A 72,089-nucleotide genomic window follows, 5' to 3' on the forward strand; every position below is an offset into this window, starting at 1 on the left:
CCTCTCCTATGGTTTCATAGAGGAGGAATTAGAGAGATTATATATATATATATATATATAAAAAATTGTATGTAACCATTTTCATTCTCCATCCCTCTGTTAAACCCCCGAGATTTGCCAAAAACTATAATGGATGCCATTAGATGAAATAGTAAACCCTGCTTTGAGAGAAATGGTCACCATTTCTCAATGAAAATTTTGATACAAGACACCCAGTAGTTTAAAGGTTAAAGTAAATGACAGCTACACTTTAAAGTCACAATTTGATCTTTCATTTTATTAACAAAAACATTATATAAATTGTAAAGCATTAAACAAATTAAATTGTATCGACAAAATAAACCGGCTCTTATCAACTTGACCGACGGCTCATTTACTAAATCCATACAAGGCTTCCAGTTGCTCAATGTGATGGTTTTACTTTAACTTGTAACTTTAGCTTTATGCAGATTCAAAAACAGAAATGAATGTGTTCTGTCACTTTTGTGGAACCAGGTGTCAGGCTGGGTTCCTGTGACTCTTTTAGTAGGAGGGTCACAAGTCTATCTGTTGCCATTAACAGACACTCACTTTTTACCCTGGTGAGACTTCTGAATGAAGTATCTGATAGCCAATCTCACAGACCTTGGCAGCGATTTTCTCTGCTTCGTGTATGCAGTACTTCATGCTGCACACTTTGATAGCTATGCTTACAGTTCGTCCTGAGAGGTGCACTTTTAGAAAAGTCTATGTAGACCCTACATGAACAACTTGTGGACCACAATGCCACTTGGTGCAGCCACGCTTACTGTACCTATTCCACATTATTTCTTATTAGCAAATCCAACAAAGGCTTGATGTAGTAGTGTCTGTAGCATTATAGTGAGTGTTAATGCTGGACTAGCACTTTTTTTTTACATCTAAATAGGTAAAAAAAAAAATACTGCGTTGAATCATTTCTTTATTATGTATCGTAATTGCGGTTGGAGCTTTCTGCCTGCAGCTGCCACTAGGGGACGCTTGAGCTTACTGCATATAGTTATACATTGAACTTATTAACACAGTTTGCAGTCAGCTTCCTCTAATGGCAGCCAGAATGTTATGTTTTAAATCTATGTTCTATGCAGAGGATTTGGAGCTGTGTATCAGAAAAACAGAGCTCCAATTACTTTAAAGATATATTGAGAAATCAGCACAGAATTTTGGACCTAACAATGACAATGTCTTAAAAGGTGGAGATTCACTTTAAGTAAAGGACTACATAGTGAGGCGTTGCCTGCATCCTTGCCGACACCTTTACTGCTGCTAAGTAAGAAGCACGCAATTCTCCCAGAGGCCCGTTTCTTTGCTTGTCTAATTTTCAATGCAATCGGATACTGAATCAAGGCTGGAACGTCTCATCAAGTCACAGCCACATTGCCCCCTCAATGCCTTGGCTATGACAGAATAATATATTCTTGTATTAAACTGTAGAATTTCTACTGTAGACAATTGAAATATTATTACAGCCCCTTCTAGAAGTTCAATATAACGTGGCCCTTGACCAAAACAAGGTTGTGAATCCTTAATTTAAGCAAATACACTGACACCATCAAATCCCATTTTCAGATTTGCTGTCTGGGACCACGGTCACAAATGTTAATCGGGGAAAGGTTAACCCTTCAGATTCCTAGCCTGATGTATATAAAACAAACACCTGAATATTAAAAGGTTTAAATGTTCCAAAACAGGAAACAAAAAAAAAAGAAAAAATCATCAGAATTTCTGTTGGTTGCTGAAGTGTTACAGACCATCAGTTCAAGGGTAGCAATTTACCACATAACAGATGAACTGTGGTTACTCTCCATGTGGCATGGAGAAGAAGAGAACGCTCTAGAAGTGGAGCCAAACTTTCCACCTATCTTCATGGAAAGCATGAGCCTCAGGAAGGATAAGAGTTTAAGAGAAAACATAATACTATTACTGCTTTATTCAGACACAAAGACTATCAAGAGCATGGCATTCTCCTCGATAGCCTTTCTAGTCAGATTTGTGGAGATTGGCACTTCAAAATACCAAAGACGACGTAAAGAAGAATGAAAATCCATATATATCACATATTACAAAACACAGAAACACAACAGCTATGTAATATACAGATCAACTATATACAGTGAAGACACAACATGAAAAAAATAAGGCACTGGACCTGTAGGGATTGTACATGTCCTGAAGATTCACTGCTAGAAGAGCTTGTATTGGTTTTTTTCTTCCTTACACAGTATTATACAATATTACCTGCAGCGACTGATAGTAGACATTACAATCGTTTGCCCTTGATTGGTTCTCTCATTGTGAACGATGGCTAACCATATACGCTCATAGTTTGTATGTAGATTGTTTCAGAATTGGGTGTTTTGAATCATTAAATAAGTGACAGGATTAAAGTCAATGCTGGAAGTTTAAAATAACTGAACACCAATTTTTCTAAGCCTGGCACCCTTCCCATTGCAGGCACTTTAATGGTGCTTTACAGCATTGGAATCAGTCCATTGTACCAGCACAAACTGTCCTGAATACTCGGTAGAGAAAGAATAGAAAAAAAGAGGATGATTAGATACTATAGAAAATGTTAACAAAGAATACTGCTTGGTACTAAGTTAAACATCACTTAGTAGATCCATTCCTCATCACTCCTGGGGACCAGAACGGGTGCTCTCATCCCAAAACATGATCATATCCAAAAGGAGAAGAAAATAACGTAGCACTGACCAGGATGAGTGCCTTGCTTAGAAGAGTCTGGTCCATGTCCAGTCACTTCAGACCCAGTAACTGCACAACCACAGCCTTCTGACTAGTAAAACAAGTCATGTCTCTAATGCACACAATCTTAAAGATTTCGGAACTAATAGTGGCTGAGGTGTTAGTTCATTATTTTAGAATGGTCTTTAAACTTCTCTAGAAATAACCTTTAGTAAATGCCACCTGGCAGTCAGAACATTAGGATTGTCTTTGTCTTATAGTAAAGGTTCATTCTCCTGAGGCTCTTCACTTGGTTCAAGGTTTCCTTTCTGTATCTCCAACTCCTCTGCATTCACCATAGCCGGGTCTATTGCTGCATATCGGGTGCCATGGAACTGACGCAGGTGAATCTGAATAAAGAAGAAAACCATAAAGATAGCATCAATGTCCCAATCAAAGACTGACTAGATAGGATATGGTTTAGTGACTTCCTGATCGAGCACTTGGGACTGGCTAAATATGGGAACTACAGATTATGTCCACTGTATCGGCCAGCCTTTAAAGGGAATATATCACCTACCATTTGTTTTACGAGTTAAAACTAGATAGTGAAACAATCTTTTTTGATTGTAGATTTTTCTATTTTATATTCTAATTATGGGGCAGACATCTTTCCTGAGATGCTATTAACAGCATTTAGAGATATGCTTTACAGCAGCCACATGAACTATAGGAATCTCTGAACATGAGGGGACTGATTGACTAATATGGGAGAGTTTTCTAGGCATGTTCTGTGACCTTTGCAGAGGTCATTGTGCAGGGAGGGACAGGAGGAGAGCTGTGTCCATCACCTATTGTCAATAGTGGATCCTGTATTTATTTGTGTGTGGTATCTGTCATTCGAAGGGCTTGTCCACACGTAGCAGAATTGCGCATTTTCAGTCCGGAATTGCAGACAGAAAATACGCAGCAGAATACAGTAGCAGCAAAGTGGGTGAGATTTTAAAAAGTCTCAACCACACAACGAGTAAAATTTCCGACCAGAAATTGACCTGCGGTGCATATTTTTTTGTATTGCAGCAGGTCAATTCCTGCTGCTGAAAGTGGACTGAATTGCTGTGTTTTTCAGTGGACATGACACTATCTACCAGCATTGTGAAAAACGCAGCAACATACACACTATTTTCCGCAGTAAAAAAACGCAGGAAATGGTGCAGTTTTTCCGCAGCGGAAATCCAGCTAGTTTCTGCGGAATTGCTGCAGAAATTTTCTGCAGCAATTCAGTTGTGTCTAATACTGCCTGTGATGATAAAATGACTGCTGAGAAATGATCGTTACAGAACAGGAAGTGTCAATCTATTGTGAGGCTCAGTGACTGGAGCAAGATTTTAGGATTTATTTCTTAATACAGATAATCACAAAGAAAACTAAGGAAATAAAAAACTATCACCAAAAATTATTTAAAAATAGGTTTAAACATGTAAACTTTGAGCAACACATTTCTTTTACATTTTAGGGGCTGGTGATAGACTAGACACACCCTGACAAGGCAAGTCTACCATTTTCCTCCACTGAACCACTGCTTTTAATTTTAGGTTTCAACACTAAAAAAAAATTTGGGCCACCAGGCAATTTACTAAAACCCAGGAATGGATATTTACAGTTGGACGCTGGATTAGAAGGTATTACAGACAGGATAACATAATTTAATAAATAACAGATAAATCTACTTTTGACCAAAGATTAAACATGTTATTGGAGCATAACCGTGGATACTTGAATAGGTGAAAAAGGTGGGGCCCAAGGGGTGGATCTTTTACCACCTATTCCCCCTCTGCAAAAAACAGGGGAGAGTACACGTCTTCTAACCCCAAGGCTATCGCTCACTGTACTGCACCTATCAAAAGCACAGTAAGGACAGTGCGAGTCCCCCCTAGAAATCTAGGCTCTAGACCAGAGCTTCTCAAATTGCGAGGTGCCCCTAGTTGTTGTGAGGCACTGCTGGGAGGCAGCTTTGACAGAAGTGTTCATAAGCCACATAGGTCTTTCTCTGGCTTCAGCAATCTCTGGTTTAGTAACAAATTACTTTTTGGAGATTATTTCAATGTTATCTGGGTTCAAGCAAAAAATAAAAAAAGATAAATTATTTTTTTTCATTTTGGCTTGGACGTTGCGCAGTGGGAAACATTACCTTGTGCTGGATGATGAAGCCCTAGTAGAAAAAGGATTGAGAAGCCCTGCTCTAGAAAATGCTGGGGGTGACCTGGGTTCATTTTATTCAATTAATTAAAAGTGAAAATGGCGGCCCCAATAATGTTAACTACTGCCAATGCAAATCCTGCTTGTGGGAGTTCCAACCTACTTCTCTAGTTTTTAAACAATCATATGATAAATAAAGAACCTGCATATCATGTGATTGGCAACAAAATATAGCTGGGGGTTAAAGGATTCGTCCAGGGTTAGGAAAAAAAATTTACAAAAATTTCTTCACAGAAACCACGTTACTCTTGTCCATGAATTTGGTCTGGTATTGCAGCTCATTGCCATTCAAGTCATAAGGGCTAAGCTGCGATAACAGACACAGCCCATGGACAAGAGCGTCGCCGTTTCTATATTTAAAAAAAGCGTTACCTGTTCAAACAAGTTAATATCAGAAAACTTAACCAACCAAGTGAATGAAGATAAAGAATTCAGAGTAGGGAGTGTAAAAAAGGTGGAGCATGGGATACATTCTGAATGGGATCGATTTGTAATTCAATGCTAGAATGGACACAGAGTACAGTACACTGAAGACTGACACATACTTGTACATAGAGGTTGACTTCTGCACTCCTACACAAGTATGGGAAGTTCCCCCCAGTTTTCAGGTGCGCCCTCCTGGCATTAGGGTACAGTTTATACATTTCTTCTTTGGCCTCAGTCGAGAGAGCACTCTGATCGAATACCTGCACACGACAAGAATAATACTGTGTTTAATAAGCATGTTAACGAAATACTAAAACCGCTTGAATAAGTGTTTGACACGAGAAGATTTCTGGTTCACAATGTAATAAAATACAGAAATACTTACACCTCCCGCTGCGGTAACCGGCTTTAACTTACAATACATCTTATTATACATATCCCAACTCCACTATATCTATTAGCTAGGTTTCCATATTTTGCCAAGTACTGCTAGATCCATGGACACAAAAGATGGCGCATCCCTGATCGTACTCGAATATATATTTTAGAATTAGAATTGTTTTATAGACAAGACGTGATCATTGTTTTCAAGTGTAATAATGGAATAAGAGGCCATCTTGAAGGAAGTTGCAGGCCCTAGGTGAAAATCATACGGAAATGTGCAGTCATTTGATGTGTGTGACCCATTATGACGGACTCCTGGTCATGCAAAAAGATCATGCTGTCTGCACAGCCTACTGGAGGATGTCGGAGCCTGGCATCGTACAGTAGCAATAACAGTATAGTTTGGGCCTAAAGTCTCTAATGCATCTAAAATAAAATATTAAGCAACTTTGCAAATAGTCTTTATTTGAAAATATCCTACAGCTTTGTATATACAGCTCCTATGCAGATCTATGTGTCGGCATGGTTACAGACTACAATCAAACCCTGTGTATGGTCTGATCCTGCAGTGTTACACCACTCCAAGCAGACAGATCCGTTTTACGGCTATGTCGTCAAAATAGAACTTCTTTTTTCTGAATAACCCTAAATAACTAGTAAACACTTGATAAATATAGTGCTGAAGGTGTAAGAAGTTGCAGTCCTATACTGATGTAGAGGAACACTCACGTCCATTATGGTGACAGCTATGTCCCGGATTTTGTGTGGTTCAACATACGAGTTCTGGCAATTTAAGGTCAGACGAGATGCAAGCTCACTTTGACCGAGACTTTCCAGCTAAAGGAAAAAATAAAAAACACAAGAAAGATTAATTATTATTCGTACTTGCTCAGAATCCATTACCTTAAAAAAAATAACAATTATGCCTTCAACATCACTAGCCTGTGTACAAAATTTAACCTAATAACTCAACATCTAGGTAATGCACAATAATGATCCTACAGAAATGAAAAGAGGAGGTAGAACATGTGGTTTGTCATGGTTACACACACACACACACACACACACACACACACACACACGTGTCTTGTCTGACCCCTCAGTATGAAATATGCTCCGTGTAGGAGTCATGAATTCACTGCAGGAACTGGATCAGATCCTCTCAGCAGAAATTGAGGAAAATTAAACGTTCCCTAACAAACCCTTTGGATAAGGTGTCCCTGCTTTGTCTGATCCAGTTGTGGGCACTAAATATATAGATTCCGTGTCGCCATATGACTGTCTGTATGTGGCCTTAGGCTAGGTTTACATATTAAGCTTTTTCTCCCATTCAGATGGATGTTCAGATAAATATCTGGTTAGACATACAGTGATATCTCGGAGATGCTGTTCCCAATCCTACAAAACAAAATCCCAAATATCCCTTAAAAACGGTACACTGGAGACTAGATCTGAAGGAGCTAATGGTTTTCAGCCTTTACACATGGGTTGTGGTACAATCTTTCATTCTCAGTTAGATCATATGGAAAACTGCTGTAATTTTCTATTCTACAGCAAAACCACCAAAGAAATTATGGGGATAATTTACATGGGGTCTGTAACGAACAGAAAATATTGCTATTAGGTGAAGATTTGCTCTCTTACCCGATCTACCATAAAATCAATGGCATCAGCCATAACTGGATCCACAGGGCCAGAAGAGAAATTTCCTAGGACAATCTTCTTAAGCATAAATGCAGGCATGAGCCAAAAGCTGCAAAGAAAAATAAAATGGGACATTATAACAACAACCACAATGCCTGAAGTTAGAAGGGTATAAGCCGTCTAAGACAGACAAGTATTGGAGTATGGATTAACTTATCCTCTTGGAAACCGGTAAAGCAGATATTCATCGTACTGCTGCATCGTGTGTTTGGGTATGAGAAATCCTATATCTTTTCTAAAGCCCAGAACATCGTTACGATATCTTTGTGCATCGCACCTCTAAAGTTGGATGCATATGGGATGACAATTAGTCGAACTACAGGTTCCAGAAACAGAGTATCCCCTACATGTAATATGGAATGAAAAGTTATATTTTCCAGAATGAAAAGTGTAATCCATTTACCGACCTTGTGTATAGAGGATGGATCTACTGGCCCTGGACTAGCGGCAGGAAAGCTATCATCATGATCTGGATTTGCCTTCATGCTCGGTCATTAAAGGTGTTGTCTCATGAAGACAACCCCTTTTAAAATGGGTCCAGCTTCTCTAACCACTGGTGCTTAGTTAAAGAGGCTCTTTCACCAGACATTTCCCCTGCAATAGCCACTAGAGGAGAAACATAGAAGGTATTATGGGTACTTTTAAATCTGATTATACATTGCCATTATCCATTACTATATAGACCAAAACAATCACCAAATTTGCAAGCTGGAATTAAGAAGTGCCCCGTCCAAAGCACAACTTATACTGCAAAGTAATTGGGGAAAGAAATTAGCAATTTTTATAATCTGCTGCCTGATGGTTCTGCACAATCTGAATGGTTCAGCTGAAGAGAAAAGTAAATGAATATAGATTTGAAGGTGTTCAGGCCGCACTAGGTCTTCGTATGGGTGCATGCGTAGGGGCCCAACCCGTATAGTGTAAGAAAAGGTACAATGCACACCAAAAGTAGTTATCCAAAGATAGATTTTTAATATTAGTAATTATGCCAGTATAAGTGCGACGTTTCGGTCAGGTCTCTGACCTTCATCAGGCACTGTAATATCCTGAGTCCTGCGTAATGGCGCTTAGTTAAAGGCGGCTTGCCGCATGTGGAGGCGCTCTGATATTAAAAATCTATCTTTGGATAACGACTTCTGGTGTGGATAGTACCTTTTCTTATAGAAAATGAATATATTCACCTATTCGCTGTCCAGGTTTGGTTAAAAATGGAGGTGTCGCTGAAGGCATTGCACAAGATGAGTGACTGGACCCTGGGAGACTTGTGTGTGTACTCTGCAAATTTCTGAGCCAGAAAACCACCAAGTGACGCTCCAAACAAGTGAACCTACATTTAGGGAATAAGAGACAGAAACTGATTAATACCTATAATGTCCTTTTGACGGACACCCCTAGCTATGGATTGACTTATCGGAGGTGGCAATATATAAACCTTGGTAAATAAATGTACCGTAGCAAATAAAAATGTGTCTTAGAGGTTTGACCCGGATAACCTTCTATACACATTAGATTGTGGGCCAATCCCACCAAGTTCAGCCGATGTTCATCCAATGTGCGTGTGCACAGTTAGACCTGATGTGCAAGTTGTAAGTTGTACTGGGCGGTAATACGGCACCCATGCTGAACCTCTTTAAAGGGAAGGTGTCATGGAAAAAATGTTTTTTTATATGTTATTGCTTTTAGTATGTCATTAAAATAAATTTTATTTATTTGCGTTTTTGTGTTGTACTTTTTTCTCTTTTACTTCTCTATGGGGGCTGCCATTTTTTTTCTTCATCTCTGTATGTGTCGATTAACGACACATACAGAGATGGAATGCGGCACATACAGTCCCATAGTGAATGCGAACGGGAGCCGTTCCATTCACTATAGCGTACGCCGTCTGTGTGGGAACGGTGCATCCCACACAGTCCAAAAGTAAGGTCTTCGGCAGAGCGACATCCGGCGCCATTTTCATGTGGACCGGAAGCCGCGGCCGGACAGTAAGAGGACTACTTCCGGTCGCGGCTTCCAGCCATACGTTCAAACTAGGAGCGGAGGCAGCAGCAGCGACAGTGGCGGCAGGAGCAGGTAAGTTATGTTTGTGTATGTTCGTGTTATACTGTCTGATTACCACTGTATCTAATCCTCCTACACTGTGCATTCGCTCAAAAAATGGCGGCACACAGTGTAGGAGGTTTGAACATTCAACCCCCTCCTTTCTCCTGTCACTAGCCAGAATAAGGGAGGGGGGATTGTTTGAGGACACTAGAGCGAGTGTGTCTTCTCCAATTTTGCAGCATAAAGCAATGAGGTTGCTTTACCACATGCCAATGCAGCAATTGTGGGAATTGCTCCCTCTAGTGACCAGCACATGGAAATGTTATAAATTAGAATCTAATTTATAATATTTCCTGACTTGTGAAAATTTTTAAAAAAGAATTAGAACAATGTGCAAAAATGAAAAAAGAATTAGAACGTGTAATCATTTATATACTAACCGTTTAACTAAAAAAAAAAATATATATATATATATATATATAGATATATATATATATATATTTTTTTTTTTTTTTTTCCTAGCGACACATTCCCTTTAAGACTCCGATTTTACGCAGAGGTTTTCTTTTTTTAGATGAAGAAAGCAAACGATAAGTTTAAAACCAACCTCTCACCTTATCTAAGTGCAGATCATCCAGAAGTTTTCTAAATCCATCACAGAATTCTAGATGATCCCAATATGTAGGGTACTGTAGCTGGTAGAGACAGGGAAAGGATTACATTTGAGGAAAACCTGTTTAGAAATAGATTTATAGAAGTGCAGGTTGAAAGGTAGGATAAAAATTCTTTCATATTAAATAATGATTTTACACATATATTAGGAGGTGAAGAGAAATCAGTAAAGCTGGGCTCAGGTACACAGCTTCCAGTGTGCGTCATTGCATAGTTCAGTACTTACAGCAATAACTCTATATCCCCAGCTGGTCAGCGCCAAGATCTGATGAAAGAAGATGTCTGCTGTGCCACTGACTGGAGGCAGAAATATAATGGGACAGCGCACACTACGAGGGCCAGCATCATACAGAGACCACACTTTACTGTCGTCATCATCCACAATAATCTGAGGCAGAAAAGAGAATTACACATTCATATTTCCCCAATACCACACCAGAACACGTAACAGACAAAAATTAAATATGTTGACTTTCAGGAAGTTTCCAAAATAGCAAATCTGTCTAGTTATACAGTGATACAGGAGTGGGGGGGGGGGGGGTAGATCGCTGCAACACTATGTAGGCCTGCCATTTAAAGGGTTTTCCAGGATACGCCATCAATATCAGATCGGTGGGGGCGAGACTCCTGCCCCCTCCACAGATTAGCTAACTGAAGAGGCCGCAGGGTTAGTCGCCACAGACTCTTCAGTGTTTACCAGGCACAGAGCCGTACACTTTCATAGCGGCTGTGCCTGGGATTGCAGCTCCGTCCCATTCACTTGAATGGGACCGGAACTACAATCCTAGGCACAGCCGCTACGGAAGTGTACAGCAATGTGCCTGTGAACTGGGAAAAGGCCGCGGCCCCTTTCAGGTAGCTGATCGGCGGTGAGTGCCAGGAGACGGACCCCCACCGATCTGATATTTATGACCTATCCTAAGGATAGACCATCAATATAAAAGTCATGGAAAACCCCTTTAATTGCCCTGGACTGTATAGAACTAGGATACTACAATAGTTAAAAATATATAAATTGTTAAATTCCCCTACAAGTGTGTGCACCCTTACATAGTTACATACCCTTGACAAACTACAACCCAAATCACAACCGCCGGGAGGCCACACATACATCTTGTGACAGAGTATCGCAAAATCATGTTTTTTTTCTAAGCTTGTCATCTTACGCCACACATCTTAGGATATGTTGCGATAAGAAAAAAAAAGAAAAAGAAGGTAAGGAAGGACACATCTGTAATTAGACTATTTTAATAAAAATGTTGCAAAATGCTAAAAAGTCTGCAAAATCTCACACAAGACAAAAAAAAAATAAAAATTCAACATTTTTAGGTCTGACTTAAAGAGAAACTTTCACCTGCCCATACATGTGCAGCGGAGTGCCGCATGTAATGGGCAGGGCTGCACAAACCCTGGGGCATATTAAATTTTTTTCCTATCCTCCTCCGTTATTTAGATATCTGTGCCGTTATGTTTGGCGCCCGATATTTAAATAACCCCCTGAACGGTCAATGGGGTGTGTAATGGCAAGGGGGCGTTACTATGGCTGTGACACTGTCCAATCAGATATGGACAGTGCCACAGCAAGAGCGAGGAGAGATGAGTGTGCGCGCTCTCACTCTTCAGCTGTCAAGATCAATCTTCTTGCCAAACTGGCAAGGGGGCCTGTCACTGCTAGAGACAGTGTAAGTGCTGGGGAATGGAGATTGTGCATGCGCGCTCTCCTCTCTTCAGCTCTTGCCAGAGATCAGTTTTGTACTTTGTCTGCCGAACTGGCAAGAGGGCGTCTCTGCTACGGACAGCGCAAGCCCTGAAGCAGCGAGCGCTCCCCAGCTCTTACACGGTCTGTAGCAGTGACAGGACCCATTGCCAGTTCGGCAGAAGACGGATCTTTAAAGCGGGAGAGCCTGCGCGCGCGCACACACGCACGCACGCACCCGCATGCATGCACTCCCCTCGCTCTTGCTGTAACACTGTCCGTATCTGATTGGACAGTGTCACAGCAATAGTAACACGCCCCCTTGCCATTACACGCCCCATTGATCGTTCAGGGGGTTATTTAAATATCGGGCACCAAATATAACAGCACAAATATCTAAATAACGGAGGAGGGTAGAATAAAAAAAAAAAGTAAAGTGCCCAGAGTTTGTGCAGCCCTGCCCATTACATGCTGCACATGTATGGGGAGGTGAAAGGTTCTCTTTAATGCGGGGAGGCAGAATAAAAATAAAACCCCAAACAAAAAAAAAACCTACATCAACAAAATCGACTAATCCAGCGCAGCTTGCCTGTGATTTATTGCACCTAGATTTTTCTGTCAAGACTTTCCTACTTTTGTATGAAGCTGGGATAAATAGAAATCTACAAGTCCCCTGGTTCTTTCTAATGATTAACTTACCACGTCAAGTTAACCATTAACCGATGGCTATCTCAATATTTGTATGGGACTGTATAACCAAGTGCATGATGGCCAACCTTTCCAGAATGTATTCTATGCCATACTATATATTACAATATATAAAATATGATCAATGATAAAGTCCATATATATATATATATATAAATAATCGATAGTGTGGACTGGAAAACGTGGTGAAAATATTGCCTCTTACAACAAAACCTAAAATACAGTTTCCTGTTTTCTCTCACATTCGCTGCTCGACTCCCTCGTTGGAAGCTGAAATCAATTAATATGGAATGACAACCCCAGGCATCTAGCAATGTAGGAAAGTCAGGATATTATAACCTCACAGCGTAAATCACAAGAATAGAAATAACCTTACACTTACATTGTATACAGGTGATGAGACAGATAAGAGTTGTGCCACAAGTTCCCTCTGCTCAGCAGCTGTATGTACATATTAGTTGCTAGAATAAAGAAAAGGTCTATCTGGATAGAACCTGTAGATAACAGCTGATAAGACTGGACTCCACATACCCTCTTTAGTGGGACGGTGCTGCGAAACCAGTTGTAGTCAGGGGAGATCTTGATGGCTCCCATGTTGCAGAGTTGAAGATCAGGCAGATCTGTGGGGAGGAGATCAGGCATGTGATGAGTCAGTCTCAGGAGACACAATGCAACCACTTACACACAAAGCCTTCCTGTCTGCTTAGTACGGGCCAATGCAAAGCAGGGGAGACCTGCCGTGACATAAGAAGTGTATGGACACCTCCACTAATATCCCTGGGATATGGATAAAAGCAGCTTCTGAGGTCACCAGCACACTAAGGGTTAAATAACACACTGGGAAACGCAATGGACACATTTCTATATGCGTTTCCTCAAATAAGAAGCACTCACTGGGCAGGAAGTTTTCCACTGTATTAAACAATATTTACTTAAAGGAAACTAGTTATGTGACCTCTCCACTCTGAATTTATGACATAACGCTTTCCATTTTTGACTTGTTATAAAACATTATGGGCTTCATGTATGACAACTATTGGAGAGAAGAACTGGAGGTGTTAGCAACCAGTCAGAATTTAGATTTTATTTTTTCAAAGCAGGTGTGGATAAGAAAGCAGCAATCCGATTGGTTGCTATTTGTAACACCTCCAGTTTATACACAACGCAAGGCTTATAAGTCAATGCAAGGAACAAATCTATACAGAACATCATAGTATGAATGCGACATATTATCCCACACCTTGTGTCAATAGGTCTACAAATCTCCTATAAGAAAGCTGCTCATACTGAATAGAAACGCAAACATTTTTGTAAGCTCAGCCGTTTGTGCTCCAGACTTCTCCGGCTCTCTTGGACCAGTAGTGTCTGAACGTTACCATTGCCATCCATGTTACTTCTGCAGGGCAAATTTCTATGTGATCTGGTCACACACAGGGTTGTTCTCCACCTAGAGCAGACCCTTCAATATAAATCGATAGCCCATAAGGTTACACACACTCTTTAAACTAGTGGAACTACAAGAATTGTGGGTAGTGTAGTTCAATAGGGACACCAGTGAGAGGTAGGGTTGCAAGATGAATCGAAATTTCGATATCGCGCACCCTCAAACGGTTCAATACCGTTCATTCGTGTATTTCGAGACTAAGCTGTGCGGCCGCACTGCTATGTATAGTAACACATGAATGTTGTCCATTATGACTGAGGAGCATGATGGGTTAATTACTATTAATGTGAGGCACATGGGGGTTCAAAATTAAATCACACCTCACATCAGAAAACAGAAGAACTTTTTATTTATTTATTATTGTTGGCAAAGTATCATTTTGGTATTGAGTATCGGTATCGAAGTCCAAATTATGGTATCGGGACAACCCTGGAGAGAGGAAGTAGCTAACTTCTCCTCCCACTTGGGTTTCGATAGAAATCAATATAGATGGCAGCCATGGACACAGATGCATCAAAAGAAAGCAAGACTAATGTACAGCAATTTCATTATACTTTTTGAGACTCAAATTGACCAGTTGTGTTCAGTGGAAATACATGTATACACCAAGGTCAAAGTGAACGTCTTTTCCATAGACCGGCAAGTAAATAAACAACAATATGCCACTTTTCTTAAGTAGCAGTTGTAAAAAAAAAAAAACTAGGACATTAGGAAACTTTTTAGGATTTATAAAAATCCAAGCAATGCTGAAGAATAGTATATGGATCCTCTGCAGTGAGGGTTCCAGGAAGGAGATCCCCAATCTTATCTGAATACTACCCTGTTCTGCATATACATACTTAACGGTACCCGCATTTAAAGTGTTATTCCCATCTCATACATTTATAGCATATCCAGTGGATATGCCATAAGTGTCTGATATGTATGGGTCCGACCTCTGGGAACTGCATGTATCTGGAGAACAGGGGTCCCCCTGTCCCATCTGGTGAGGCAGCGGTCCGCTGCTACATCCTGGCAGAGAGTGAATGGAGAAGTGGTTGCACGTGTGCGCGCTTTTCTCTATTCACTTTTATTGGAGTTCCGGAAACATCTGAGCAACAGCAGCAAGGACATGTACAAAACGGAGCCAAGTGTGTGATGCGGAGCAAAAATCAGACAGCAAACTATTACTTTCCCTGCAGAAAAACAGGAAGCAGAAATAACACAAGAGACAAGCACAATAAGGTGGCTGCAAAACTGTAGGCAGTGCCTAGTGGCACCCGTTCTAACGCAAGGTGCCATAGTGAACACAAAGCAACCAGAGGGTTCACGGTGTCACTGCATAGGACATGGAGAGTACGGACGACTGCATTGTATAGACATGTGACTGCTGCTGATAAGCAGCAAGTTGAAGAAAATGGTTAGGCCTCATGCACGTGTCTGTATTACGGATCCATTTGTATGTGGGATGCAGCCTGCTAAGAGCCATACTGTACCTCCATAGGTCTGATTTTATATGGAGACACACCTTTTCCTTACGGATTTGATATAAATCCGTTAGGAAAAAAAATATATGTCGTCATGTTGCATCGTATGCTGTATATCAAAGCGATCACCTAGAAGCATTGCTTCCAAGGGAGACTACGGGGCCTCATGGAAGCACCAAATGTTAGCACATATGGACCACAGGACCTTCGAATGCTGCCACGTGACAACTGTTAAGACATGGCACAATTGTTGCATATTTTCAGTGGAGATTTCCACACAGAAAATACCTTCAATTCAAGTGATGAGAATTTTTAGAATCCCATTCACATTATACAAAAGAAAGGATGTGGCTTTTGGGACACAACATGAGAATTATTCATGGAGGTTTGGTTGTTTTTCACCCACTGGAAAACTGGACTTCAGGAACGGAGCGACACAGAGAGAACCTGGAGTCAAGGATGGCACCAGGATGCCCAGTAATTATTATTCCTTGACTTTAATCTGGCTTTACTTTTTTTTGTTGGTAAAAAAATAAATAAAATAAACTACCAAGGCGCAATTCTACGAATTTTGTATGGCAAAGAGGACTATTCAGCTCTGCGGACATGTCTATTGTAGTAAATACCTGTATTTCCCATCAAGTAACGATTCTGGAACATTTTTTCCTTGTACTCAGCATTGTGCCATTCCCATCTGCTTAAAAACGTATGAATAAATTGCCAACTGAGTTACCATTCCCCATGTCAATGGTGCGTATTCCAACGGATTTTCAACCGTTTTTCGGGGAGTTTACAGCCCAAAAACCGGCTGAAAATAGGCCGTGTGAACATACCCGAATACTAACTCTACACGGCGACGTTGGCCGTGACACTGGTCACACGGCTAAAGATTGCGGTGTTAGCACAGCATTGAAGAAAGGTTCCAATGAGACACAAGAAATCCATTTTTTATTACTTTGAAAGAATATAACCGGCTAAGTGATCATTTCCGTCTTGACTGTAACAAAACCAAATACAGTGACTGCCAGCAGAGGTCTTGAAAATGATGGGGAAATTGAAAAAATATAAATATTAGAAAGTTGCATAACTTTAAAGTACATAAAATTCCTTTAAATTCAGGAATCCCCTAATGAAACTAGAATGACTTCCTCTACACATGGCAAACTTGAGGGACTCGATGTTCACACTGACACCCACCACAGACATTTACAGCACCTCAATACCCGTGCCACGCTCATACCCGGTACATCACGTGTCTGCGCCCAGCACATTGTACTGCAGCGCCTGCATCTGATCAGACCACACTCCTACAGATGTAGCAGAGTTGAATTTCTTGGCTTATTTTGTGCACCTGCAGTTCAATGCAAACTAAGCGATAACCCGTCTTGAGACACCATGATGATAAACTGAGCCAAATGATATACGAACCTCTTGATACACTGACATAATAAACTCATCATATATGCCCAGCATATACCCGCTTTGCAGCACAGTATCTCAGTATCTCCCTGGCTGTGACAAGCACGACCCATTAGTTAGAACTCCTCCATGCGTCCGGCACATACCCCTGCAGCACAGCGCCTCCCTGCGTCCGGAATATACTGTGCATTTGCAGCACAGCGCCTCCCTGCGCCCAGGAATATAATGCGCCCCTGCAGCACAGCGCCTCCCTGCGCCCGGAATATACTGTGCACTTGCAGCACAGCGCCTCCCTGCGCCCGGAATATAATGCGCCCCTGCAGCACAGCGCCTCCCTGTGACCAGTACATACCCAGGCCCTGTATAAGATAGTCCGCACCGTTCTCCCTCCGGTACCACTGAATACCACTCTCCACAGACACCTGCTTCCGGGTTCTGTACATGTGACTCGTCACATGCCTCAAAGTAGCTGTTTATCATGACTATCATACCAAGTGACGTCACGTTGTGAAATGAACTTTATTTATTCCAATAATGCAGGTAATATACCGCCATACCAGTGATGTACATACTATTGACCCGTTCGTGATATCTTACAAAAACGTAGATAGTAAATATTCTGTGGAAACAGTTGTGTTAATGGCGGTGTGTAAGCGACCTGTAGCTACTATGTTGTAAAACCACAAATCCCAGTATGCTTTGGAGCAAATTGTACTCTTAACCGCTCCGTCATGCTGTGCGCATGGAACTGTCACAACTCTAGCACGCGGTAATGAGTTTAGGGTCACGTCGGGGTGAGTGGTGACGTCACGACAGCAACCCGCCATCTTTTAAGCTGTCGAAAAGAAAAACACTTAGTCAACTACTGTGAACGTAAAGTGTAAAACCCGTGTGCATGAACACCATACGCATTCCTTGTTATAACACATCGACATATGTCATAGCGTATCTCGCTGTACAGAAAATAATTTCGAGTTTTAGTTAGAACATCAGTACTTGTCAGTGCTTGTCATTGACAGTAGTAAAGATGGCGGCTGATTTACTATTGGGCAATCTCAGGACATGGAACGCACGTTGATTGGGGCACATCAGCGTATTGACGTAATTAGAACGCGAGGACAGCACGTCCCCGTCATCTTTTCCGAGCTGTGTTTGTGATTGGTTGGGTTGTTGAACCCAGCAGGGCTGACGACATACCAGGCTGCTGGCCGGGCCCGGGACGCTGTTGGGTTTCGGCTTTACTGTACTGTCGCCCCTATCTGGTACTGGCCGGGGACTTCTGGACTACGTACTTCCTCCACAGAGACCTGTCACCCCAGCACAGAGACCGGGCACCTCGGCGGGACCATGTCCAGCCCCGGCTGTTCCTGCGCAGCCAGGATCATCACCAGCTCCCTGCATAGAGGTGAGCAGGGGCTACTGGGAGTTGTAGTCGTTGCTTAGAGCTACAGAGGTCGCACACCGGCGTTTTTCCATGTCACCGGGGTCTGGGGAGAGCTCTCGGCTCAGGTTACTTTACCTTTCTTGCCTCTTAAAGGGATTTCCCACTTTTATGTAAATGACAGGTTCTTATTGTACAAGGACAAGTTATGTAACTTTCTAATATACTTGGTTTCCGTTTCTCACCCTTTTCAAGATCATTACTTGCTATCAGTGAATAGAAACATTCTTGTTTACCTCTAGAGGCTGAAGACCTTTCCTGGCAATCACGTGCTGACACACGTGCACAATTTGTTTTCAGCCTCTGGATGTTCCCATTTAATGACAGCAAGTAGAGATGTTGAAAAGTGAATAATTGATACACACAAAGTAGTTGCGAAAGTTGTTTTAACTTTTACTTTCTAAATTTAGTTGTATAATATTGAAAAAGCCTCTGTATAAGCTGGATATGCTTAAATACTCAGTCGCTTACCGTGCGTCTGTTTACGTGTCCATACTGACCTCACCGCTGCCGACATGTAAGGAAAAGCCGGTGGGGCTTAAAGTCTGCTTTTTTTTATATTTAGATATACGCAGCTTATTCGAAAGGTGTTATACCCCCTTTAAAGGCTATGTACACCTTTTAAATGTGTTTTTTTTTATTGAATGTTTTTTTGTGATTTTTTTTTTTTAAAGGCTATGTAACTCTGCAAACTACAGCTTTTTAACTGGGTTTTTAGTAAAAAAAAAAATTACTTTTTGAGATACAGCTTCTATGTATCCTGGATGCGTGGAATCTGTATCTTGCATTAATAGCCAAATGTGTCAGGTATGCGGGACTGACTGATTTGGTGACAGCGGGTCCTGCGTGTCTCTTTAAAGATAGTCATAACCGTCCAGATTATGATGATCTTGTGATGATTTAGATACTATGGGGGTGTCAGATATTTCTGTGCCACTGGAAGGACATAGGTGCCCTGATGATGAGCGGGTTCCTTACTAGCCATGGGACATCTCTCTCATGTATGGCCGCATTTAGCAGCCATAGATAGATTGTGCACTGCCGCTATTTTACATGTGACCATCATTGATCTCTATAGCATTAGTGCCCAGTAACAATGCAGCGCTTTGTAGTCGGCTGTTATGGAGAAACCACAAGAATTTTAATCTATAAATCTTATGTAGGTAAACACTGAATATGCTCTAGCTTTGTGATATTTTGTGCAGGGGTCTCTGAAGGTAAGGGTACTAAAATGCAGGATAGGCTGAGGGGTCAGTGTTTGTTTACTCGATGCAGACCGTGATTGTATCCTCTTCATGTAGGCTACTATAGGGACCTGAAACCCTTGCAGCCAGAGTCCCTGAGATTGACCCTAAGGGACAAGATTTCAACGTAGAGCAATGGTTTGGACCAGGGGTCTCAAGCACGCGGGCCACATGTGGCCCCTGGGGCTGCGGCCTGCGGGACACAGAGCCGCTAGTATAGGCTCTGCTCCGGGACTCTGTGGAATTCCCTGACATCGCTGTCCACATATTGACAGCGATGTCTGGGGCTTCCCCAGAGCGTAGTCCCGGGCACAGCGCTAGTATAGGTTCTGCTCCAGGACTCTGTGGAATTCCCTGACATCACTGTCCACATATGGACAGTGTTGTCTGGGGCTTCCCCAGAGAGGAGTCCCGGGCAGAGAGCTATATAGGCTCTGCTCCGGGACTCTGGAATTCCCTGACTCTGGGTTAAGCCACTGACATCCATGTCCATATATGGACATGGATGTCAGGGGCATCCCCACAGCTGGAGTCCTAGGCAGAGCGCTAGTAGGCTCTTCCTGGGACTCCTACTCTGGGGAAGCCCCTGACATCCCTGTCGATGTATGGACAGTGTTGTCAGGGTCTTCCCCAGTACTGGAGTCCCGGGCAGAGCGCTAGTATAGGCTCTGCTCCGGGACACTGGGGAAGCCTCTGACATCACTGTCCATACATCGACCGGGATGTCAGGGGCTTCCCCAGAGTAGGAGTCCCAGTGATGTTAGGAGCACAGCTGGAGTCCCAGGAAGAGCCTACTAGCGCTCTGCCTAGGACTCCAGCTGTGGGGATGCCCCTGACATCCATGTCCATATATGGACATTGATGTCAGTGGCTTCCCCAGAGTTCCGGCGCAGAGCCTATACTAGTTCTCTGCTCCGGGACACCGGCTCTGGGGTTGCCCCTGACATCCCATTCCGGTCCAGGAGGATCGCCTGATGTCACTGTGGCAGCGCCTACAGGGGTCACTGTGGCAGCGCCTACAGGGGTCACTGTGGCACTATCTAAAAAAGGGGCTGCCCAATCTTGACATGTCTGCCAAACGCTTCCAACTGAGCCGCCGAACTGCATTTAGCGACACTTAGACTGGAAAACTGGATTGTTGAAATAAGCATGTGGAGAATTCTCTCTAATATAGTGTTATAGTAGTTCACATAACTAATTGATTAACAATAATTTTGTAAAATTTTGCAAATTTGAAAGTAATGTGGCCCGTCTTCCCATTTACTCGGCCGAGTTTGAGACCCCTGGTTTAGACATGGCTTTAGCGTGTAGGGGCCGTTGGGACCCTTCCGTGAACTAGTATTTTTTTTTAATTCGCACAAAAATAAGATTTTATAGACCGCAATAAAACAAATCTCCAAGTAAAGGTGGTTTTACGCGGGTAGATACCACCTTAAAACAAGCACCGATGGATAATACAGCTCGTCGATCAGTGCTAGCTTTCTCCCTTCAACAGATCCAATGATTGTTTAGGCCCCATGCACACGACTTTATTTTTTTCCCTCCCGTAAATACTGGGCGTAAACACGGGTCCTTTGTCACACGTTTTTAACCCGTATTTACGGACCCGTGCCCGTAAATATGGGTCCGTTGTCATCCATATTCCACCCGCATTTATGGACCCGTAAAAAAAGTGGGGCAGAAAATGATGTCACAATCATGTCGAAACCCCTTAAAAGGGTCACATGATCGCTCAGACGCCATTTTCTTTGCTTCTCTTTATTCAAAAATTGAAATCCCCCGATGTCGCCTAGCAACACTGCCGTAATTACGGGTGCACACACATAGCCACGCGTAATTACGGGAGCCCAATAGACTTCTATGGGCCTGCCCGTGCCGTAATCACGCCCTGAAATAGGACATGTTCTATGTCTTTCAACGGCCTGCGAAGGTACCCGTGGCCAATATGGGCCTGTAATTACGGGCGTTTTTATGGTTGTGTGCATGGGGCTTTAGTATGAGGATTCTTACTACGATCGCTCGTCCCCATGCGTTTCCATCATGTCGGCAGCACGTCTCCCTGTTTACACACATGATGCTGACCAGCGACCATTTTTGGGGACATATAAAAGATGCGATCAGCCGATGAACAAGCGTTTGTTCTTCATCGGATGATCTTTGCCATGTTTGCACAGGGCCATGATCGGGATCAAGTGGTCGTGCGCTTGTTTGACCGATCACTGGTCTGTTTAAAAGGCCTTTAGTCGCCAGCAGCAGATTTGTAGGCCTAATAGCCTCGTGGCTCATGGGATTTGTCCATCCTTTATTCCCTTATTCAGTAGAATATAGATTTAGGCTTTTTTCTGACTGCCATAATACAGATACATTTTAGTGTATGCATTACAGCCACATGGCTAAAATGTTGAAATGTTCCGTATTAGGGCCGTCTAAAACTGGCCTTCGGAGGAGATTACACGCTCTGAATTTCCAAGACCTGTCCATCAGTGGCCTCCATTGAATAACACTGCACACAGCAAGGGGAACCAGCGCATGTACAGCTCAGTGTTACTTAATTCGGCTTTGTGTACACGACTGAAAAATGACGCTGATTACAACGTGTTTTCCGCGTTTCACTTCTTGATGCAGTAAAGAAGTAAAAAGAACGCTGGGAAGCTACATGTAGATTATCCTCCGTGAATGCAAAAATCTGTGGTGTGAACATAGCCTTATATTAAGTGACTTTATGTGCCGTACCACATATTGGAAAATGAGGATGGAAGTGGCCAACCTATTTAACCACTTCTCCACATTTGGTTGTAACCGTACATCCATTTTAGCGGTGTCTTCCTGTATATGGAGGTACACCTGCCCACACAATCCGCAGTAGGTGCGAGCTGTAATATACAGCAGATATCCTGCTGCAGCGGCTAGGATAAGAGTTACCTCTGATCCTGTTTGTTTAACCCCTTAGATGCCACGGTAAATGGCAGCAGCAACATCTAGGTGGTTGGATGGAAATAGGGGCTCCCTTTGTGTTACCCATTAGCTCTCCGTGATGTGATCAAAGATGTGGCCTAATAGATTGCCTGTCAGCTTTTTACTGAGTAACTATACAAAAGCATTATATCAGCATTCAAATGATCGTGATGTGAATTCCACTAGTGGGGCTAAAAATGTAAAAAAAAAAGAATTAAAAAAAAAAAAGTGGGTTAATTTTGCTAGTGTTTAACAACAATAATAAAAAAAAGGGTATAGCTGCAGTGACCCGTGCAGTAAAGTTATCAAATAATTTTACCACATGGTAAACGATGTGTTAAAAAATGAAAACAATTTTAATTGATTTTTATTTGCATGATTTATATGTACCTCAAAATGGTTCTATTAAAAAAAAGTTTTATTCCTAAAAAGCCCTTCTATAGTTACATCAGTGGAAAAATAAAAAGTTATAACTCTCGGAATGCGGCGAAACAAAAACAAATTCCTGAAGGCCAATGTAGGCTTGGTCCTGAAGGGGTTAAGGTGCTGTATTGTTGTCTGGTTATATTAGAAGTGTTTGATTTATATACCATGTGGAGTGTTTGTGTCTTGTCTCTGTTCTGTAGCTGGACAATAATATATGGCAGATCTCTGACCTTTGTTCAAGGACTGTATTCTGCACTGCCGCCTACTCATGTTTGTGTTTTGCTTTCATGGAGGTTTTTACTTAGGCAGAATTCACACGACAGGGTTTCCCGGCCGGGTGCCGGCCTTTCATAAATCGTTCGTCACCCGGAACAATAGACCCCTAATGGGGCTATTCACACAACCGATTTTTTTGACGGGCTGGGAAAACCGGACGTCAAAAAATGGGACATGCCCTATTTTCGGCCGGATGCCCGGCTCCCATAGAAGTATATTGGGTCGGGTAATACACGGCCATCACCTGAATGTGTCCCGAGTGATGGCTGGGTCTACCGTCGCTCGCGCACTCCTCCTCCTCCTCACAGCGCAGAGTGCATGTGAGGAGGAGGAGGGTCTTTTTTTGCTCCCTGTAGGAGTCGGAATCCCCAATCCCCAGCCGGGGATTGGGGATTCCGCTACAGGAGAAGTGAGTGACTACACTGTCCATATATGGACACAGTGATGTCACTCACTTCTGAAGCGGAATTCCCGACCTGTGGCAGGGAATTCCTCTCCAGGAGAAGTGAGTGACTACACTGTCCATATATGGACATTGAAGTCAGTGACTTCGCCTGGAATGTGGGGGGGGGGCTGGGTGGCATTATCTACAGGGGGCTGGGTGGCATTATCTACAAGGGGCAGGGTGGCATTACCTACAAGGGGCAGGGTGGCATTATCTACAGAGAGCTGTGTGTGGCAACAAATTTAAATTAAATTCATCCGATTTTTAAAACGGACAGGGGAAAAAAACGGATGCAAATCGGGTCCAAATCGGCCGGTAAAAACGGCAACACGGCCCGGAACGGAATCGGAACCGATGCAAACCGGCCGGGAAAATCGGCCAAAAACGGACCCTGTCGTGTGAATGAGGCCTTACTCTTCCTTTTTGTTAGACCTATAAGGCCTAGTGCCCACTTCAGTCTTTTCCTTCAGGGTGCTAGCCGTTTTTCTAACGGCTAGCACCCTGACCCATTCATTTCAATGGGGCCATACACACTTCCATTTTTTTGACGGTCCCGTTGCTCCGTTCCGACAAAAGTAGAGCACGTCCTCCTTTGGTCCGAGATTCCGTGACCGTGAGGCCCATGCAAGTCAATGGGGCCGTCAAAAAAACTGAAGGCACACGGAACGCGTCCGTGTGTGACGGAGCCTGTGGCCGGCTGCAGAGGCCGCGGCAGCCTGTGGCCGGCTGCAGAGGCCGCGGCAGCCTGTGATCTTCTGACGTCATCCAGACTTGCGTGACCGCCACTACAGCCTGTGATTGGCTGCATTGGTGACATGGGATGAAACGTCAACCCTGGAGGCCGAACAGGAGGAAAGTAAGTATGAACTTATTTTTTTATTTTTTTTTATTTCATTAAAATTGTATTTTCCGAGCGCCGAACATGGTACTGTCCAGGGTGCTGAAAGAGCATGGTTCTTCAGCGCTAGTCACTGTCCAGGGTGCTGAAAGAGTTACCGCCTCTGCCTCCCGTTGAAATCAATGGGAGGCATTTTCGGCCGGTTTTTGACCAGTTTTGCGGAGCGGTTTCCGCGCCAAAAAACTCATCAAAATACTCTGTGAACAGGGCCGTGAATAAAAATAATCCAAATTTACATGTGCTCGTCACAGGTTTTACTTCCAGTAGGGCAGACTTGACCTGTTTTTACTATTGTGGATCCCGGGTGTCATTGCTGCTGTGTTCCTGCTTCATGTTGGGTCTGCTGACTACAGTATATATCTACAGTATATCTAAATGTTTAGAGTTGAGCCGCTGAATGCCGTCCTGTCACATTACTCACATCTAGCATCTTATCTAACACACAAGATGGGGGAGGGGTTAGGATATATCTCACTTATGTGACCCATTTTACAATGCTCGTGATATTCTTTAAGGGTGTATTCAGACGCAGCTGCGATGAAAACTGCATCTAAAAACACTTTGCGTTTTACCACAATTTGGTGCGTTTTTCTTTGCGGTTTCATCTTTCTATGTGGTTGCACAATGAATGCATCATACCGCAGTAAAAATGTACGTAGTTTTGGGCTTTTTCTTTTTTAAATTCTGTTTTAACTGCCTCTCAATCGCACCGTCTAAATACACCCTGAGTAGCTTGTAGTAAAAAAAAAAAAAAGAGAAACAACGATTTTATACTTTAGAACCTATAGACTTACTTGTACACGCTGCGTAATTTCAGGCGGAAAGTCAGCATAAAAAACACACATGAGGCTCTGTTCACATCTACTTCAGGATATTTCATTGTTCTGCTCTGTTGGAGAAGCTGAACAAGGGAATGCCGGACTCAACGGTTCCGTTGTAACACGGACACCACCGACAGAACCCATAGACTTCAATGGGTTCTGTCGGCTTTCTGTCAGGGTGTCCATCGATTTAGCGGAAAAAATAGCACATTTACTTTGCTGGTTCTGTATCAGGCTGTGGATTTGCCACAGGAAAATCTGCATCGTGTGCGTGTGGCCTTAAGGTGTCCCATTTGGAACCGCAATAAAATCTGTATTCCCATGGAATCTTTCATTTTTGTGTGAAAACATTTTTAAGAGTTTGGTAGCTCATGTAAAGGAAGGATTCCTCAGACGGTGATAAATGAAGTGACCAAGGAGGGCAAACTATATGGGGAAACCTTTTGCATTTATGCACAGAACTGAAAATGATATTGTTAGACCTTTTTCCCCCTAAAAACTCAACTTGTCTGTATAAATCCTTAAAACGCAGTTTTTTAGTACTACGTTCAGATGTTTCCTAGTTCTACATGTTTCTGGGAAAGATGCTCAATAGTACGGCTCCCACAAGGACTGTAAGGGTATGCAGCGTACCCTACCTAGAACCCGCAGAGAGCGGTTCAGATTATCGAGCGGAATCACCGCTTCGGAAAAGTTTTGTTTTTTTTCTTTATCAAAGATTTTTTTTTTTTTAATTTACACAACAAAACAGCATATACATAGTTTCATACATTTGCAAAATTCACATACAGTGCACTATAACACTTCAATATTACATAGAGTATCAAAGACACAGAGCAGCAGTAGGAGGTAGCCTCCTAATCAGTAGGCAAAAACTATATAAGAATGTAATGAAAATAACAGTCCCATAAGTCCCATATTCAAAAGAGGCCATCCAGCCAGAGAGGTAAATCATCACCACTCCGGAATCCAGCCCAAACTGCCCAGGTGCGGACAAAGAGCTCCGCTTTACCCTGATCAGCAGATATCAACTCCTCCATCCTCATAATTCCATTCACCTCCGTCACCCATTCCTTCAGGGAAGGCACAGTGCTGGACTTCCAATGACGAGGAATCACTGTTCTTGCTGCGGTCAAAAAATGCCGAAAGACACTCTTTTTGAGGTGTGAGAGTGATCCCGGAACCATGGAAAGTAAACCAATAGAGGCCGAAGTCTGAACCTCAGTATGAAAAAGTTTATTACCGAGATCAAAAATCTTTCCCCAAAAGGGACGAAGTTTGGGACAATCCCACCAAATGTGCAGCATGGTTCCAGGAGCCTCCCCACACCTCCAGCATTCATCAGGTACCTCAGGGAATATCCTATGCAGTAAAGAAGGACAGCGATACCATCTAGTGAGAATCTTATAATTTTTTTCCTGGGCAAAGCACGAAGTCGGCAGTTTATGCGCCAGGAAGAAAGATGTACCCCACTCTTCAGCAGAGTGTCGAGTCCCCAATTCCTCATCCCATGCGGTGGTGAATGTCAGCTGGGAGTAATCGTATTTAGGGAGGAGGATCCCGTGTAAAAAAGACAGCGCATGAGAGGGGGCAGTAGTCAACAACAAGTAGTGTTCCAGAGGGGTCTTAACCTGCAGCAAAGCAAAACGGTCTCCCATTGACAAAATATAGGAGCGCAATTGAAAATAGGACCACCAAACCGGACGTCCCCCCGGGCAGGCCCCGGAGACCACAGCCTGTGACAAAATTGTACCCTCAGGTGTAAGAGTCTTGGCCAAGAAACTACCGTCCTGTCTCTCCCAACAGAGGAATGTGTCCACACCCACCGCCGGAGGAAAGGAAAGATCATCAAAAAGAGGGGTTAGAGGGCCTGGACGGTGAACAATGTCCATCGTAGCAATGATCCTCTCCCATACTACAAGAAACTGACGTGTGAGGTAAGGCAGAGAAGATGAAGGTCGCTGAGGAGCGGACAACCAAGGCAGAGACTGCAATGCTAGGGGAGACATAGCCTTCTCAATGCGCACCCATTGCTTACCCGCATCTGAACGGAACCAGTCTACTAATCGCATCAGCAACACAGCTTGGTGGTAGCGTTTAAAATATGGCAAACCTGCTCCCCCCTCCTTTTTCGGCCGACTAAGGACAGCAAAACGAACACGAGGCTTAGAGGAGTCCCAAACAAATTTAGTTATAGCCCTATGTAAGAAGCTCGTTGGAATCATGATAGGGACAGTTTGGAATATGTAAAGGAATTTGGGTAAAATGTCCATTTTTACCGCATTAATGCGCCCAAACCACGATATGCGATTCCCACCATACGCCATTAAATCCTTCAAGGTGTGCTGCAGAATGGGTGTGTAGTTCAGAGCGAACAGATCCGACTGGTGTGTGGGAATTTGCACCCCCAGGTATTTTAGAGATGTAGATTGCCATTTGAACGGGAAAACCCGAGCGAGATGGGTGGCTAAGGTAGAATCGAGAGATATATTCAATGCCTCCGATTTGGAATAGTTGACTTTGAAATTGCTCACATGTCCAAAACGCTCGAATTCCCCAGTCAAAGATGGCAAGGAAACCATGGGAGTTGTAATGTACACGAGGAGATCATCGGCATATAATGCTATTCGGAAAAGTTTTTAAAGAGAAAAAAACGCCATCGCTTACCCCCCCCCCCCCTGGATGTTGCCATAGTGATTCATCCCTACTCTCTCCACATAGCCTGGCCTCCAGTGATGAAACATTATGTGGATTTACCTCCGCATTGAATTTAATGGGGAAAACCCGCAACAAAAGTGCAGTAATTCCGCAGCCTAAATTGAAATGCTGCGCTTTAAAAAACAAACACACAAAAAAGACAACAACACACAGGTCAATTTATGAATGTTTTCTCAGCAGATTTTTTTTTTTCTACAGCATGTGGATGAGATTTGTTCAAATCGTATCCACTTTGCTGGTACCGTGAATGCTGTAGATTTTTTTGCACAGAATTCCATTGTGGAAATTCTGCAGTGTTCACACGTAGAAACCCAGCCTAGACTCACTCACGTGTTTTTAAATGCTTCATATGTAGTGTTAACTATATTTCACTATAGACCTTAAAGGGGTTGACCACTACCGGACAACTGAAGACCTATGCACCGGACAGGTCATCAGTGCGGGTCCGAACCCTGCACAACCAGCTGCTCTAGTGGCCTGCGGGCATCGGATGTTATGGCACATTATGCAATGTACGGAGCCGGAAGCAGTTGACTCCGTACATTGCATAGCAGCCGTGCTGTTGAACTGCAGCTCAGCCACTATTCCACGACCGGAGCTTCCGGCATGATCTGCTTCCGGCATGGATGTCCGGTGCCTGGAGGCAGCCAGAGCGGCTTAATGGTGCGGGGTCCGGGTATCGGACCTCCACAGAACATGTACTGATGACCTATCCGTTGGATAGATCGTCAGTTGTCCGGTAGTGGACGACTTCTTTAAAGTAACATCTAGCTGCATTGTTTTTGAACTAAAGGAAAACCGAAAAACGCTGTGGCTAATGTGTTATTGTGTCAAAATTTGGCGCAGTTTAGCACATTTCTTGATAAACCAGATGTTTGTGCCTCACTGGACCAGTTTGAAAAGTGTTTCGAAATGGAGCCGTGTCTTAAGATGCGCCAAATAAAACCAGGCACAAAATTATTTTGCAAACTCGGTTAAATCAAATGTTGAATAAGACGAAAAGTGTCTAAGAGCTCAAGTAAGATGCGCCAAATGTATCATACAGCATGCACTACTGTGATAAATCTGGTGGATCGCCTGACTGCCTGGTCTTTTTTTACGCTGTATAAATCTTCCACTGCTTTTGTAAATCCACCCCAATGTAGGAGAAACCAGCCTTATACCGATCCCCTAGAAATCCTGGACAGCAAGTCTGCTTAGGTATGCTGCAGAATAGGGCTGGGCGATTTATGATCAAGTTCACGATTAATTAAACATGCAACATCGATTCCGATTAATGAATGATTATTTAGGCCACACCCCTTTTTTTGTATACCACGCCCTAGGGCTGGGCAATTAATCGAAATTCAGCGCAATTAATCGATGCCCTCTTGTGAATTTCAGTTTTATCAATTCTTTTTTTCCCGGTTTGTATCTGCATCTTCAGGACGCAGATAGATGAATCCAATGGTAGAGCAGGGGACCGTAATGACCCTGCTCAACCATTCACTTTGTATTGCCGGACACGAGGCAGTGACATCATCGTGCTTCTTTGCGCAGTTCTGCACAGACCAGAAGAACAGAGGGATCTCCTCCACTCGTCATTGGAATGGGGTTGGGTGAGTATGTATATTTTTATCAGGCACTATTGGGGGCAGCTGTGGGGGCATTATACAGTGCGGGGGTAGCTATGGGGGACTTTATACTGTGTAGGGTGCATATATGGGGCAGTTATGGGAGCACTATACTGTGCGGGCAGCTATAGGGGCATTATACTGTGTGGAAGTCAGTTATTGGGGCGTTATAATATGTAAAGGCAGCTGTAGGGTCATTATACTATGTGGGGGCATTATACTGTGTAGAGGGCAACTATGGGGGCGTTATACTGCAGGGGGCAGTGTCAGGGAGTATATTCTATACAGTAGTATACAGCAGGCTCAGGGGATAAATATTAATTCAATGGCGTAGCCTGCAAAAAGGGGTGTGACCTAAATCCTCCAATAAACGTGATCGAGGTTACATGTTCAATTAATCGTGATTTTGTTTTAGGTCATAATTGCCCAGCCCTACCACGGCCCCTATTTACATTCTACACCATTGAATTAATCTTTCCCCTGAGCCTGCTGTACACTACTGAATATAGACTGCCCTCCACACAGCCCCAATAGTGCCTAATAAAATACATACTCACCTAACCCTAGACAAACGACGAGTGGAAGAGATCCCTCTGCTCCTCCGGTCTGTGTTACTCAACGCAGACCGGCGCGATGACCTAACTGCTTTGCGCCTGTCTACGCCGAGCCGTGAGCGTCCAATACGTAGGGTTAGGGTTAAATTATTATTTTTTGTTTAATTGCCCAGCCCTACTGCAGAACATTTCCATTACTGACATACAGTATTGCTGTTTACTGCACAGATTTTCACTTAGGAGTGTAGGAAAGCTTCTGTACTGTCAAAGGAAATCTAGTAACAATGCAAATGTGACGCTATGTGCAATGTGTGCAAAAACAACTCCAAAGAAACCAAACCATGGCCATGCGAAACTTCTATTACCTATTTAGCTTTGGTGTCTAAGGCCCCATGCACACGACCGTAGTTTTCATCTGTAGTTATGGATGAAATTGCGAACCCATTAACTTCTATAGGCCACAAACACCCTTACGTATATGTGCAGATGTGTGTCACCGCATGCCCCCAACTGTAATTGCCACATCGTGCGAGGACCATTTATCTTCATGAGGTTACCCTTTAATTATTATGTGAGTCTTTCTAGGAGGTCTAAAGATTTAAATGGATGATAACTTCAATAGGAAATCCCATTAACAATGTCTGTGACATAACGATATCTTAACGAGCATGTTGCTGAGCAGACCACTGTAGCCCCTTCATTCTGGAGAACGTTCATGAATCCTCGTCAATAACCATTTTCTGATTATAACTCCATATCCTGTCTGATAATATCAAAAATCCTTTTATTTGGGATGACTATATAAAGTTGTATGTTTTCATAGCACATCTATTGCCTTTATGTTGGACTAACCATATTATACTCTAATGGTTTTTGTGTTGACTGTATATGGAGTCTGTGAAGACAGTAATGGTATCACATAAACAGCGTGTTTTATTGCTCTTTTCCCTATATATTTTGCTGTATGATAATTATGGATGCTAATTCTACCTCATTGGGATCTCATTGCATTTTGCATTGTCCTACATTTACAAAATTAATATCATTCCTGTCGTTCAGTTCTTATCTAAATGTAGCTCTAGGTTTAAAGAGGCTATATAAGTGCCCTATCCTACATAATGTGATCGGCGCTGTAAATTACAGCAGTGGTTTTTAATTTAGAAAAACTATCAATTTTGACGGTGTTATGACCTATTTTAGATTTATGCTAATGAGTTTTTTAATAGACAACTGGGCATGTTTTTACTTTTTGACCAAGTGGGCGTTGTGGAGAGAAGTGCATGACACTGACCAATCACTATCATACACTTCTCTCCGTTCATTTACTCTGCACATAGTGATCTTACTAGATCATGATGTGCTGTCACTTACTCACACATTAACGTTACTGAAGTGTCTTGCGAGAGAATAGACATCGCTTCCAGCCAGGACATGATGTCTATTCACAATCCCGACACTTCGGTAACGTTTGTGTGGGACTTAGGCCTTATTTACACGAGCATGGTAAACGTCCGTGTGATAGCCGTTGAAACAACGGCCGTCCCACGGACCTTTGTAAAAAGGTGTGGCGCTGCCAATAAATAAGGTGCTGTGAAGTACAGGGGAATCTCCGTTCAGTTTTCTAGGTCTTCCGGCCTAATGGTTTCCACAAAATCTCTCTCGTTTGTAGTAGATTAGTGGCGGTTCTCTAGGTTGGGTTCGCTCTCATTCCTCTTGTATAATGTATGTTATGTAGTTACCCTCTGTCTCATTTTTGTCTGTGTAAAATACTGTGGGTACATTGTTGTTAGAGTAGATTGACAGGCTGTGTCTCTTTCTCCCATAGGAATTGCTTGTGGTCGGGGACATCTCTCAGTTTTTAGTAGACCTGGAACTCTCGAGGCTCCTGTTAGGAGGAAGATACCATTTAGAGCCTTCTCTGAGACTACTGTGTATTTTGCCTCGAAGGATGGTGCCAGCAAAGATGGATCGGGGGATGGGAAGGTAGTGTTATTTTGAAATACATTGTCTACTAATGCTGGTGCATTTTGTGTTTTTAGTTTTCGTTCATTTTATGTGCTTTCTCTATAAACAGAAAACTGTGAGTGAAGGAGGCGGTAAGAAATCCTCTGGGAGTTCAGGGAAAGGTGGAAATCAGCTGCGCTGCCCAAAGTGTGGAGATCTGTGCACCCACGTAGAGACCTTTGTCTGTAAGTACTCATCTAGTTTTACCCATAGACATAACTTGCCCTTGTCTTTGCCTCTTCTCCTAAATCCTTTTTACCCCTTTTTTCTTCCAGCCTCTACCCGTTTTGTCAAGTGTGAGAAATGCCACCACTTCTTCGTTGTGCTGTCAGAGGCAGATTCAAAGAAATCTATAAACCGAGAACCTGAGACTGCAGCTGAAGCTGTGAAACTAGCATTTCAGCAGAAACCTCCTCCACCACCCAAAAAGGTGCATTGAACAGCTCGTCCACTCCCTGAATGTAAAATCCACCTGTATGTGAATCTGTAAGGAAGTCATTGGGAATGGTTTAGTAAAAGGTCTGTCTAGCATTTCTGTTTGCAGTTGTGACTACTCTGCATAAAACTCATCTACGTTTTGTTTTATTAAAGAAAGGGGCATTTCCCATCTCCAAAAGTAATGGCATATCGCTGGTTCATACCATCCCTTTCTGGTTGGTGGAGGTCCAAACGTTGGGACCTCTGCCAATCCTGAGAGTGAAGGGGCCACACGGCACTGGTTTAGAATTTAGAAGCTTTCCCTGCACATTGGCCACACAATCTAATAACAAAAAATACATAATTTTTTTTATTTAAAGGGGGTTTTTACAGTGAGAAAAAAATGTATGGCCTGTCCACCGTACTCGTGCGAGTGCTGCTTCCCCTTCATTCCGGTCGCTGCTTGTACTGTGAAACATCCACACACACGACTGGGAGAATGCTGTAATATTGTGAACCGCCACTACAAGTGTGTCGGTGATTCACAGTATGACACACTTGGATAGGCCATCAATTTTATATATTTTTTCTCTCTGGAAAACCCCTGTAAATGCGGCTTACTGCCCCAGAATGCTAGCAAGAATGTTCCAGTTCACTGACCAGCAGATCATAAAAACCGAGGAATTAAAGCACAAAAGCATATTAGGAAGTTTCATACATTTTCAGTGTATTGTGATCTGCACACAAAACCAGAAAACTCCTTTAAAAATGTTCAGTTGGGAATCTATTTTATACAGGTCAGAACAAGGCTTCAAGATCATCTTCATTTTCATGCCCTCTCAGACTCCTTTTCTTCCACTCTCTACCAGATCCTCGATTTCTGATGCAGATGCAGTCATTGGTTTCTACAACACCACAATCATTTCAGCTCTCAACTTCGTTCCCTCTCTCTCTCTCACACACCCGAACTGACAAATCAATATGCAGCCCTGGCACATATCTCCTGCCTAGACTACTGCAACACCCTCCTCTGCGGCCTCCCACCTAACACTTGTGCACCCCTCTAATCCATGTTTAACTCCTGCCCAGTCAATCTATTTCTGCTGCCAGTCCCTTCACTGGCTACCCATTGCCCAGCAAATTCATTTCTAAATAGTGATCATGATATACAAGGCGGTCCACAATCTGTCCCCTCCATACATCCCTGGCCTAATATCTCGCTGTTGCTCCACATGTCCTCTCCAGTTCTCACAGGAGCTTCTTCTCTGCTCTCCTCTTGTCGGCTCCTCATCACCTTCAAGATTTCTGCTGGGCATCACCCGTACTCTAGAACTTGCTACCTCAACACGTCGGACTCGCTCTCCCACCATCCAAACTTTAAAAAGCAACTTCATAAACCTCCCTTTTCAGAAAGTCAGAACAAGGATTCAAGATCTTGATTTTTAGTGGTTAACCGTATGATCGTAGCACCTCAGCCATTGACCATGAAACGGCCTTGAACAAGAACAATATTTAAAATGGTGGGAACATTATAACTGTGAAAGTTTCCATTGTTTTTAATGTCTACATTTATGAAACTTTACTTGGTGATATATATCGGCGCAATGGTTGTATCGCAAAGAGTGTTTGTGGTTTTTCTTATATGTTAATTCCTTTCCACGTGCTAACGTAAGCGATGATGATCGCGCAGGCACAGAAGCTGTGCCTGGATGATCATATGCTGGAGTAATTCTGTGATAAACAGCCGTCCTCCAGCACTAATGGGCAGGATTGGAGAAAACTCCAATCCTGACTATTCAACCCTTTCTGCGCTGCGATCAAAGCTGATGGTGGTGCTCACACAGGGAGGGGGTTGTCCCTTTTTCATCCCCTCGTCGGCTCCAGCATTGCGACCACCGGGGCTGATGGTTTTATACTAGCAGCCTGAGGCCCTAACATTTTATTTGCACAGCCAGCAATGTAATGTCATGTAGACATTTGATATTTTATTACAGTCAAATTTAAGTTCAAGAGGACCTACATTTTGCCGTTCCTCTGTTATTCCTCCTAGAAACGTATACATTTACAACAGGGTGTTTGTTACCAGTTGAGGGTGTGTCCTTACAGACTGTCAATGTCCAATCCGTGCTGACAGAGTAAGACTGTGTAGGGACATACACCTTTGGAATGGTAACACCCAGTTGTCAATTTATTTTAAGTTTCTGGGAGGCATAACAGAGGAACTGCACATGTAGAGATCTAAGAAAAGGTGCTCCTGAATTATTATTATTTCATGGAGAATACAAGTAATTACTAAAATAGGCAGAAGAGGTGACGGGTCCTCTTTAAAATCACGTAATTGGACAAAAAAAAAAGTTGCAAAACAATGTTTAGGATAGAATAACGACTCAAAAGAAGAAAATACAATAACACTATTTTCTCTTTTTTATTTACCTTGATTAAAATGATTACAAGAAAACGTGCACACACTTTCTCTATTCCTGTACTGTAAATATTTTGTCAATTATGGTAAATGGAGTTCAAAACCAAACTGGTGCAAATGATTTTTTCATGCTGTCCGTCATTATCATATTTTTTTTTAGAAATTTAACGTTACCTTCTAAGTACCCCAAAATGAAGTCTAAAAAAATCACTTATCCCATAAAAAACAAGGCCTCAAGCTGCTACAGAACTATAAAAAATAAAAAGGCTATGGACTGACTGAATGTGGTGAAGCAAAAAAAATTAATAAATAGAGAAAATTCCTGGCCATAATTCGCTCAGTCCTTAGGATTATTTAGAGGTTTTTGTTGGTCTTTCCTTTGTTCCTGAATACCTAAGCTACAAGAACCAGGTTTGGATAAATAGTCCTATTCGGTCCATTATTAGTGATTTGGGTCGAGGTTCTGACCAGTCATTGGATTGCAGAGTTCCTTCCTTCATGCCCCTTCACTGACACATACCCTGAATCGATGTAGCCGCTATAATCCTCCGTTTTTTTCCATGTTTTTTCCTCTTCAGATCTATAACTACCTCGACAAGTATGTGGTGGGACAATCCTTTGCAAAGAAAGTTCTTGCTGTTGCTGTGTACAATCATTACAAGCGGATCTACAATAACATCCCAGTCAACATTAGACAGCAAGCAGAAGTGGAGAAACAAGCCTCTCTAACCCCTCGAGGTGAGTTGCTGCTGCTCGCATGAAGTAATACTGCCCATTGGTTCACATTCCTGAAACGTATGGTGGCATCTCAGGTGGCTGCATTCATCTAACATAACATGGTGGTTCAGATCTTCAGACTAGTCAGCATGTAAAGTGTTAAAGGGGTTGTCTTCAGACATCGTGAACCCCTTTAATGACTTGTTCCAAATCAGTGTCAACAACAATTTCATTTACCGTGAGTGTGAATCCACTCTATGGAAAGTGGCGCTGACCCATTAGGCGGTTGTTCACAGACTTATAGGTGACCACATGTCCGTGCACTAAAGGTTACTGCTGCTGCAATACAGTCTGCACCGCATTGAATGGCTGCAGGAAGTTAATTCTTTTTTTTTTTTCTCTTTCTTAGCTGAAAATAGTTTTTGGGGAATTGCAGACAATGCAGTTTCCTGACTCGTTTCAACCTGTGCATCCAAACTGGATATAATAGTTCTCCATATTCCTTCCCACTTTATGCTTCATGGCTTTCAAGTGTAAACCTTGACAACTACATCCCAATGACTCTAGCTGATACTGTGTATCTATCTATACATTATGTATCTGCTCGTACAGGGTTTCATGGTTACTGCAGTCATGTCGCGATCTTCTTTCTTTTTATACCCGCTCAGTTGCACTTCTGGTATGCAGCTCCACTGTAGAGATCAGATCCGGGTCTGGTATACAGCACAGACTGCAGTCTGGCAAACATTATTTCAAGCCATACGTTTTTTCCTTAGACACCAGCAGAAACGTTTCCACTAATCCGTATTGTAATAAATCTGTGTCCGTATTTCTAATAAGCAATAGTCAGTAATTTGTCAGGTGGGTAAAAGACTTTGTGTCGATATGAACCCTTATAATTCATGCTACCAGTACCAGCTTTGCTTCTGTCATCCAGTCCTACACCCGTCTGAATTGTAAGCCGTACAGAACGCTTTTGCTTGTATATTTTGCTTGCATGTTTTCTTTTGCCTTGGATACTTATTAACATCTGCCCTTGCTGCTCTTCTTCATGCTCGCTCTCTATCACCTTTCCGTCATGCTGGCTCAACTGGGCTTTGCTGTGTACAGACGTCATGACAAGTAAATTATTAAATGTTCCTTTTGTTAGGTCGTTTCCCAAAGGCTATTACTACTGGATGCTTAATATGTACTTAAAACGCATAAGAATCCTAGGTGCAGATGTGTCCTTGGCGTTTCATCTGCCAAGTCCTATTCAGCTATTTTTAGTGGCGACAACTAACATGGCGGCTATTATATCTCCAACAGGGGTTATCGCCCCGGCTTTGTCAGATTCCTCAGTTATTCAGTCGTATAAATTCCCCTCTTCTGTATCGCTGCAGCTAGACAGATTAGCCTTTCACTAGTCTGGGGATTTTAAATGACAACCTGTGTGCCGACCATAATGGCTGTCGTATTAGTTGTAGCTAGAGATAAGCAAGTTTCTTGGCGGGGTTACCGTTTTGCAGATTTGCTAGTCAGATTGTGATTCACCGGCTATGACTGCCTTGGTGAATTTATTAGTTTTTTTGGAAATGTAAGAATAGGCAAATCAATTCTGCCATTGTAATCTACGGACTAGTACAGAATCTACAATGCATACAATAAGAAACTGATGAATATACTCAGGTAATTTAACCTCATGTCAGAAGAGGAAATCTTAAGGACTGATATTTACTGATTTCCTTTTAGTCTAATTAAAAATCCCCTAAAAGAGTTTCAAAGCAAGTCTTGGTCGGATGACAGTCGCAATATAATTTGAGGTTACTATAGTGTAGCATCAGTGTTTTCTTATGTGGAAAAAGTCGCATGACAATCGCAAGATTCCCTCCCCATAGGAAACACTGAGGGTCTTACACCGATCGTAGTGCAACCAAAAGTCCCCGCGGAGCCTTAGCCTTACTAGTATCCGCTTTTCCAAAGCAGCAAGATACTTGCGCTCTCTTCATGTGATTTAGCCCACAATTTGGCTGTGTTCACTATGCTGGGGAAGAGGTACGTTCTATAGGGTAAGGTCAGATTGTCTCATTTAGCAGTAGATGTCGAATGGGATTTCTTGACAATCATTTGCTGAGGACTTTCATTGAAACCCTCCCATTTAAATCACACTCCTACTCTGGCATAGACGCCAGCTACACCTACAAATACTGGGCTTTTATTTCTCTTCTAAGCAGGTTGCTTATGATTTCTTCCTGTCACTGTTTCAATTCCCTCTCTGTAGAGTTAGAGATCAGAAGACGGGAAGATGAGTACAGATTTACAAGTAAGTTTCTTTTTGCTCGGACTAGATTCTGTTGTCCCCCGTTGTATGGTCAGGTGGTGTCTGCAGCCACAATTGTACCCCGTTATTATGGTATCTTCCCTGTAATGAGCACTGTCTGACATGTTCTACATTTCCACTATTACACACATGACTCAAGAACCTATCACTTATTTCAATCTAAGCGTTGACCAGATGATTTTCTTTTAATATTGGATGTTTTATTGATTGAGCAGTCTGGACATATGCAAAGCTCTCCACGCATGACTACTAACAATATGTATGCAAGCTCTTAGTCCTGGTCGCCCTGCATGTCATCTCTCCACGTTGTGCACGAACACTTGTCACATCATGTGATTATGCCTTACATTCTTGATGCATTTTGGACTTTGTCAAATGTTTGTCCACAGCTAATATATGGGGAATGGGATTCCATTTAACTAGACCCTCGTTTTCTTCCCAGAACTACTGCAGATTGCTGGCATTAGCCCGCATGGCAATGCCTTGGGAGCATCTATGCAACAGCAAGTGAACCAACAAATGCCACAAGAGAGGCGAGGAGGTGATGTGCTGGACTCGAGCAATGATGACATCAAGCTAGAGAAAAGTAACATTCTGCTGCTCGGCCCAACTGGGTCTGGTAAGAGACCTCCTGACCGTTTTATAGCACGTGATCTTTTACTTCCCTGGATATATGACATTGACTGTTTCTTGTATAAATAAGCACATGTGGAGACCTAGTGACGAGATACTAAGCTACATGTGCATGGCAAACTAAAATAATCATTGTGTTACAGAACTCTTACCAAACCTTCCAGAAAAGGTCTAAAGTGTTTTTGAGACCGAGAAAACGGCCAATAAATCGGAAGCAGAACGCCTCCAAACATCTGCCCATTTTAATGGGAAAAACTGCGTTCTGTTAAGACAGGGTGTTTTTTTTTTATGTGGCCGTTTTTTAAAAACGCCCGTGTAAAAAAAACGCCTGTGAAAAAGGTGCATGTCCCTTCTTGAGACGTTTTTGGAGCAGTTTTTCATTGACTATAGAAAAACAGCTCCCAAAACTGCCGTGAAAAATGCGAGTTGCTAAAAAAACGGCTGAAGATCAGGAGCTGTTTTCCCTTGAAAACAGCAGTTTTTTTCCGACTTTTTTTTAGTAAGCGTGCGAACATACCCTAAGCAGTTCCTTTAACCCGTTAGTGACCGCCCCATAGTGTTTTTACGTCGGTCACTAATGGGCTTTTTTCCGATGCATACGCCTTTTTACGTCACTGCATCGGAATAAATAAACCGAGTAGGGAGCCGTTAAATCTCCCTGCTCTCAGCTGCCAGAAGTAGCTGAGGGCTATGGGCATCCCTGCTCGAACGGGTGAGATCGATATTCGCCTCAATAGCGTGTTCCGCATCTAAGTGGTTTCGCAGAGAGGGAGGGAGCTCCCTCTCATCCCACTGACACCCGGCGATAAGATCGCTGAGTGTCTGATGGCAGCCGGGGGCCTAATAAAGGCATCCAGGTCTGCCTGTAGTGTATGCCTGCTAGGTCATGCCTCTACTCCAAAATGGTACCGATCAAAACTACAAGTCGTCCCGCAAATAAAAAGCCCTCCTACAATTGCATCGGCGAAAAAATAAAACCGTTATGGCTCTTCAAATATGGAGACACACACACAAATAATTTTGAAAAAAAGTTTCTTTTCACTGTGTAAAAGTAGTACAACATACAAAAACGATACAAATTTGGTATCGTTGCAATCGCAACAACCCACTGAATAAAGTTATTGTGTTATTTATACCACACTGGAAACTGCGTAAATTTAGGACGCAAAAAAAGTGGCGAAATTGCTGTGTTTTTTTTTTCTATTTACCCCCCCCCCCCCAAAAAAAAAGTTAATAAATTCTATGTACCGCAAAATGGTGCTATTAAAAATTACATTTTGTCCCGCAAAAAACAAGACCTTATACAGCTATGTCGACGCAAAAATAAAAAGGTTATAGCTCTTTGAATGAGACGATGGAAAAACGTAAAAAATGGCTTGGTCATTAAGGTCTAAAATAGGCTGGTCATTAAGGGGTTAAGACGGGCAGGTCCTATGTTTTCTATTTCCTACCCACCATTAAATAGTCTGCGTTCCTTGTTGCGGTGATGGTTCACAGGGGGCATGTCTCTGCAGTCACCGGGAGAGATGAGCATGTTCTTTCCATCTGCTGATGCCACATGGCCACCACTGTCTTCTCGTTAGAAAAATTATACAAATTTGTTTGTTAACATTCCCATTGCTAAGATGATAGACCAGGGCTACACGACACCATTGGCTGTTAAAAAGGTTGCACATCCAAAAATCAATGTGTCGTGCTGCGTAGTGCGTACAAGGCAGTAATGCAAGGGATTGCGGTCGCTTTGCCACCACCAAGTTGCCATGACACCAAAAAGTCTTACAGGTTTGGATTTCTTGCGAGTCATAGTCTCGGGAACCTGCGGATCGTAAAGCGACATTGACTTTCATTACCTGCGATGCGGGCAGGGCAACAGCGATTTTTGGCTACGTGACCAGTGTTGTGGCCAAACTCACCATATTGCCGTAGCTTTAGATAATTGGAAAGGTAGTGTAAAGGAACGACTATGGCACCTCATTATTTATTAGGCAGCACTTGATATTTTGGGAGGAGGCACATGTAGGAACTTGACGTAGTTCCGGTCCCCCGTTCTGATACACGCTGGAATGAAGCACCTTGGAGTCATCCTGGAAGCAGCCACGGTTTTCCTCTGAACAAACCCTGCTAACAGAAAGATAGTGGTAGTTCGGGAGGTGATCTTGTCTAGCGGCAGAGACAGAAGCAGATAAGATGTTCCTGAGATCAGGCACCACTGCGTTACTTTAACTGCTAAGCCCTTTCACTCTTTTCTCCCAGTGGGTGTCAGGCGGCAGCGTCCCCTCCGCTCCCTTCTCGTACTGATCAGAAGTATAAGGCTATATTCACACAACAGTGAAAAATGTCCATTAAAAACTGATCAACTGGCAGTTTTTCATGACCATTTTGCATCCGTGTGTCTCCAAATTTTCATCCATTTCCAGTCCATCTGTCTGTTTTTAATGGCCGTTTAAAAAAAGCTGATGAATTTAATTGGTGAGGCTTTTTTTGTCCCAACCCCCTGAAAACACCCAAAGGAAGGTTACATGTTCACCTAGACACTATTTACAGCCTCCGTGTGTGTGTGTGTGTGTGTGTGTGTGTGTGTGTGTGTGTGTGTGTGGTTATAGTACACAAGAAAATGGCGACCGCACTCTGCGAATACCAGTGGTACCTAAACACTAAATATAAATAAATATGCATTACTGCTGAAACTGCTTACAATAGTGAGGTTCTTGGCGCACATTTTGATCAAATTGTGTGAGGCAACCTGACACTTTCTTGTGTGTGTGTGTGTGTGTGTGTGTACATATGTATGTGTGTATATGTTTGTGTGTGTGTATATGCATACATACATACATACATCGGGTGGCAGCTTCGGGGATGGAGAGATGTTGCTTTGTTCACCGTGGGGTAGGTGACGTTTCACTTCGCATCCGAGCCTTTCTCCAGCTCAGAGAAAGGTTCGGATGTGCTGGGGTGGGGGTGTTGCTTGTTCTGTTCACTTTGTGGTGGGTGGGCTGGCATCTCTCCATCTTTCAGGTCTTAGTACTGTTGCTTGTTCTCTGTCTTTGCCGTCTGTTTTATACCAGGGAGTTGATTCATCCTTTCACTGGTAATGTGCACATGGCCTGATATTCAGCTTGCTTTGAGTGCTGTATATATTACAGTGTAACCTTTATTTTTCCAGAGCAGTTTAAGAAATTAAAGTTGAGCACTGTTTGGTTGCTGTGGGTAATGAGGCCAGTTGCTAATAGCAACCAATGTACTGTAAGCAGGTAGCCATGTACTGTAAGCAGGTAACCATGTACTGGAAGCAGGTAACCATGTACTGGAAGCAGGTAGCCATGTACTGGAAGCAGGTAGCCATGTACTGGAAGCAGGTAGCCTTGTACTGTAAGCAGGTAGCCATGTACTGTATTGACCTGTGTTCCTGCCTATTCCCTCCATCCCAGTTTTATAAAAGCAGCACTCAAAGAGAAATTCCAAAATGGATATGGGTGCCCAGCAGGTAATCCTGATCCAAGGACAATGAATGTATATAGAAAGAACAAGGTCCTAAGGTTGAACAGAAACGTTGCATCCTGTTTGAAATAAATCACCTTTATTTGCCATACCGGAGTGCTGCGGTATTTTTCTTTCTTTTATATATATATATATATATATATATGAGTAAAGCAGCAGCAGGCCTCCTAGGTTGAGGCTAGGAACCCTTGTTAATGAAATCCAAAAAAATGAAGAGGCAGCACTCCAAGGAAATTGGTGAAAAAAAGTGGTGTGTTTATTCACCCCAGGCAGGCAACGTTTCAATCCGTCTCTATGACAAAGATCCCATAGAGACGGATCGAAACGTTGCCTGCCTGGGGTGAATAAACACACCACTTTTTTTCACCAATTTCCTTGGATTGCTGCCTCTTCATGTGTTATAAATGATTTGTGTTTTACGTCTCATACGTAACATCACATTATATACAGATAATGATGATTTGCCTTTTGTTTATAGCAGAGGAGAACTTCCTGACTAGTTTCCCTAGAGTGAATTAGATTGGTTGCATGGCCCTTTAAATAACTGCCGCAGCTGCGGAAGATGTTACGGAATGTGGTGAAAGTCGGCTCCGCCCCTGCACTTTGTGACATCACTCACATTATATAAAGAGCCGCAGAGCTGACACTTATTTGAGGGTTTTAGTTGTCAGTGGAGACATTTAGTGTTGGTGAGATATTTGGACTTTGTGAGGATTTGTAGTGTTCGAAAGAGATTTGGACTTTCTGAACAGGATGAAGAAAGGCGACGAGGAGGAGCTCCCAGATGAGATGTGGAGAAAGATGGTGGAGGAGGCTAAGCCGGCATTCCGGCCATCAAAGTTTGGCAAAGTCTCTTTTTGGCCAAATCTGGAGACTATTCTAGAGGAGGAAGAGGATGAGGAGGAAGCGGATGTAGTGGAGGAGGTTCTATATATTGAGGAGGAGAACATCAGCAGGCCCTTCAGTTGTCATGTGAAGGAGGCCTGGCCAAGCATGGAGTCATTCATAAGTACAAGATGTTGGATTCCAAAATGTCTAAGGAGAAAGATCCGAAGCAACAAAAGCAGAGATGCAGAGAGCCGTCGTCCATCACGGTTCCTTAGAGCCATCTTCTGTTGTAACGTCAAGACATCAGAATAAGCGACCTATAATATCATTAAGATCATGATATCGGAGACCTTATAACATCAAAGGAAAACATTTTAACATCAACATTTACAACATAAGATCTATGATTTCCATCAGAAATATTACCACCAGATTGAATATCCTGATGTAACATCTGCCGGGCTGGAGATTACAGTCAGAATTTTCCAGGATTAAAGGATTTAATTATTAATAATTATTCAGCTTAACAAAAACATTTGAAATAAAATAAAAATTACAAAATAAATAGATTTTTGTCTCAATATTATTATTATTTATTTATTTTTATTAGGCAGCCTTCAGGTGACCATGGGCTGTACCCACCTACCTATCCACTTTTTTCAAATACTGCCAGTCTGCGTGGTTAGGGAAGAAAGATATTACCAGCAGAATACAAACATGTTATAAAGAGTATAGGAAAATTAGTTTATAACTTCTCGCTGTCTGGCATACATGTATTTTTGCTTTAACTGGTTGCAGACACAGGACGAGAATGCTCGTCCTGAGCGGCGAGCACTTCGCGCATTAGGACGAGCATACTCGTCCTGTGTGACAGCCGTCTGTGCGCGCGATCGAGAGCGGGGCAGCGGCTGTAATACACAGCCATGGCCCAGCTCTGACAGCGGAGAGGAGAGAAACATCTCTCCGCCATTAACCCTTTGAATGCCGCGCTGAAAGCTGATCGCGGCGTTCAAAGAGGGGGGACTGCACATTGATCGCGTCACAGAAAATAACTGACGCGATCACAGCCCACAACTCGTATGGGCAGACAGCCCAGGGTCCATTGAAGGACCCCAGGGCTGTCTGAACATATTTCCTGTTGTTAGGGCATACTGAGGTATGCCCTAACAACTGCCTGTGTACAATCAGTAACAGGCTAATGTACTGGCATATAGATCTATGCCAGTACATTACAGCTACAAAATGATAAATCCCTTTATGGGATTAAAAAAAAAAGTTAAATGATAAATAAAAAGTAAAAAAAATACACACACACACACATATATTTTAAAAAGTTTATTTATTATAAAAAACAAGTCCCAAAACATGAAATAATATAGACATATTTGGTATCGCCACGACCCTAACAACCTGTACAACAAATGTATAACATTATTTATGGTGATCGGTGTATGGTGTAACAAAAAAAAAAATTAAAACCGCAGCGGAACTGCTTTTTTTGTTTTTCTGCATTTTCGCCAAAATAAAAATGTATAGAAATTAAACGATAATGTATTTGTACCAAAAAATGGTACCTACATAAAGTACAACTCGTCCCGCAAAAAACAAAGTCTCACAACTACGTCGTACAAAAAATAAGAGTTATGAGCGTCGGGATGCAAAGAGGGGAAATGTAAAAAAAAATTGCTCTGTCCTCAAGGCCAAAATTGGCCGTGTCCTTGAGGGGTTAACCTTTAAGGCTTTGTATACATCCTTTGCATTTCTCTGAAGTGGAAGTGCCCCCGTTATTATACTGCATAAGGCACTATATAGTAAATCCAAATAGGTTCTGTAAATGAGAGATTACATACCTGTATTATTCCGCTATGATCTGATCACGTCCTGCGAGTGCCTGCATACTTAACCCTTTCAGGACCAAGTTCGTTTTGGCCTTCAGGACCAGACCCATTTTTTTCAAATCTGACGTGTCATTTTATGTGGTAATAACTCTGGAATGCTTTTGCCTAGCCAAGCGATTCTGAGATTGTTTTCTCGTGACATATTGTACTTTGTTAGTGGAAAAATGTGGTCAATAAATTCATTGCTTATTTGTGAAAAACACCAAAATTTAAAGAAAATTTGCAAAAATATTTTTCTAATTTTAATTGTATCTGCTTGTAAAAGTAACTATTTTGTGTGGTATTAATATTTCACATATTCCATATGTCTACTTTTATATTTGCGTAGTTTTTTGGAAATTTTATTTTAGGACGTTACGAGGCTTAGAACTTTAGCAGCAATTTCTCACATTTTCAAAAGGCTATAGTTTCAAGGACCATTTCAGTTCTGAAGTGGCTTTGATGGCCTTATGTACTAGATAGACCCCATACATTGCCCCATTTTAAAAACTGCACCCCTCAAAGTATTCAAAACAGCATTCAAAATTTCTTCACGCTTTAGGCATTTCAGTGGAATTAAAGCAAAGTAGAAGGGAAATTTAGAAATGTATTTTTTGCCGAAATTTCTTTGTAATACATTTTTTTCTGTAACGCAGAAGGTTTTACCAGAGAAACACAACTCAATATTTATTGCACAGGTTCTGCAGTTTTTAGAAATATCCCATGGCCCTAGTGTGGTAATGAACTGAGCACAGGCCTCAGAAGCAAAGGAACACCTAGTGGATTTTGAGGCCTCCCTTTTTTTAGAATATATTTTAGGCACCATGTCAGGTTTGAAGAGGTCTTGTACCAAAACAGTGGAAATTCTCCAAAAGTGACACTGTTTTGGAAACGACACACCTCAAGGAATTTATCTAGGGGTATAGTTAGCATCTTGACCCCACAGGTCTTTTGCTATATTTATTGGACTTTGTCCGTGGAAATGAAAATCTTTTTTCTTTCTAAAAAAATATAATTTTTTTTCAAATTTTTACGAGGAATAAAAAGCACCCCAAAACTTGTGAAGCTATTTCTCCTGATTACGGAAATACCCCATATGTGGTAATAAACTGCTGCATGGACCCACGGCAGAGCTCAGAAGGGAAGGAGTGCCGTTTGGATTTTGGAGCACAGATTTTGATGGAATGGTTTTCAGTGCCATGTCGCATTTGCAACGCCCTGGAGGGACCAAAACAGTGAACCCCCCCCCCCATCCAAAGTGACCCCATTTAGAAAACTACACCCCTTAACCCCTTCCCTCTTTAGCCGCTTTTGACCTTCCTGACCGAGCCTCATTTTTCAAATCTGACGTGTCACTTTATGTGGTAATAACTCCGGAATGCTTTCACCTATCCAAGCGATTCTGAGATTGTTTTCTCGTGACACATTGCACTTTAAGTTACTGGCAAAATTTGCTCTATATGTTCAGTATTTAATTGTGAAAAACGCCAAAATTTAGCGAAAAATTGCAAAAATTAACATTTTTCTCAATTTAAATGTATCTGCTTGTAAGACAGGCATTTATACCACACAAAATTGTTGCTAATTAACATCCCCCATATGTCTACTTTAGATTGGCATCGTTTTTTGAACATCCTTTTATTTTTCTAGGACGTTACAAGGCTTAGAACTTTAGCAGCAATTTCTCAAATTTTCAAGAAAATTTCAAAAGGCTATTTTTACAGGGGCCAGTTCAGTTGTGAAGTGCCTTTGAGGGCCTTATATATTAGAAACCCCCAAAAAGTCACCCCATTTTAAAAACTTCACCCCTCAAAGTATTCAAAACAACATTTAGAAAATGTCTTAACCCTTTACACATGTCACAGGAATTAAAGCAAAGTAGAGGTGAAATTTACAAATTTCATATTTTTTTGCAGAAATACATTTTTAGTACAATTTTTTTTATAACACAGAAGGTTTTACCAGAGAAATGCAACTCAATATTTGTTGCCCAGTTTCTGCAGTTTTAGGAAATATCCCACATGTGGCCGTAGCGTGCTACTGGACTGAAGCACCGGCCTCACAAGCAAAGGAGCACCTAGAGGATTTTGGGGCCTTATTTTTGTTAGAATATATTTTAGGCACCATGTCAGGTTTGAAGGGCTCTTGCGGTGCCAAAACAGTCAAAATCCCCCAAAAGTGACCCCATTTGGGAAACGACACATTCAAGGAAATTATCTAGGGGTATAGTGAGCATTTTGACCGCACAGGTTTTTTACAGAAATTATTGGAAGTAGGCCGTGAAAATTGAAATCAACATTTCTTCAAAGAAAATGTAGGTTTAGCGATTTTTTTTGTTTTTTTTTTTTTTTTTCTCATTTCCACAAGGACTAAAGGAGAAAAAGCACCGTAAAATTTGTAAACCAATCTCTCCCGAGTAAAACAATGCCCCACATGTGGTAATAAACGGCTGTTTGGAGACACGGCTTGGCTTAGAAGGGAAAGAGCGCTATTTGGCTTTTGGAGATCACATTGAGCAGGAATGATTTGCGGCGGCCATATCACATTTGCAAAGCCCCTGAGGGGAAAAAACAATGAAAACGCCCAAAAAGTGACACCATTTAGGAAACTACACCTCTTGAGGAATTCATCTAGGGGCGTAGTGAGCATTTTGACCCCACAGATGTTTCATAGAATTTATTAGAATTGGGCAGTGAAAATAAAAACAATCCTTTTTCTTCAATAAGACGTAGCTTTAGCGCAAATTTTTTCATTTTCGCAACAAATAAAGGAAAAAAAAGAACCCAACATTTGTAAAGCAATTTCTACCGAGTACGGCAATACCCCATATGTGGTCATAAACTGCTGTTCGGGCACACGGCAGGGCTCAGAAGGGAAGGACCGCCATTTGGAGTGCAGATGTTGCTGGATTGGTTTCTGGGCGCCTGTGGGCCCAAAACTGTGGAATCCCCCCAGAAGTGAACCAATTTTGGAAACTACACCCCTCAATGCATTTACCTAGGGGTGTAGTGAGCATGTTAACCCTGCAGGTGTTTTGTAGAAATTAGTGTGAACTTGATGTTGCAGAGTGAAAATGGGATTTTTTTCCATAGATATGCCAATATGTGGTGCCCAGCTTGTGCCACCATAACAAGACAGCTCTCTAATTATTATGCTGGGTTTCCTGGTTTTAGAAACACCCTACATGTGGCCCTAATCTCTTGCCTGGACAGTCGACCAGGCTCAGGAGTGAAAGCGTACCATGTAAAATTGAGGCCTAATTTGGCGATTTACAAAGTATTGGTTCACAACTGCAGAGGCTCAGATGTGAAATAATAAAAATAAACCCCTGGGAAGTGACCCCATTATGGAAACTGCACCCCTCAAGGCATTTATTAAGGGGTGTAGTGAGCATTTTCACCCCACAGGTCTTTTCCATAAATGAATGCGCTGTGGATGGTGCAAATTAAAAATTTATATTTTTCCCTAGATATGCCATTCAGTGGCAAATATGTCGTGCCCAGCTTATGCCACTGGAGACACACACCCCAAAAATTGCTAAAAGGGTTCTCCCGGGTATGACGGTGCCATATATGTGGAAGGAAACTGCTGTTTGGGCACACTGTAGGGTTCAGATGGGAGGAAATGCCATTTGGCTTTTGGAGCGTGCATTTTGCTTGGTAGTCGTTTTTGTTTGGAGTCTTACTGGTGTTTCCGTTTATAATGTAGGGCATATGTAAGCCGGGCGGAGTATATAAGGGGCATAGTCAGGTGGTATAATAATGGGGTAAAAAAAACCAATAAAATAATCCATAGATGTGTGTTACGCTGTGAAGCAATCCTTTCTGCACAGGCTGGTGTCGCACTGATAAATGGCGTCCTTTATTATCCCCCTTTTGATCCACACTCCGCGCCTTTGTAGTTTGGGGAATTTTGCTAGGAAGTGTTCTGGTATAATACGGGCACCGTCGCTTCCAGCGGATATGTTTGGGCCCTCCCTTTCCTGGTTCCCTAATTTTAGGTCCTTGATAAATCGCCTCTTCAAACTGAAGCAATGTTCCCCTCGGGCACAACTGCATATTTTTTTATTTCCTGACTTATTGGAGCCATAACTAATTTTATTTTTCATAGACGTAGCGGTATGAGGGCTGGTTTGTTGCGGGACGAGCTGTAGTTATTATTGGTACCATTTTGGGGTACATGTGACTTTTTGATCACCTTTTATCCTATTTTTTGGGATGCCAGGTAAACAAAAAAACGCAATTCTGGCACAGCTTTTTTCGGTTTTTTTTATACAGCGTTCACCATGCGTTATAAATTACATGTTAACTTTATTCTGTGGGTCAGTACGATTCTGGCGATACCTAATTTATAGAACTTTTTCATGTTTTACAACTTTTTGCACAATAAAATTACTTTTGTAAAAAGAATGTATTTTTTCTGTCGCCAAGTTGTGAGAACCATAACTTTTTAATTTTTTTGTCGACAGAGTTGTATGAGGGCTTGTTTTTTGCGGGACGAGCTATAGTTTTTATAGGTACCATTTTTGGATACGTGCGACTTTTTGATCACTTTTTATTGTAATATTTGTAGGGCAAAGTGACCAAAAAACAGAAACTCTGGTAACGTTTTTTACGGTTTTTTTTACGCTGTTGACCGCGTGCAATAAATAATACAATATTTTGATACCTCCGGTCGTGGCGATACCAAATACATATGGTGTATTATTATTTTTCAATAATAAAGGACTTGATAAGAGTAAAAGGGGGATTGTGTTTTATTTGATTACTTGAAACTTTTACTGTTTTCAAACTTTTATTTTTTGCACTTTTTTTTACACTTTTTTATACTTTTTTTTACACTTTTCTTCAAGTCCCACTAGGGGACTTGAAGGTCCAACGGTCAGATTTTTTTTTTTCTAATACATTGCACTACCTATGTAGTGCAATGTATTAGATCTGTCAGTCATTCACTGACAGCAAGCCGATTAGGCTTCGCCTCCCGGCGGGGCCTAAATCGGCTTCCGTAATGGCAGAGCAGGAGACCATTGTGTCTCCTGTTGCCATAACAGCAGTCGCCAGTCCCGATTGCCTGTCAGGGCTGGCGATCTGCTAGTAACCGCTACGATGCAGCAATCGCTTTCGATTGCCGCATCGAAGGGGTTAATGGCAGGGATCGGAGCTAGCTCCGGTTCCTGCCGTTACAGGTGGATGTCAGCTGACTTCCACCGCTGATGCCGCCGGATCAGCTCCTGACCCGGCGCCATCTTGCCGGCAGCTACGGAAGCCGATCAGGCTCCGCCGCCGGGCGGATCTTGACCGGCTTCGGTGCTAGGCAGACCGGGAGGCCAGTATTAGGCCTCCGGTTGCCATTGCAGCCACCGGAACCCCGGCAATTTCATTACTGGGGTTCCGATGAGCTGCAAACACCTTAAGTGCAGCAATCGCGTTTGAGCGCTGCACTTAAGGGGTTAATGGCGGGGATCGAAGCTAATTTCGGTCCCCGCCGTTACAGCCGGATGTCAGCTGTAAGATACAGCTGAGATCCGGTAATGATGGCACCGGCTCAGCTTCTGAGCCGGTCCCAAACATTCGGCGTACATGTACGGCAAGATGCGGGAAGTCAATGCTTTCCATGACGTACATGTACGGCAAATGTCGGGAAGGGGTTAAGGAATCGATCTAGAGGTGTAGTGATATATTTATAGATATATTTAGACCCCACAGGTCTTTTGCAGAATTTATTAGTTGGGCCGTGAAAATTTATATCAATTGTTTTTTTTCCCACAAAAATGTTTCATTTTTTCATTTTCACAAGGGATAAAGGAGAAAAAGCACCCCAACGTTTGTAAAGCAATTTCTCCCAAGTACGGCAATACCCCACATGGTCATAAATGTTTTTATTAATTTACCCTTTCAGGACTGATCCATTTTTTGCTTTTTCATTATCGTTTTTCCCCTCCCGCTTTCCAGGGGCCATCTTCTTTATTTTTTTTTATTTATTTTTTTCGTCCGTAGGGTGGTGTGAGGGCTTATTTTTTGCAGGAGGAGTTGTAGTTTCTAGTGACACCATTTTAAAGTACCATTTAATGTACTGGGAAACTCCAAATAATTTTTTTTTGCAGGCTGAAATTTGAAAAAGCTGTGATTCCTCAATTGTTCTTTGGGTTTCGTTATTACGGCTTTCAGCATGCGGTAAAAATGTCAAGTTAAATTTTCTCAGACCATACGATTAAGGTGATAACAAATTTTATACAGGTTTTCTATTTTTGTTTTATATTTTACTACTTTTACAAAGTAAAAGCTATTTAAAAAAAAACAAAAAACTTTTTGTTTCACCCCATTCTGAGAGCCATAACTGATGAGCTGTAGTTTTTATTGGTACATACAACTTTTTGATCACTTTTTTTCATTAAATTTAAAAAAAGGTACGGTGACCAAAAAACTGATTTTTGGCGTTTTAGATTCTTTATTTTTTACAGCGTTCACCTCGAGTTAAATAATGGTACATTGTATTAGTGTGACTTTTACGGATGCAGCGATGCCAATTTTTTTACATTACTTTAGAGGAAAAATGGGAAAGGTGTGTTTTTTTTTTTTTAACTTTTAAATATCTTTTTGGGTTTTTTTTCACTTAACTATTGACTTTTTTTTTTTTTACCTTTTTTTTTTTTTTGCTTGAAGACCTGCAGCACTGATAGCTTCTATAATACATTACACTACCTAGGTAATGTATTATACATTATGCTTTTAAACTGATCATGCTTTTAACACCCACCGTGAATTTACGTTGGCGCTGCACAGAGCCCAGCATGCGCCGACGTAAATTTACTGTGGGCGGTCGGGAATCAGTTAAAGGGATTTCCCAATCAGAGACATTTATGACCTATCGACAGGATGTGTAATAAATGTGGACCCGCACCTATCTCTAGAACGGGGCCACCTAAACCCTGTTCTACTGCTGTGTTGTGGCTGAAGCATGTGATTTCTGACCATGAATTACGGAAATTGCGTAGCTCCCATAGTAGTGAATGGCAATTATGTAGCATGTAAGATACGCTGTTTCCGTTGTTCATGGTCGGTAATCACACGCTTCAGCCACAACACAGAGCGGTAGAACGGGGTTTAGGGGACCCGTTCTAGAGATAGGTGTGGGACCCGCTTATATCCACAGGATATGTCAAAAATGTAAGATAGATCATAAATGTTTCTGATGGGAAAACCCCTTTAAGCAGGATTAATGGCGGCCATGGTTAACTGAACTTTCAGCCTGTACATCCGATCATCTCCTTTATAGCATCATAACAATAATTTAGATCATGTTGTCAGTTCCATATGACTCGTGTCTTTTGAGCTTATACTTTTTTATTTTTCTACAGTTGCGTCAACATAATAATATTCATACACCAGGTATTTTCTTTGCAGTCAGTTCTGTATCTTCATCATGGGTTTGTTGCCCCACAGGTAAAACTCTTCTTGCACAGACATTGGCAAAATGCCTGGATGTCCCCTTCGCTATATGTGACTGTACCACCCTGACTCAAGCTGGTTATGTGGGAGAGGACATTGAGTCTGTGGTTGCCAAACTGCTTCAGGATGCCAATTACAATGTGGAGAAGGCTCAACAAGGTGCGTACATTTTATGCCTGTATATTTAAGATCGTTTGATAGAGGCTGATTATATGACTTCTTATAGGCAGTCGGCAGTAAACTTGTCTGATTTGGTCATAGCACCTCAATTGCAGCATGTAACTGATTTAGAAGGAGAACGGGTAGTTATTAATCATAGTTTTTTTTGTTTGTTTTTTTACCATACTGGCCACCGATTCCAAGGGGAATTGCGAGTTTGGCCTCCAACAGAGCCTCTGACGCAGATGTGTACAAAGCCTCAGTAAAAAAAAAAATTACATTTAAATGGGATCTAAATGGAGCATAATTTCTTTTACTTCAGGCATTGTATTCTTGGATGAAGTTGACAAGATTGGCAGTGTCCCTGGCATACATCAGCTGAGGGATGTGGGCGGAGAAGGCGTGCAGCAGGTATGGCTGATTTGTAGCCTTTTTTGATTATGTGCATGTAGGTAATAAATAAAACACTTTTTAACTTCTCCTGCTCTGTAGAAGTCTATAGTTCTGTATAGCTTTGTCATATTTATATAATATTACTGTTTCCAGGACATATAGAAATGTATTTATTTTTGCTGTGTTGGTGCATCTATTATTATTCTTCCTATTATTCTTATTATTCTTCGGCCAGTAGACTTGATCATATATAAATCTAAAAACCTGCGGTAACTCATTTTTAGGGTTTGCTGAAGCTTCTTGAAGGTACTATTGTTAATGTCCCAGAGAAAAACTCAAGGAAGCTGCGCGGTGAAACCGTTCAAGTTGACACGACAAACATCCTGTTTGTATCATCTGGAGCTTTCAATGGCCTGGACAGGATCATCAGTAGGAGGAAGAATGAAAAGGTTTGTTTTTAAATCCTTAAAAAGGTTTCCCAATTTTGCACATTCATGGCATATCCACTAATAGTTTAGGTGGGACCCCACTTATCAGACGTTTGACATATCCCCTGAAAATGGCCCATTTTACTTTCTGATTCCCTCTGCACACAACAGGACGACATAAACAGCAGATATGCAGCTCTGTTCTAAGTGTACGCAGTCCCTGACTGTTCAGATTACTTTCCTGTGTTTGTGCCCTCTACTAGTTAAGATGTTTAAGTGTCACGTATACATTGGATATTTTTAGGCTCTCTCCTGCCTGACACGGTGATTTAGATATGCACTTGTATTTACTTGAACTGTTCTAGGAAGAACTTGAGTATTTAATTTATCAAATTGTTGGGGGTGCTATATAATGCCGATATGGTCCACAATACTCCTTCACATAACTTCTTGCACCTTAAGGGCCTACTCCCCTCTTTAATGCACCCTGGCCTTTGTGCTCCTGATAGCAAAGAAATCTTCATTTTCCAGAGCATATCCATGTAAATGACTATTTAACCCTGAAGTGTATGGCATGGACACAGAAGATGTAATATACAGCCGACATCCTACTGCAACAGCCAAATTTAGAGAGCACTCCAATCTTGGCCCTTTAACCCATTATATGCAGCATGAGTTTCCCCTCTATATGGCGTACATATGCCCTAATTTATTAGACAGACAACCCCTTTATTTACAAGTATTTATATATAAAACATGCTGCTTGATCTACATAATATAAATTGTCCTAAACCTCTGAATTTGGGTATCAATATAATGTGCATAGTTTCAAAACGTATGAAGTAGTCCGATCACCCAGGTGTAGGTAATGGTGCACGGACGGAATGCAAAACAACATGTATCGACGCAGGTAGCGTAATATAATGTGCATAAACCAGAGGAATGACTGGTAAAAGCTCTGACCAGTAGTAGATGCGCATGTGCTATTAATAGCTTTGTAGAAGGTAAACTTTAACCTCTCATGTTTTCATTTTGTATTCCCTCTGCTCTTCAGTATTTGGGATTTGGCATAGCCTCTAATATGGGGAAAGGTCGTCGAGCTGCTGCAGCAGCAGATCTAGCAAATTCCAGTGCAGAATCTAACGCTGTACAAGACATTGAAGAGAAGGACCGGCTGCTGCGTCACGTGGAAGCAAGGGACCTCATTGAGTTTGGCATGATCCCAGAATTCGTGGGACGTCTACCTGTAGTGGTGCCCCTTCACAGCCTTGATGAACAGACTCTTGTACGCATTCTCACAGAGCCACGTAATGCTGTTGTGCCACAATACCAGGCTCTGTTCAGCATGGATAAGGTTTGATTTTAATAGCTTTTTATATAAGTTGAGGTGGTTTTTTTTGTTTTTTTTCCAGATGTCTGACTACATTGTACTCATTTATTGTGTTTCAGTGTGAATTAAACGTCACTGAAGGTGCTCTGCGGGCCATTGCTAGACTGGCTCTTGAACGAAAAACTGGTGCTAGAGGCCTCCGCTCAATCATGGTAAGTCCACATTCTTTCCTATCGCTGGAGCTATTGTATTTTATTCTGTGTAAAATGTAGAGCAACGTACATCATACCATGCAGCAGCTTAGTATTGTTGGGTGACGGAGGCCTGCCAGTTGGACACCTGTGACCTTATATAATATAATTTTTGCCTTTTTTTTTTATTTTATTTATTTATATATTTTTTTTCTTTAAGGAAAAGCTGCTTCTTGAGCCCATGTTTGAAGTTCCAAACTCTGACATAGTTTGTGTTGAGTTGGACCAGGAGGTGGTTGAAGGGAAAAAGGAGCCAAGCTATATTCGGTAAGTAAAGGAATTCACTTCTTCATGAGTGAAGGGGCTGTACTTGACTTCCCGAGACTGATAATCTCTGACCTTTTTCTATTTTTAACTAATTAACTGCCATTCGTTGCAGCTCCCATAAAGCGCGCACACACCCTTCTTCACGGTCTATACACCCAGTACGGGAAGATAGTTTGTGTCTCTTGAATAAGGCTGCCCCATGAAAGTTCTTTTAAAAAATAAAATATAAATGGTTACAACATTAATAAAAAAAAAAAAAGTCTAATATTTATCTTCTACATTTACATTAAGGGAACTAAAATGAAATACACGAGACTTTACAACCTGTGCCTTAAATTTACATAGTCAGAATGTAAAATAATTGATTTACTCCTTCTTCTCTCCATAGAACACAAAATAAAGAGGTGACAGAGGAGGAGTATGACTCCGGAGTGGAGGAAGAAGGCTGGTCTCGGCAGGCTGATGCAGCAAACAATTAGACTGTCCGGTTCACTACTGTTCTCCTTCAGTGTTAAAATTGTTTATTCCCCTTTAGCGAGAAACTTTTCACAATACGAAATATAACTTTTATTACCAGGAAAACTCACTTTGGGAGAACAACCAAATTCATTTTAAGGAACTTCAGATTTCTACTGTAGAAAGCAGCGTTTATACGAGTCGGACGGTAACCGTGTATATTATCTGGGGCTTTTATAAGACACAAATCTTTTTGTTAACACTTGTTAAAGCTTCATTTACTGGGATTAACCGTGTTTAATTTTACTATTATGTTCTATGACTATTGTGCAGGTGTGAACTCTACAAAAACATGTTGGTTGTTTGAGCTATACAGGGGTCTCACCATCTCCCAAACTTCTTTCCATGCATTTATTAGTGCTGGTATTTCTTGTCAATGCAGACATTTTTTTAAATTTTTTTTTTTTAATGTACTGGCTAGCCAAAACTGGAACCTTACATAAATACTAAAGATTTTAGTGCTTTTCTCCACCAATTATATATTTTATGTCTGCTAGGAATATGGCTGATATCTTGACCCCTCACCCCACCTCCATTGGCAAGGGTTCATACCAGTGGGTGCATTGCAGATGTCTATGGTCTGTTCCTCGTCATCGGAGTCACTGCATGATACAATATAATTAAAACTATCATGCATGTTTGCATAATGAGGGCAAATTCATCAAAAGAATTGTACTTGCTCTCAATACAGATGTTTGATGGACCATGTCAACCGAGACCATCCAACATGGTGCAACTGTGGTCCATTTGTAAGTGTCTTATGTCAACTGCTAGCAAGCCCTAGGAAGCCTGTCTAATGAAACCCTTCTACAAATTCTGCATTTCCCATAATACAGTAACTTCTATAGTAAAGGGATTGTTGGTTCTTTATGCAATCATATTTGATTGATTTTGTAATTAATTTCCTGCTGGAAATGTATTATATCATGCTGCAGACCCCACGGTAGTGACAGGGTTGATATGAAAAGCTTTTAAGTTATAGAGAAATGCTTGTCTGCGGGATTTTGTGTCCGTTTTTGTTTTTTGATTTTAGAATTTCACAGAAATGGGCAACGTTAATTCTGTATAACATTCACCCGAATAAACGTCTCTAGCCAAAATGTGTTTGTGACATTAAGGGACTTACAAGTTTTGTAGTTCCTTTAAACAAATTAAAAAGTGGATAAAACCTTCCTATCTCCTGCTGATGTATTTTGACGCTAGTAAAACGCATTAGACGGGTCTGCATTTGGTGTACAAACTGTTGCACATACTTTAGACATAAAAATTAAACCACTGAACGGTCAGCCGTAAAGATAACAAGCAAAAAAGGCCATCATATTCTCCGTAAATATTGCACACGTGCTTGCACCATTTTTTAAAAAATCAGTTTGTAACAGTATTTATAAATGTGCCCCATTGTATAGCTCCACTTCCCCATCCTCATCCGAGATACTTCCACATAACTGCCACTAAGGCCAGCTGGGCTATGAATATTAATGAAAAAAAATCAACTAGTTATTACACAGGACAGACGTAAGAGCCTGCACTGCCTTGGTTGCACTATCCACACTAAGGCATATAAAGAAACCGTAATATTGGAGACTCAGGCCCCATGCACACGACCGTACAATTTTTTTTTTTCCGTAATTGCGGACCAAAAATTGCGTAATTGCGGACCATAGTTGGTATGCTTTCATTTATATACCTGACAAAATAATAACAGTGTGGGGTCTCCATGAACAAGTGTATAGTGTGGCGGTGGATAGTAGATGTTGTGCTCTGGTCATTTGATCTCCTGTCTAAAGAGCTGTGATGAACAGAAGGAGTGGAGATTTGCATGTATATGTCGGAACTATTACGGGCCTCGGCCAGAAGGCGCGCTCCTCTTGTGGTCGGTTGGTAACACTGCTGTAGTAAACGCTAACCACCTCTCCTCCGCTTGTTGTATATCCTCTTGGGGAAGAGGGAAAGTGAAAAGCGAAAGGAAAAATAAAGGTGGGAGAGGGAAAAGTGCATGAATGTATTGCACGGCGCAGTAATTGAAGAGTGACAATAGCAGCCATCTGTGCAGTATAGACGAGCGGCCTGGTTATTCAATATGCCCGGTAAGGCTGGTAACAGAAAAACCCTAGGGCCAGTCTTCCCTAAGGAAGTGAAGGGCAGTAAAGCAGAGCCCATTAAACGGGATAAATTCTGGAAAACTCCGCCAGTTAATTCCCGTCTGGCTCAGAGAAATAAATAAAAGTGTAGCTAAACGTTTCACAAACTTCTGACATGTCATAAGTTTGGATTGGTGGGGGTCTGAGCACGGAGACCCCTGCCAATCTCTAGAAAGAAGCAGTGGAACTGCTTGTGTGAGCGATCAGCCGCTTTGTGTCTGTTCGGCTTTTTCCGGAAAGCCGATGTATCGGAGTACGGGCGCATAGACTTTCTATTGAGTCCGTACACCGATACATTTATTTCCGGAAATAGCCGAACAGACACGAAGTGGCTAAGCGCTCACACGAGCACTTCAGCTGCTTCATTCTAGTGATTGGTGGGGGTCTCAGTGCTCGGACCCCCACCAATCCAAACTTCTCATATGTCACCATGACATCTCAGAAGTTTGTCAAACGTTTAGCTACACTTTAAGATTAATAAACCCCTACATTAGTAAAGATAAACTACAAAAGGAAAAACTTGGGCTCCAGTATTTTTGAAGGCAAGAATGGCGCTGCAGACTGTGCTATGCTTGCCTTCAAAAGTATTGGAAAGCTTGCTGGAACCCCAGATGGAGTGCCACAACCCAGTGTAAACAAAGCATCTGTTTTGTGTGGATGTGTAATAGGGCACGAGTCCTCTGCTTTATTCTCGTATGCCTCTGAGTTTATTCGTGGTGCACTACATCAGAGGGGTTATTTAATGGTTTTAGGGAAGAATATCTTCGTACACACAGAGGTTGCATGGCTCCCTACTAAAGGAGCAATAAAGGTTCCATGAAAATGTTCATGATCCCTTAGGCTTTATGCACACGACTGTTGCCATTGATTGGGCCTCAAACTACAGATCCTAGTGTCCATATTTGGGTCCATAACGCCTCTGAGTTGCTTCCGCAACCATTCCGTATGTTTGTATATTACAACAATGTTTCTGGGTGTCATCCATATTACGCGGTCAACACCAGGAAAGTCGTGATCGGATTTCCTAGGTGTTTTCCTAGCTTCCATGTGCTGCCTATTAGTTTTGGGGACCAATTAACTTGAATGGTGGCATACTGTAGGTCTGTAAAAAACCATGATGTGTGCATAGCCCCATAGAAATGAAGGGGTTGGTGTGCAAAAAAAATGCGGATAGCACACTGACAGAAAACGCGGCTGTGTGCATGAGCCCTTAGTGTGAGGCTGATTTTTACTTGGTCTCAGTTTTAGCCTATGAGATTAATTGATGAATTAAAGAGCGTTTCCTTAGGCCAAAGTGTCTTTGGGTAAATCCGCAAGTGGCAGAAATATCCACCTTCATATTTAAGGGTATGTGCACACACACACTAATTACGGACGTAATTCGGGCGGTTTTGCCCTGAATTACGTCCGAAAATAGCGCCTCGATAGCATTGACAAACATCTGCCCATTGAAAGCAATGGGCAGACGTTTGTCTGTTCACACGAGGCGTATATTTACGCGCTGCTGTCAAATGACGGCGCGTAAATAGACGCCCGCGTCAAAGAAGTGACCTGTCACTTCTTTGGCCGTAATTGGAGCCGTTATTCATTGACTCCAATGAATAGCAGCGCCAATTACGTCCGTAATGGACGCGGCGTTCAAGCGCCTGCACATGCCGTTACGGCTGAAATTACAGGGATGTTTTCAGACGGAAACATCCCCGTAATTTCAGCCGTTACGGACGCTGTCGTGTGAACATACCCTTACAGCGAATTCCCGGCAAACTGCATGCTGCGGACTTCACCCCTCTACATTTAAAAGGGGTGAACATTGACATGCTGTGTATTCTAAAATAGGAGAAGCTCCTGTCATCTGTGTTCATTTATGGACAATGACATCATTGGCTTCTCCTGGAGTGGAATCCCCGGTCACAGCGTCTGCAACGCTATGGACGGGGATTCTGCTGCAGGAGTTTCCCCTGATGTCACTGTCCATATATGGACAGAGACATCCAGGAGCAGAATCCCCAGCCACACGGGGTTTCCGCTACTTCAGGGAGCTACAGTGGTGCTAGTAGATAGTAGAGCAGGGAGATACCTCCCTGCTCTGCTATAATGCCGACGCTATCGCTGTAGCAGCGGCTGCTAGCGGCGTCACCACCCTTATGCCCAGTGTCACCGCTAGCATTCGCTATGGCTGCTACAGCGGTAGCCACTAAGGGAAGAAGCGTCTGGGCGGAAAGGCAACTGCTGAGTCGCCGGGCACTGGCGCTTCTGAAACCAGCAGGGGAAAGGAGCCAGCGCAGCGCCCCTTCCACCTGCTGGCGTGATGCGCCCTGTGCGAAGGCACAGGTTGCACACCCCTAAGGCTGGCCCTGGATGTGCACCAGGCTTGGTATTGATGCTACCTGTTCTTTCACCCCCATTAAATAAAATAAAGAATAAAAAAATAAAAGTGAGTTAATATTATGCAGTATGAAGCAGTTAAAGCACATTTTAAGATTACAGTAGAGTCATGAGAATGCAAGACTGGTCACACAATGCATCGCTATTCGCTCAAATTAACATGAGATGCTGGTGATGTTTCCTCCTATCCGGAAGGTGTCACCATTTCTAATCCCATGAAAGCTTCGGATGTACTTGATTTCGCTCACTTGTTGTCATGGAGAAAAGGCAGCGGCCGGCAGAAAATGGGACGCGGGATAGACCCAGCTTTACTAACCACCCGATGCCGCTTCAACCGAGGTTCCGTCATGAGATGCCACAGCATAGAGGGGCGCTCCCCCGTGTATTCTATCAGGACGGCAGCGCAGCGCTGCGCTGACAGTACTCGGGGAGAGCAGGTTGCCTCATGAAGTCGGGTGGCCTGGTTTTTTGCACAAGATGGGTCCGAGCAAAGAGATGCTTCGATTTTTACACAGCATGGGTATCACGGTCATGAGCCACAACAACGTGGAGGTCCTCAGGGTATGTCACAGCATGGACCTCTGCGGCCACAACTATTCCCACATGGAGGTACGAGGCCTGGCATACCTCACCATGGTCCTATGCAGCCAGCCATTATACGGAATGATGGCTCCCTCCCAGACACTTCACAGCAAAGGGCACCCGAGCTACTATAGGGTGCGATACAATATAATGCCACTCAACTGTAGCTTTGTGCTCAGACTCCAGAGGCTGCCTTCCAAGGGAGACCCCATAAAGTGAGACCTGGTGATAGAGCTGAGACCTCTGCTATGTCTCATCAGGGAAGTTCTCAAGAGAATGTATCTGACCACAGAAGAGAAAGCCAAGACGTGGCTCAGCGGCGAAACAGCCTTGAAAATATATACTACCAGTCAGGAGAGCGACGGTCTAGTATACAGGACCGTGAAGGGCTCCAACATATTTCTAGTGACACTATGTATTAAGAAAGGCCACCGCCTAGGAGTGAGCATGGCGCTTATCAACCCGACTTATTCCATCACGGTGGTCCGAGCAGTTCTACAGGTCCTAATCCAGCAATATCTCCGTATTCTGGTATGGCAAAGCAATGTGATACCCGATCAAGTGGTCATCTTAGTGGCCCCCAGCCTGCAGGTTTCTATCATGACCTCCCCCATAACAGAAGTAATCTGCAACACACATACCAAGATGAAGGGGCCCTACGTGGTATGTCTTGTGGAGATTCCCAGGCCGCGATATATAATCTGAACACCCCAGCAGTGCCTGAGACGTTCAGCTACAGGGCACTATCTCCAGTCCTCCAGCAATACTCCCCACAATTACAGCCTGCACACACACAAAACACTCCTTATATTAATGACCCACAACAAGGCCACTATCATTTACCTCCTCTTCATGGAAGTCTCTCCAATCCTTCATACGCTCTCCACTCGCAGGTAGGTCCTGGTTTTAGCGGATCTCATGAGGGTGATTTGGAGGTCCCCAGGCTCCAGAGACTGAGAAATCATCCACACCATCTTCTCAACCAGCAGCAGTTTATCATACACCAAGATAGAAGACCAGATCTGGATCCTATTATGCCTTCGAGAATGTCTGGTGGTAGATGTTTTGAACTTCATTCTGCTTTTCCTCATAATGAGGTGCCAGATGGGCGAAGAGACCCAAACTTGTTGCTGCATCATGGTAGCCCATTTTTTTCCCAGCCTACTCCCACCACTCGCATTGAGGACCACTTCATGCATTTAGATAGGAAATCTGATATAGATAAAGGTGGGCCTGCAGATAAAGAGGTTTTTGTGCAGTGGCTTTCCAGCTTTTTATCATGTCGAAGAAAGAAACCTCCATCCAAGACTGATGCAGTTCGGTCCTACTCGATAGCAGAAGCACGTGAGCTGATATATGGTGCCCTTCGATTGGTATCGCAACTAGATTCCTTGTGCCAGGCTTTGGAAGACAGTAACAAGGAAGAAGAACCATAGACACGTGATATAAAAAAAGCAGCTGATGTACGGGTAGATCTAGAGAGAAGAATGAAGGAGCTGGAGAAGCCTGGATATAATATCCAGGGTGTAAAGAGGAAACTGGATGGAGTGCGCAAGAAAAGGCTTCGCTGGCAGCGCAGGAGACTAGCAGAAGAAGAGGAAGAAAAGGCAGGAACAGAGCGTTCTGCAGAGAGGGAGGCCAGCATTGACTTGAGGAGAATGCAGTGTATCCAGAAGGTAGAGGAGAAGAAACGGGTGAGTGTTAATCTTTTGCTAAGGCTCTGTTTACATCTGCACTAGATTTTTCATTAGTCTGTTTCTTTTTTATAGGAACAGAAAAGCAGAAGCACTGGATCTGTCGCATGACGGACACACATGGTTCGCCATTGCTTTTAATAGGTTCTGTGGGTGTGCCGTCATGGTGTCTGTCGATTTTGCTGCCCTATTTTGTCAGGCAGAAACAACGGAATCTGTGACCGGCTTCTAACGGAGCCTCAGACACCGATGTGAGCATAGCCTAAGGCTATGTTCACACCTGGATTGTGGGTTTCTGTTGATCTTCTCCGTCAGAGGAGCAGAACAAGGGAAAACTGGAAGTGACGGCTCTGTTGAACCACGTATACCACCAGCGGCCGACGGAACCCATTGACTTTAATGGGTTCCGTTTGGGTGTTCATGGTTTTACTGGAGGAAATAGCGTAGCAATCTGCCAGATGTGCGACGGAGGCCCCTAACTGAACCTCCAACGCAGATGTGAATAAACTAAGAGTACAAAGAGTTTTTCACAAAGGGTCTGTGGACCCACTGGGCCGTACCGCCTTGGCAGTAAGGCAGCTGGCCAACAGGGTGCAGGTCAGTGTCTATAGTTATATAGGGTACCTGTGGCAGCACAGACAGTAGCTTGGCAGAAACTAGGCAGCAGGTAGACGTCAGGCGTGGAGAAGCAGACAGGCATGGTATCCAGCACAGCACGACTACAGCTAAGCACAGCACTAGATCAGGATACAGGTTACAGGAACAGGAACAGGAAACACTGGGAGCAGGAAACACTAGGGGACCATTTTCATAGACAAACTATAGGGAACACAACAACGCTCATGCATAGAACTCGGGGGCTGGAACCCTCGTATAGTCCAGGGTACTCACATGTCAAAGTTCGTCCATGAGGTCCGGTGTGCGCGCTGCCCCTTTAAGAGTGGGCACGAGCGTGCGCGCACACCCTACAGGAACACGGCAGAGGTGAGTGGACGCGAGCGCAGGCGTTTCCTGAGGAGGCTGGGGCCAGCGCTTGCCGACCGGTGGCTGCGGCTGTCAGGGGGAGGTTGGAGCTGACAGCCCGCAGCCACGGACATTACACAGTTTCAGTATCTGGTTTAGGGTCAATTCACACATTGAGGTGCGGTTTGAACTGCGTTGAGAGAAAAAAACCTGAATGCTTTTCTACTGTGATTTGGTCTATTTTTCGATGTGCTTGCGCTTTTTACATCAATCGCAAAGAAAAATGTATCAAATCACTGTAAAAGCGCGTGCGGTTTTCGGATGCAGTTCTTACCACACCTCAACTGCAACATGTAAATGGACCGTTACTGGAAACGGGTTTTGTTTTTCTATCATAGCTGAAGCCACAGAATTTTATTTTCATTCACATAAAACAGGAACGGTTTGAGGATATTTTCCTGTTTTGGAATGTTTTCTAAGTTTGTCTATTAGGGAATTGTATGTTACGCAATACCCTAATACGTATCTGTGGCGGAACGGGTGACGGTTACAGGCATTGTACCCAAATAAAGGTTAAGCCTGCCGCAAACCATCGCACTCCCGCCATCCGGGTGCCATAGCTTAGATGGCGCCCGGTGCTAGATGGGGATATGTCCCCTCAAACTGCATTACATTATGTTTGATAACCTGTTGATTTATATTATATTGTATTCAGTGCTGCTTCACTGTCCTCCCCTCTAGGGTTAATCTTACATTGTAGGAGAATGAGTCACAGGCTGCAAGCGGGAACTTGTCTGAATGTAAATAAGAAAAAGGAGGGGGCAAGAGCAGAAAGCACATGGCCTGATTCCTGAGGGAGGGGTGAGTGAGGGAGATAGTGGTGCTGTGTGAGATCTCCGTTAGTTCCTGTCCAGGAGAGGATGAGATAGCAGTGTGAGCTGCAGGCAGGGGCTATCTACCTCAGAGATGGTACCTGACCTAGGGACAGTAATAGAGGGCAAGTGCTGGAATCCCATCTAACTAAGGAGGATCTGGAGACACCCCAAAGGATGAAAGGTACAGTGGAGAGACCCCATAGTGAGGTAGCCTGTCACATCCAGCCCAGAGGGGAGAAGCAGCGATGCATTGTTTCTGTGTGTGTCTGTCCCTGTTAATAAACGTGCCTCTGTGGCTTGTCCCCTGTTAATCTGTGTCGCCTCAATCTATCGCCCACATTCTCTTGGCGTAAACCGACCCCCACTGACCCGGTTTCGCCACATTTGGTGGCAGCGGTGGGATAGATTCAGCCCGTTCTAGGGGAAGCGGCAGGGGATAGGTACCCTGGTACCATCCGGCGCTTCGCGGCCAGACCTCAAGGGCGGACTGCCACACGTGCTGCAGTACAGGGGGACCACAGGCACCTAAATCCCCAGTCATGAAGTCTGACTCTATGGATCCTCCCGGCGGAGCAGAGGCTGTCCCCTATGGCAGCTACCTCCGAATTACACTCCAAGAGCTGTGCCGGTTCCGGCGCATTGCCTTCTCGTCCCGCGACATCAAGGATCGGCTGATTGAGAAGCTCCAGGCCTGGGACCTGGCGAACCCGGCCGAAATGGGAGAGATGGCCGAGGGTGACGTTGACTACTGCCCCGAAGAACCGGCCAGTCGCCAGGGAACCGGCCGTAGCGCCATCTCGGACGCCCAGGCCCTGCGGATGGGGGATCTGCTGACCGCTCTGGGGCCTCAAAGCTCCGAGGCCGAGCGCCTGATCATCGTTGGGGCTGTGGCCCGTGCAGTGGCACCCCCAGAACCAACAACCCCAATCCGTGCCGGGCCCCGAACACCCCAACTACGATACAACGACCTCCCCAAGTTGGATCCTTCGTCCACGGACATCGATGCGCACCTAACCATGCTGGAGACACAGCTACAGGTGCATGACATCCCCACCACCGAATGGGCTCGCTACGTGGGGCCCAGCCTGCAAGGGAGGGCCCTTGAAGTCTACCGGAGCCTAGGTCCAGAGGACGGACGGGACTACGGTTGCCTCCGGGACGCCCTGCTGAAGAGGTATGCGATCACCCCAGAGACTTACAGAGAGCGGTTCCGTAATTTGAGGCTCGCCGGCCAGGGTACCCATGTGGAACTGGCAGCCCAGCTCCGCTTAAGCTGCTCCAGGTGGGCCGAGGGGAAGAAAGCCTTCAGTCGGGAGGCCCTGGAGGACCTCGTCATTTTGGAGCAACTCCTCTCCAGGATGGAGGTCCCCGTTCGTGCCTGGGTCGGGACCGCCACCCCAGCACCCCTGAAGATGCCGCCACCCTGGCCGACGAGTTCTTGGCCCACCGACCCCAGTGGAGAAGCCTTCCGCGCCAGGACCAACGCCGAGAGCTCCGAGCCCCTACCAAAATAGCGGAACCACCCCGGCCAACTTCGATGAGACCCCAGCCGCAGCCTACGGCCGCCCCGATCCCTCCAAGGGCCCGCGGCCCTACGGACTCCCACCAGTGTTATGGGTGCCACCAGCCGGGCACATCCGACGGGACTGCCCCCTGGCCCAATCAACGGTGCCCTTTCCCAGACCAAACCCAACCCGGGTCGCCTTTTGCCCGGAGGCGGGCGACCCCGATGAGTGTGACCACCTCCTAGATGCACCAGAGGTGGAGGAGGTGGTCTACCACGTAGAGCTTGCGAGCCTCGTGACGAACCAGGTCCCTGCCAGCATGCAGGGCTACCGACAGCCCGTGGTGCTGGGACGCCGCACCGTCCAGGGACTCCATGACTCGGGGGCATCCCTCACCCTGGTAAGAGCGGACCTGGTTCCCCAGTCTAAGGTTCTTCCCCAGCGATTAGCCCGGATTGCCCTGGCGTACGGACAGCAGCGGTCCATTCCCCGCGCCAGAGTCTACCTGGACTGAGGCCCCGGAAAAAGGGGAGGTCGAAGTCGGGCTCATGCCGGATCTCCCCGCCGATGTCTTATTGGGGAACGACCTTGGGAACGGTCTCACAAGTCAGTTCGCTGGGGCCGTGACCCGCAGCCAAGCCCGGGAGAACCTTTACCGGCCTCCACCACCGACCAGTGTAACAACCGAGGCTCCTCTCCCGGAAGCCCCGCTCCCCGAACCGCCGGTGGTAAGTACCCAAGCCCCTGACGCCTCACAACTGACCGACCCGACGAACCCCCCCGACAGACCTGGGGAGGTGGATAGGGTCGCTTTTAGGCAGGCCGAGCATACGGATCCTTCCCTGTCCTCTGCCCGTAGCCTGGCCGATCGACCACCCAGTGGAGGGGCCCAGGCAGGGTTCCAGTGGGACAACGGGCTGTTGTACCGGGTCGAAGCCCCAACCAAGCCTGAGTCGCCCTGTACCGCCTCCAAACAGCTGCTTGTTCCCCAAGCCTACCGTGCACGACTGTTAGCCCTGGCCCACGATATACCCGCGGTGGGTCCACCAGGGCCCGGCTCTCAAAGGCTTTATTTTGGCCAGGGCTGACTAAGGACGTGCGGCGGTACCGAGCTTCGTGCCCTGTCTGCCAACGGGTGGCGGGGGCCCCGCGCAAGGTGCCGCTCAAGCAGCTGCCCCTCATCCGAGATCCCTTCCAGCGGGTGGCCATAGATCTGGTTGGCCCAATATAATCCCCCCAGCCGAGGGGGAAAGCGTTACATCCTAACCCTGGTAGACTTCGCTACCAGATACCCGGACGCAGTGGCTCTGTCCTCCATAGATGCCGAGCACGTCGCCCAGGGACTCATGGACATCTTCAGCCGGGTGGGGTTCCCGCGTCAGGTACTCACAGACCAGGGATCTCAATTCCAGGGAGAACTCATGCAGGACTTCTGGAATCAGCACGGGGGGAGTTCTCTAAGAACCACCGCCTACCACCCCCAAACGAACGGACTGTGTGAAAGGTTCAACGGTACCCTCAAGCAGTTGCTACTCCGATACGTCCACTCGGAGGGGAGAGACTGGGACCGCTCCTTGCAGCAGCTTCTCTTTGCCTATCGAGAGGTGACGCAGGAGTCTACCGGGCACTCCCCATTCGAGTTGCTGTTCGCGAGGCGGGTCCGGGGACCCTTGGACTTAGTCCGGGAAGGTTGGGAAGGGAAGTTTGCAAGCCCGGAGATCCCGGTAGTAGACTATGTGAGCCAAATGCGGGAGCGCCTAGCACGGCTGATGGATTTGGCCCATCAGCGATTGGAAGTAGCTCGAAGCCGTCAACGGGACGAGTACAACCGTAGCGCCCGACCCCGAGAGCTGGGGGTGGGGGAGAAGGTACTGGTCCTCGCGCCAGTACGAGGCAACAAGTTGCAGGCCAATTGGGCTGTACCGTACACTGTAGTGGGGCGACAGGGGACGACAAACTACCTAGTAGCCCACGACAAGGCAGAAAAGCGGGTACGGAGCTAACACATAAACCGGCTCAAGGCCTATGTGGTAAGGGAGGTAGGAGCGGGGGTCATTGTACCATCTCACAGTCCTTGGGCCGCCGGCGTTGTGTTGGTCCCCAAGAAGGACAAAACCACAAGGTTCTGTGTAGACTACCGGCGGCTGAACGAGGTAACCGTTACGGATGCCTATCCGATGCCCCGGATTGATGAGCTGCTCGATAGGCTGGGAGGGGCACGCTTCGTGTCCACTCTGGATCTCAGCAAGGGCTACTGGCAGATTCCTCTGACCAAGGAAGCCCAAGAGCGCTCGGCGTTCATCACCCCGTTCGGCCTGTTTGAATTTACGTGCATGCCGTTCGGGATGAAGAACGCCCCCGCAACCTACCAGAGGGTGGTCGACCGGATCCTCGTGGGGTGTCAGGAGTTTGCCCAGGCCTACCTGGACGATATCGCTATCATTAGAGAGACATGGGAGGAACACTTGGGGCACGTGGCGCAGATCCTGGAGCGCATCCGGTACGCCGGCCTCACCATCCGCTCCGACAAGTGCCAGATGGGGATGGCAGAAGTCGCCTACCTGGGGCACCGAGTGGGCAGTGGACAGATCCGCCCCGAGCCGGCCAAGGTGGAGGCCATTCTCCAATGGCCCCGGCCGGCCAACCAGAAGCAGGTTAGGGCCTTTCTGGGAGTCACAGGGTACTCCCGAAAATTCATCCCGCAGTATAGTACCCTGGCCAAGCCCTTGACCGACTTGATGTCCAAAAGGTTCAGTCGACTGATGCCCTGGTCCCCTGACTGTGAGGCGGCCTTCGGGAGCCTTAAGACTGCCCTCTCCACCTCCCCTGTCCTGGCTGCCCCTGACTTCCACCGGCGGTTCATAGTCCAAACCGATGCCTCAGACGTCGGGCTGGGAGCGGTACTGAGCCAAGTGGACCAGGTGGGCCACGAACACCCGGTCGAGTACCTCTCCTGGAAGTTGCTGGACCGAGAGAGGGCATACGCAACCATTGAGAAGGAGTGCCTGGCTGTCGTGTGGGCTCTAAAGAAGCTCCAGCCCTACGTTTATGGGAGGGAGTTAACAATAGTCACAGACCACAGTCCTCTCAGTTGGTTGAACCGAACCGCCGGGGACAATGGGCGTTTACTACGGTGGAGCCTGGCCTTACAATCCTATAACTTTACCATCTCTCATAAAAAGGGCCGGGACCACGGGAATGCTGATGGACTCTCTCGGCAGTAGGACACTGATGGGCGGAGACTGACAGCACCGGGCCCAGATCTCATCACTGACCCGACAGAGGGTCAGCAGGACTGATTCTGGATCTAAGCAGGGGGAGGTCTGTGGCGGAACGGGTGACGGTTACAGGCATTGTACCCAAATAAAGGTTAAGCCTGCCGCAAACCGTCGCACTCCCGCCATCCGGGTGCCATAGCTTAGATGGCGCCCGGTGCTAGATAGGGATATGTCCCCTCAAACTGCATTACATTATGTTTGATAACCAGTTGATTTATATTATATTGTATTCAGTGCTGCTTCACTGTCCTCCCCTCTAGGGTTAATCTTACACTGTAGGAGAATGAGTCACAGGCTGCAAGCGGGAACTTGTCTGAATGTAAATAAGAAAAAGGAGGGGGCAAGAGCAGAAAGCACATGGCCTGATTCCTGAGGGAGGGGTGAGTGAGGGAGATAGTGGTGCTGTGTGAGATCTCCGTTAGTTCCTGTCCAGGAGAGGATGAGATAGCAGTGTGAGCTGCAGGCAGGGGCTATCTACCTCAGAGATGGTACCTGACCTAGGGACAGTAATAGAGGTCAAGTGCTGGAGTCCCATCTAACTAAGGCGGATCTGGAGACACCCCAAAGGATGAAAGGTACAGTGGAGAGACCCCATAGTGAGGTAGCCTGTCACATCCAGCCCAGAGGGGAGAAGCAGCGGTGCATTGTTTCTGTGTGTGTCTGTCCCTGTTAATAAACGCGCCTCTGTGGCCTGTCCCCTGTTAATCTGTGTCGCCTGAATCTATCGCCCACATTCTCTTGGCGTAAACCGACCCCCACTGACCCGGTTTCGCCACAGTATCTATCCCTCAAATTGCTACCCTTTACAAGCCCATTCACATTGCATGTATTCTATGGAAGAAGAGAGTGGTCAATATGCACCTTTGCGGATTACTATGGTCCCTTTGCTTTCTCCACAAGTGGCGCATGTATTATACTGACAGGAAAATCTGCCGCTCATGTTTACTGGTGTGTTCCTTCAATTTTTCCACAATTGATTTTAGTGTCTTAATCATGTTCTGGCCTTTTACAGGAGCGAGAGCTTAAAGACGCTCTGTCACCACATTATAAGTGCCCTATCTCCTACATAAGGAGATCGGCGCTGTAATGTAGCTGACAGCAGTGCTTTTTATTTAATAAAACGATCTGTTTTCACCACTTTATTATCGATTTGAGATTTATGCTAATGAGTTGCTTAATGCCCAAGTGGGCGTATTTTTACGTTAGACCAAGTGGGCGTTGTACAGAGGAGTGTATGACGCTGACCAATCAGCATCATGCGCTCCGTTCCATTCATTTAGGCAGCACATAGGGATCCTTTTAGATCGCTATGTGCTGTCTTAGGGCGGATTTACACGAGCGTGTGCGTTTTGCGCTCGCAAAAAACGTGGCGTTTTGCGTGCGCAAAAGGTACTTTACAGCTCCGTGTGGCATCACATAGGATGCGCGGCTGCGTGATTTTCGCGCAGCCGCCATCATTATGACACTCTGTTTGGATATTTGTAAACAGAAAAGCACGTGGTGCTTTTCTGCTTGCAAACATACTTTTGACTGCTGTTGCCCGAATCACGCGCGTCCCACGGAAGTGCTTCTGTGTGGTGCGTGGGATTTTATCGCACCTATTGACTTCAATGGGTGCGTGATGCGCGAAAAACGCAGAAATATAGAACCTGTCGTGTTTTACGCAGCGTAAAAATCACGGACTGTCTGCATGGCCCCATAGACTAATATAGGTCCGTGCGAGGCGCGTGAAAATCACGCGCGTTGCACGGACGTATATCGCGTTTGTGTAAATCCGCCCTTATACTAACACATTAACAGTACTGAAGTGTTTAGACAGTGAATAGACATTCCACGAGTTGTCTATTCACAATCTCTGTACTTCGTTACTGTTTTTATGGTAGTTACAACAGAGCAAAGCGTAATCTCGCTGTAACCTGTCATTTACTGCGTAATCTCGCGGGATTACGCTTTGCTCTGCTGTAACTACCACAGAAACAGTAACGAAGTGCAGAGATTGTGAATAGACATCCCGTGGAATGTCTATTCACTGTCTAAACATTTTAGTATCGTTAATGTGTTAGTATGAGACCGCGCATAGTGATCTAAAAGGATCCCTATGCGCTGCTTAAATGAATGGAGAGGAGTGTATGACGCTGATTGGTCAGCGGCATACACTCCTCTGTACAACGCCCACTTGGTCTAAAGTAAAAACACGCCCACTTGGGCATTAAGCAACTCATTAGCATAAATCTAAAATCGCTAATAAAGTTGTGAAAAAATATCGTTTAATTAAATAAAAAGCATTACTGTCATCTACATTATAGCGCCGATCTCCTTATGTAGGAGACAGGGCACTTATAATGTGGTGACAGAGCCTCTTTAAAGCTACCGCTGACAGTGTGCTTGGGGAGGTGAGGAAGAAGCAAAATTATATGAAAAAGATGCTGGATGTTTTAAAGTCTTTGGAGAAACTGCGGAAGCTGAGAAAAGAAGCTGCTGGAAGAAAAGGTAGGAGATGCGTTATTTACCTTCTTCCAGGTATTACTTTATTAAGATATAGTAACAATGGATTTTATCTGACGATATTACTTCTCAGGGATCCAGGTCTTGTGATTCTTACAAATGATACTCCCTCTTTGTGAATTATAGGAATCTCTTGTAATTTATTGGTACAAGTGAAGCTGATGGAAATACCTTTTAACCCGTTAGTGACCGCCAATATGCCTTTTCACGGCAGCCACTAATGGGCTTTATTCTGATGCATACGCCTTTTCACGGTGCTGCATCCGAATATGTAAACAGAGCAGGGAGCCGTTAAATCTCCCTGCTCTCAGCTACCAGAGGTAGCTGAGGACTGGGGGCATCAC

At 44.0% G+C, this 72,089-nt stretch overlaps 2 protein-coding genes across 5 annotated transcripts; one reads left to right on the plus strand and one right to left on the minus strand.

Moving 5' to 3' along the window:
- Positions 1–256: 256 nt before the first annotated feature.
- On the minus strand, positions 257–17,379 carry SPG21 (SPG21 abhydrolase domain containing, maspardin). 2 transcript variants are annotated; one of them, XM_075858276.1, is made up of 9 exons: positions 17,271–17,379; positions 13,121–13,209; positions 10,412–10,573; positions 10,128–10,208; positions 8,655–8,800; positions 7,414–7,522; positions 6,499–6,606; positions 5,505–5,645; positions 257–3,110 (listed from the first exon to the last, which is right to left on the minus strand). In XM_075858276.1, the coding sequence occupies exons 1-9, from the start codon at positions 17,359–17,361 to the stop codon at positions 2,976–2,978; spliced, it is 1,062 nt and encodes a 353-aa protein (XP_075714391.1). In that variant the 5' UTR covers positions 17,362–17,379; the 3' UTR covers positions 257–2,975. The 2 variants fall into 2 exon arrangements, with proteins under 2 accessions (XP_075714391.1, XP_075714392.1); XM_075858277.1 differs by lacking the exon at positions 17,271–17,379 and adding an exon at positions 16,928–17,086.
- Positions 17,357–56,985, plus strand: LOC142749805 (ATP-dependent clpX-like chaperone, mitochondrial). Of its 3 annotated transcripts, none has more exons than XM_075858274.1 (14): positions 17,357–17,458; positions 32,135–32,292; positions 32,384–32,498; positions 32,589–32,743; positions 35,731–35,890; positions 38,130–38,171; positions 38,632–38,808; positions 52,468–52,632; positions 52,955–53,043; positions 53,310–53,474; positions 54,508–54,807; positions 54,903–54,995; positions 55,195–55,301; positions 55,690–56,985. In XM_075858274.1, exons 1-14 carry the CDS (start codon positions 17,431–17,433, stop codon positions 55,778–55,780), a joined length of 1,845 nt encoding a protein of 614 aa, XP_075714389.1. In that variant the 5' UTR covers positions 17,357–17,430; the 3' UTR covers positions 55,781–56,985. The 3 variants fall into 3 exon arrangements, with proteins under 3 accessions (XP_075714389.1, XP_075714388.1, XP_075714390.1); XM_075858273.1 differs by lacking the exon at positions 17,357–17,458 and adding an exon at positions 18,026–18,323; XM_075858275.1 differs by lacking the exons at positions 17,357–17,458; positions 38,130–38,171 and adding an exon at positions 18,029–18,323.
- Positions 56,986–72,089: the final 15,104 nt, after the last annotated feature.

This window comes from Rhinoderma darwinii, chromosome 3 (genome assembly GCF_050947455.1).
Source record: "Rhinoderma darwinii isolate aRhiDar2 chromosome 3, aRhiDar2.hap1, whole genome shotgun sequence".
Classification (NCBI taxonomy): Eukaryota; Metazoa; Chordata; class Amphibia; order Anura; family Rhinodermatidae; genus Rhinoderma; species Rhinoderma darwinii.

What these genes read in the sequence shown, in the direction of transcription:
- SPG21 (XM_075858276.1), bottom strand. Translation starts at nt 17,361, where the DNA reads ATGTACAGAACCCGGAAGCAGGTGTCTGTGGAGAGTGGTATTCAGTGG. An exon ending in GGGGATATAGAGTTATTGCT is followed by an intron (nt 10,209 to 10,411) that starts GTAAGTACTGAA and finishes TGTCTCTACCAG; the next exon opens with CTACAGTACCCTACATATTG. An exon ending in TTGATTTTATGGTAGATCGG is followed by an intron (nt 6,607 to 7,413) that starts GTAAGAGAGCAA and finishes TTTTTCCTTTAG; the next exon opens with CTGGAAAGTCTCGGTCAAAG.
- LOC142749805 (XM_075858273.1), top strand. Translation starts at nt 18,266, where the DNA reads ATGTCCAGCCCCGGCTGTTCCTGCGCAGCCAGGATCATCACCAGCTCC. An exon ending in CCACGTAGAGACCTTTGTCT is followed by an intron (nt 32,499 to 32,588) that starts GTAAGTACTCAT and finishes TTTTTCTTCCAG; the next exon opens with CCTCTACCCGTTTTGTCAAG. An exon ending in GCGGAGAAGGCGTGCAGCAG is followed by an intron (nt 53,044 to 53,309) that starts GTATGGCTGATT and finishes ACTCATTTTTAG; the next exon opens with GGTTTGCTGAAGCTTCTTGA.